Here is a 72,089-nt window from a genome sequence, read left to right on the forward strand (position 1 = left end):
CCTTAGCTACACTGTAAGAATATGTATTCATTTTCTTCTTTATTGGCTAAGCTCATTCTTCCCAAATCTATTTCTATTTATAAATTATTTTGGTCTCCACCTGCAACAATGGGATGTTGTTTGGCCAGAGTTTGATCTCACTGAAGCTCTTACCACAGTCACAGCAGTGACAGAGACTCTTAAGCCAGGCAGCCATGAGGAAAATCCTGGAGAGCTTTCTTGATTATACCAATCAACCCTGCTTAATTCCTCAGACCTGGTTTTAGTCAGGCCTCCATACCCTGGTGCTGCACTGAAAAGAGAAGCTCATTTATAAAGGAATGAAGGAAATTTCAATATGTCTCAAGGAAAAATTTCAATAAGTCTCTTCAGCACAACAGCCCAAGATAATGCCCCCAAAGTCCCCCATTCATTCATCCCCACCACCCTCTTTCTCTACCTACCTAAAGCACCAACGCACATGGGCTTGAAATTTGCCTGCACAAGATACAACACAGATGCTTTGTGAGTCTTAGATCCTGCCTCTGGAGTAACACAGGGCATTCTGACACAGTGAATTCTTCAAGCATTCTAAACATAATGCCACCCAACCAGGCTGCTAGTCCAACTAAAAATACTGAAGGGACACCTGTGTACTCTGCCTGAATGAGGCATCTTGGAGCAGAGAGTACCAGGTGGTGTCAAGGAAACAACCAAAAAACATCTGGGTACTTGCTGTGGGTTCTGCTCAACCCAACATCAACCCCACCTCTGAGCTTGCACCTGCAGCCTTGGAGCAGTACATGGATCTGGTAGGTACTATGGGGCTCTCTTGTGGACATCAGCTATAAGAGTGACTCAGGTTTTCCTCCTCTCTCTGGCTCAGCAGCCACTGTGACTGCATTGGCCTTGGGCAATTATTTTCATTGGATTTCCTTCCCTGCTTTCTTGAAATACCAAGAAATGCCCTTCCAAGTGGGCTATTTCACTCTCAAATGCTTTCAGAGCCCTGAGGCCAATTTACAAAATGCCCCTCCATTCAAACACTCAGCTCCTGACCCATCATGTCATGACAGCATTCTTCCTTTTTTATATATCCCTGCCTTTATGTATTTATGAAGGCAGCTGTGTAGGAATGTAATTATTTTTTTCATAAGTTCAAAACTGTGATCCATACATTTGTACAATAAAGTCTTGCTTCTTTTTTCTTTGTTTTTTTCCTTTCTCTCTCTATTCCTCTTTCTTTCTAACTCTATTTATCCCACATGAAGAATGCATGTGTGGTCTTTCCTTGGAAGTTTCTCAAGCTACAGAAATTACCAAACCCACCACAGAGACAAATAATGATCCTTTAACCAGGGAGCTGGGAGGGATCTCATGAGAGCTTTCTTTACATCCATCATTCTACTGGCCTTAATTCACCTGACTTGGCTTTAGGTAAGTTCTTCATTCCCAGTGTATAAAGAGTACTGAAGAGGCTCACATGGGAAGAAAAGTATGGGGTGACAGGAAACCTCTTGCAAGAAAAAGACACAGGGATTAGAAAATGTGCTCACTAAAATATCATTTTTTTAACCATCTTCCATTCACAATCCACAGGCACTTTACCCAGTTCCAAAGCCTAGTTCAGACTGGGGTTTCAAAATTACCATCTTAACAACTGACGCCACTCAACAGCAAAATAAACCAAAAAACCCAATTGAAAAATGGGCAAAAGACCCAAACAGACATTTCCCTAAAGCAGATATACAGAGGGTAACAAGCACCAGAAAAAATGACCACCATCTCTCATTAGGAGAGAAATGCACATAAAAATGATGCTGAGGTACCACATCATACCTCTCTGAATAGCCATAATTAGTAAGTCTACAAAATCAAACCCAGGAGAGGGTGTGGAGAAAAAGGTGCTCTCCTCCAGTGTGGGTGTGTATGAAATATTGTACAAACACTATAGGACCACAGGATTTAGGTAATATGAAAAATATAGAATGACTATATGACCCAGAAATACCACTATTGAGTATGTATCCAGAAAATGTTTTTTTTTTAAGTTAAATGCCCCACTATGTTCATGCAGCACTATTCACAATAGCAAGACATTGAAACACACTCTATGTCCATGGACAGATGATTGGATTAGGAAGAAGATGTACATATACACAATATAATACTATTCAGATATAAAAAAGCAAAAATAAATACCATTCATAGCCACATATATGGAAAGAGAAACTCATACTATCCCAAATATGTCAAAAGAAAAAGACAAACACCTTAGGAATATCCACTTATCTGGAATCTAACAAATGACATCAATGAATCTTTCACACAAAAGAAACTCATGGATTGGAAAACAGATATTTGGTTGTCAGACTGGAGGGGGATGTTGTAAGAAAGACTGGGATTTTGGGGAAATAGGTACAAACTCTTTCACTTTGAGTGTGTAAGCAAAGAGATTGGGCTGTATAACATAGGGTACCATATCTAGACACTAGTTTGGGGACAAAATGGAGGATAATTGAGAAAAAGAGTATGTATATACATGGAAGGTGGGATCACTATGTTGTTAAAATGAAATTGAGCAAAACAAAACATAGATAATGAAAAATAATAAATTATTTTAAAACCCCCACAAAATAATCAGCTTAGCAACCACCAGAGAAAAGGTGTCTGGGTTGAGACCACTGCTCTCAAGTAAAGGGAGAGTAAAACTGACTCTGTTGAACCTGCCAGGATTTCCTAGAAATGCAACATCTGACCAGACCTAATTACCAAGTGTGTATGGATTTTTTTCTATAATATTATTTTTACTTATATATTTACATTCCTGCAACAATGGGTGGCATGAATATACCCTCTGCCCAGGAAATGAATACACACCTACACTGTACATTCCCAGGCTTGTACTTAAGGAACACTGCCACATAAGGTATAGAGTCAGGAGAGACTTTAGAATTGCCTTATCTATCAATTCACTTATCTACACTGTAGGGATACATATACATATACACACACACTGACTTATTTATCAATTAAGAACATTCTTTTTTATATCTTTTATTTATCAATTTATTCAGGTGCCACCTGTGACATTGGGATGCTGTCTTTCCATGGTATGATCTCACAAACACCACTTACCAAAGCAGTGACAAGAAAAGACTCTTTGGCCAGATAGCCACTAGGGAACACCATGAGATCATTCTTGATGACACCAAGTAACCCTGCTTAATACATCAGACCTGGTTTTGGTCAGGCCTCCATACAGTGCTGCTGTACTGAAAAGTGAGGCTCACCTTGAGCCAAAAATGCAAAAGGAGGAGTTCCCATCAGGTTCCATTGTTAATGAATCCGACTAGAAACCATGAGGTTGCAGGTTCAATCCCTGGCCTCACTTAGTGGGTTAAGGATCTGGTGTTTCCATGAGCTGTGGTGTAGGTTGCAGACTCAGCTCAGATCCTGAGTTGCTGTGGCTCTGGGTGTGGCCCTAGAAAAGACTGAAAAAAAAAAAAATGAAAGGAATCAGCACAGCTGCCGATCCTAATGCCACTGAAATCCCCCATACATTCATTAGCACCAGGCTCTTTCTCCACCTACTTAAACCACCGATGGTCAGGGGCATGTCAATGGCCAGATCATGATACACACAGATGCTGCCTTGGAGAAACACAAAGCATTCTGAAACCCAGTGAAGACTTCAAGCATTCTAAACATACTACCACCCAACCAGGCTGCAAATCCACCTCCAAATGCTGAAGGGACACCTGTACCCTCTGCCTGACATAAGGAAGCTTGGAGCAGAGAGTCTCTGGTGCCCAGGAAATAGGCAAAAACCTCTGTGTGCTTGCTGTGGGTTCTGATCTAAACATAAACAACCCCAATACTGAGCCTGCACCTTCAGCCTTGGGGTTTCATCTGTGGACATCTTGTGGACATCTTCTCTAACAGAAACCCTTGGGCTTTCATCCTCCCTCTGGCTCAGTGGTCCCAGAGGCTGCACTGGCCTTGGGCAATATGCTAATTGGATTTATTTCCCATGCAATTTTGTAATGCAAAAAAGTGTCCTTCCAAGTTGGCTATTTCTCTCTCGAAGTCTTTCAGAGTACTGAGGCCAACATATGCCACACCACTACATACAAAATCTCAGCTCTAGACCCATCATGTCCTGACAGCCTTCTTCCTTTTTTATATATACCGGCACTTATATATTTATGAAGACAGATGTGTAGAAATGTAATGATTGATTTTTCCCTTAATTTTCCTCCTGTGATTCCTTCATTATGCAGTAAATTCTGGATTCATTTTTTCTTTTTTTTCTTTCTGTCTTTCCCTCTTTCCTTCTAAATTTATTGATCCCACATGACGCGTCTGTGAGTTTTCTACCCATCGATGTTTTTAAGGCACATTGTTTACCAAACAAATCACTTGACAAAGACAGAACTTTTACCCAGGGAGCAGGGAGGGATCTCAGTGAGAGCTTTCCTTATATCAATCAATCTGCCAGAATGAAAACACCTGACCTTGATTTAGGTTCAGTCACCATTCCAGGTGCTTTGAAAGAACAGAAGAGGATCACAATGGAAGAAAAAAACAGAGTTTCATGAGACTATTTGAGAGAAAAACACAGGGATTGGCACAGCTTCTCACCAAATATCAGTGTTTTAACAGCTCCCTTGCACAATGCAGGTGAAGGTATGGGAAGGACTGGGATTTGGGGGTAATAGATCCTAAATCTTGCCTTTGGAGTGGGTAATCAAAGAGATAATTCTGTATAGAAAGGGGAAATATATCTAGTAATTTTTTGGGCAAAATTGAGAATGATATGAGAAAAAGAATATGTATATACATTACAACTAGATCACTTTGTTGATAAAGTAAAAATGAGCAACATATATCAGTGATCCACAGAAAAGTTGTCTGGGTTGAAACACCTGCCTCTCAAAAAAAAGAGACGCACCCATTCCTTTGGACCTATCATGATTTCCTAGCAATGTGACATATGACCAGACCTAATTACAGGCTGTATGAATTTACTTCTATAATAACTTATTTATTTATTTATAATTAGCCATGTATATTCCAACACCAAAGTGTGGCAAGCACATAGTCTTTGCCTGGAAATGTATATATGCCTATGCTGTACATCCACAGGCTTGTAATTAAAACACTCTGCCACTCGAGGTATATGTTCTGAATAGCCTTTAGCATTGCCTCATCTATCAATACCTTTAGCTACTGTGTAGAAATATATATATGTATCATTTTATTTTTATAAATTAATCTTATTCTTTCAATATCTCTTTATATTTATCAATTTATTTAGGTGACACCTATGATATTGTGATGTTGTCTGGCCAGAGACTGATCTCTCAACACAGCTCCTACCACAGCCACAGCAGTGACAAGAAGAGACTCTTAAGCCAGGCTGCCATGAGGGAACACCCTGAGATTTTTCTTGATAATGCCAAAAAAACTGTTTAATTCATTAGACCTGATTTCAGTCAGGCTTTGAAACAATGATGCAGAACTGAATGCTGAGGCTTATCTCAAAAGGCATGAAGGAAATATCACTGTCTCTTGAGCGTAAAAAGCACATCTGCCCAACCAAGTGGCACCAAAGTCCCACATTCAGTCATAGGCACCAGCCTCTTTACCTAGCTAAGCCTCCAATGCATAGGGGCTTTGCAACAGACAGCTCACAATACAATATGGATGTGTGTCTCAGTCCCTATCTCTGGAGGAACACAAGGCTTTCCAAAATTCAGTGAAAATGTCAAGCATTGTAAACCAATGCCACCCAACCAGGCTGTGAATCCACTACAAAATGCTGATGGGACACCTGTGCCCTCTGCCTGACATGAGATGCCTTAGAGTAGAGAGTCCATGGTACCTAGGAAACAACCAAAAAAACCTCTGGGTGCTTGCTGTGGGTTCTGATCAAAACACCATTGGCCCCACCTCTGAGCCTGCACCTGCAGCCCTCAAGCTGCACCTGGGTCCAGAAGGTATTCAGGTGCCTTCTTGTGGACATCTGCTCAAACAACAACTGTCAGGTTTTTCTCCTCTTTCTGGCTCAGCAGTCAATGTGCCTGCATTGGCCATGGGCCATTGCTCATTGGATTTCCTTTCCCTGATTTATTGAAATACCAAGAGGTGCTCTTCCAAGTGGGCTATTTCTTTCTCAAAGGTTTCAGAGCCCTGAGGCCAACCTACTCCATGTGACTCCATTCAAGCTTTCAGCTCTGGACCCATAATTTCATGACAGCCATCTTGCATTTTCTATATCCATACACTTATGTATTTACCAAGATAGGTATGTAGGTATGTAACAGTCAATTTATTTTCTTAATTTTCCACCTCTGATTCCTTCATTTGTACAGTAAATTCTGGCATCTTTACTCATTTGTTTTTTCTCTTTCTCTCCCTCTTTCTTTCTAAATTTATTGACCCCACCAGAAACATATTTTAGTTGCCTGTCCATTGATATTTTTTCAAGCCAAAGTGTTTACCAAAACCACCACAGCAAAGATGACTGATCTTCAGGGATCCAGAAGAATCTATATGATAGCTTTCTTTATACCAATCAATGTACCAGACTTAATATATCTGACCTGGCTTTATGTCAGGTTTTCCTACCAGGTGGATAGAAAGAACAGAAGAGGCTGATGTGGAAATAAAAGGATGGAGTTTCATGAGACTTCTTGAGAGACAATGCATAGCAATTTCCATAGCTGCTCTCCAAAATATGAGAGTTCTACCACTTCCCATGCACAGCCCTTAGGTGATTTATTGGATTTCAAAGCCCAGGTCCTGCTGGGATTCTGAAATTACCACCTCAACAACTGATACAATTGTACAGCAAAGCAAAACCAAACACTTTTGAAAAATGGGTGAAAGACTTGAAAAAAATTTTCCCTAAACAAGATATTCAGAGGAAAACAAGCACCAAAAAATGATCACCATCAGTCATTAAGAGAATTTCAAGTGAAAAAGAATCTGAGGTCCCACTTCACAATGGCAATAATTAGTAAGTCTACAAATAAAAAACCCTGGGAAAGGTGTGAAGAAGTAGGTGTCCTCCGATAGTGTGGGTGGGTATGTAATTTGGTAAAATTACTATGGAACACAGGATTTAAGTAATCCAAAAAATAAATGTAGAATGACCATAGAACCTAGCAATTCCACTCTTGAGCATATATCCAGAAACTGTTATTTTAAAAAAGTTATTTGACCTGTCAAGTTCATGCACCACTATTCACAATAACAAGACATAGAAACAAACTCTATGTCCATGGACATATGATTGGATTAAGAAGATGATGTACATATACACAGTGGAATACTACTCAGCCAAAAAACAGCAAAAAAAAAAAAGTCATTCACATCTACATAAATGGAAAGAGAAATGCCCATATTAATTGAAATATGTCCAAAAGAGAAAGACAGGTACCATTGGAAACCAATTCTCTGTGGAAATTTACACATGACACCAATGAACCTGTCTACAGAAAAGAAACTCATGGACCAGAAAATGAATTTTTGGTTGGCAGAATGGAGGGTGAAGGTGAGGGTATGGGAGTGACTTGGATTTGGGGACTAATAGATCCAAACACTTGTCCTTTGAGTGGGTAAGAAAGAGCTCATGCTGTATAGCACAGGGTACTATATCTAGTCACTATATTTGGAAAAATTTGGAGGATAATGTGAGAAAAAGCATGTGCATATACATGTATGATTGGATCACTTTATTGTTAGAGTGAATTTGAGCAACAAAAATCAGTGATAATGGAAAATGATAAATGATTTAAAAACCCACAAAATTACCAGCTCAGCATTCAACAGAGCAGGTGTCTGTTTTGAGACACATGCCTCTTGATAAAAGAGATAGGCAAACTGGCTCTGTTGAACCTGTCAAGATTTCCTAGCAAAGCAACACCAGAGCAGACTTAGTTACCTAGCATGTGTGAATTTATGAGTATAATTTCATTTTTATTTATTTATATTTCACTTACCTATTTTCTTGTGCCCTTGTGTGGCATGCAGATACACTCTGTCCTGGAAATGAATTCATTCCTATGCTGTACATACCAAGACTCATGTATACAACACCCTGTCACCAGAGATAGTAGGTCAGGAGATATTTTAGGATTGCATAATATATCAATTCCAATCATTATTCTGTAGGAATATATATATATATATATATACATACATATATATATTCATTAAATTCTTTATCAATTAAGCTCATTTTTCCATGTGTTTTATATCAGTTTATTTGGGTGCCACCTCCAATAGCGGGATGTGTTCTGGCCAGAGTATGATCTACCAACACAACACTTACCACAGCCATAGCAGTGAAAAGGAGAGACTCTTAAGCCAGGCAGCCACGAAGGAACTCCCTGACAGCTTGCTTGATGATACAAACCAAAGCTGCTTAAGTCATCAGACCTGGTTTCAGTCAAGCCTCCATAAACTGGTGCTGTACTGAAAAGAGAAGCTAAGTTCAAAAGGCAAGAAGGAAGTTGCACTAAGTTTCTTGAGTTAAAGTAGCACAGGCCTTAACCCAGCTGCCCACCCTAATGCCAGTGAAATCCCCCATTCATTAATCAGCACCAGCCTCTTTCTCCACCTACTTAAACCCCCAACAGTTAGGGGCTTGAAAATTGCCAACTGACCATACAACACAGATTCTGTGTGGGTCTCAGCTCCTGCCTCTGGAGGAACACAAGGCATTCCAAAACCCAGTTAAAGCCTCAAGCATTCTAAACACACTGCCACACAACTAGATTGCCAAAGCACCCCAAAAGTTTTGAAGGGAAAACTGTGCCATCTGCCTGATATGAAGCATTCTGGAGCAGAGAGTCTCTGGTTCCAAGGAATTAACCAAAAAACCTCTGGATGCTTGCTGAGTATTCCTCTCAAAACACCATCAGCCCCAACTGAGTCTGCACGTGCAGCCTTGGAGATACCCCTGGGTCCAGAAGATACTCAGGCGCCCATGTGTAGACATCTGCTCAAACGGCAACACTCTGTATTTCATCCTCTTTCTGTCTTGGTACTACCTGGTGCTGCATTGGCTGTGGCCATATGCTCACTGGTTTTCCTTCTACCACTTTTTTGAAATACCAAGAAGAGCCCCTTCCAAGTGGGCTAATTATCTCTCAAGGGCTTTCAGAGCCTTGAGGCAAAATTATACTGTGCCAGTCCATTCAATCATTCAGTTCCCGACATGTCATGTTATGACAGCCTTCTTCCATTTAAAATATTCCTGCACGTATGTATTTATGAAGTGTGTAGGTATGTAATGATTGATTTTTTTTCTTAATTTTCCACCTGTGATTTATTCATTCATACAGTAGTCTGGCATCTTTTCTTTTTTTTTTTCTCTTTCTCTCTTTCCCCCTTTCTTTATAAATTTATTAACCCCACCTGAAGCTTGGGTGAGTTATTTCCCCATTGATGTTCTTCAACCACAGGGCTTCCAAAACCCACCCCAGTGACAAAGGCAAATCTTTTACCCACGGTGCTGGGAAGGATTTTGGTGAGAGCTTTCTTTATTCCAATCAATCTACTGACCTTAATATCCCCAACCTGGCTTTAGGTCAGTTCTTCATACAGGGTGCATTGAAAGAACAGGAGAGGCTCACATGGAAAAAAGGGACTGAGTTTCATGAGACAGCCTTAGAGAAAAACTCAGCTATCAGCACAGCTACTCTCAAAATATCTCAGTTTTACCATCTCCCTTGCAAACCCAAAGGTAATTTAGTGGGATCCCAAAGCCCATGTCAGGATGGACTTCCAAAATTAAAAGCTCAACAAGTGATGCTTCCCAAGAGCAAAACAAAACCAACCACCCATTTGAAAAATGGGCCAAATACATGCATATACCTTTCCTTAAACCAGATATTCAGAGAACAAAAAGCACCTTTAAAATGATCACCATCAGTCATTAATAGATAATTGCAAATGAAAACAAAGCTAAGGTACCAACTCACCCCTTTTCCAACTTACATCATTAGTAAGTCTACAAATAACAAAACCTGGAGAGGGTGTGGAGAAGTAGGTGCCCTCCTACATGTGGGTGGGTATGTAAATTGGTACAACCACAATGGAACACAGGATCTGGGTAATTGGAAAAAATAAATATAGAATAACCATAGGACCTAGCAATCCCACTCTTGGGCATATAGCCAGAAAATGTTCTTTGAAAAAAGTTAAATGCCCCATCAAGTTCATGCAGCACTATTCACAATAGCAAGACATGGAAAAACATTCTGTATCCATGGACAGATGACTGGATTAGGAAGAGGCTGTACATATACACAATGGAACACTTCTTGGCCATAAAAAAGCAAAAAATAATGTCATTCACATCCACATAAATGGAAAGAGGAACTCTCATTCCAAACAAAATATGTCTGAAAGTGAAAGACCGATACCATGGTAATCCCCTTCTCTCTGGAATCTAACAAATTACACCAATGAACCTTTCTACAGAAAAGAAATTCAGGGACCAGAAAACAGATATGTGGTTGCCAGATTGCAGGTGGAGGGTGTGGGAAGGATTGGGATTTGGGGGATAATAAATCCAGACACTTGCCTTTGGAGTGGGAAATTAAATAGATCTTGCTGTATACCACAACTCCTCTCAGGTTTTCTGCCTCTATCTGGCTCAGCAGTCTATGGGGTTGCATTGGCTGTGGGCAATATGCTCATTGGATTTCCTTCCCCCACATTCATGAAATACCAAGAAGTGCCTTTTGAAGAGGGCTATTTCACTCTCAAATGCTTTCAGAGCCCTGAGGCCAACCTAAGCCATGCCACTACTTTCAAACCCACCGATCATGAACCATCATATCATGTCTGCCATTTTCCTTTTTGTATATCCCTGCATTTGTGTATTTTTGAATATAGGTATGTTGGTAGGTAAAGATTGTGTGAATTTTTCTAAAATAACATATTCATTTATTTATTTTTTACCACCTATTTATGTTCCTGCACCCATATGTTGCATGTAGATACTTGCTGCCCCATTAATGAATCCACGCCTATGCTGTACATCCCCAGTCTCATATTTAATCTATCTGCCACCCAAAGTGTTGAGTCAGGAGAGATTTTAAGATTGCTTTATCTATCAATTACATTAGCTACTCTTTAGAAATATATATATATATATCAATTAAGCTCATTTTTTCAATATATATTTATATTTATCAATTTATTTGTGTGCCACCTCTGACATTGTGATGTTGTCTGGCCAGAGTTTTATCTCCCAACTCAGCTCTTACCGCAGAAATAGCAATTTAAGAGTCTCTTAAGTGAGGTGACCACAAGGGAAAACCCTGAGTGCTTTCTTAATGATACCTAAATGGTATTTATTATTTAGGTACTATTTATTAATGATACCTAAACTTGCTCAATTAATCACACCTGGTTTCAGTCAAGCCTCAATACCCTGATGACATATTGAAAAGTGAAGCTCATCTTGAAAGGAAAAAAACAATTTTCATTAGGTCATTTAGTGAATAAATCACAGGGATTAGGCCATCTACACACACTAATGCCACTGAAGTCCCACATTCATTCATCAGAACCAGCCTCTTCCTCCACACACCTAAACCCCCATTGGTCAGGGGATTGAAAGTGGCCAGCACATGATACAACACTGAAGCTGTGTGGGCACCAGACTGCCAATACACCTCCAAATGCTGAAGGGACAGCTGTGCCCTCTGCCTGGCATGAGGCATCTTGGAGCAATGTTCCTGATGCCCAGGAAACAACGGAAAAGTCTCTGAGAGTTTGCTGTGTGTTTCTCCAACACACCATCAGCTGCACCCTGCTTAGCTTGCACATGCAGCCTTGGAGTTGCTGCTGGGTCCAGAAGGAAATATAGTGCCCTTGTGTGGACATCTGCTCTAATAGCAACTCTCATGTTTTCCTCCTCTCCTTGGCACAGCAATTTCTGGTGCTGCATTGGCCATGGGCAATATGCTCCTTGGATTTCCTTCCCCCACTTTCTTGAAATATCAATAAGTGCCTTTCCAAGGGGTCTATTTCTCTCTCAAAGACTTTAAGAACCCAGACACCAACATTAGCCTTGCACCTCCCTTAAAACACAGAGCACCCAAGACATCGTGTCATGACAGCCTTCTTCCTTTTTGACATCTCTACATATGACTTTTTGAAGATAAGTGTGTAAGGATTTTTTTTTTACTTAATTTTCCAACTGTGATTCCTTCATTTGAACAGTAAAGTCTGGCTTCTTTTCTTACATTTTTTCTCTATTTCTCTTTCCCTCTTTCTTGCCTATTTTATTGACCCCACCTGAAGTGTCCCTGAGTTGTCAGCCCATTGATGTTTTCAAGCCAGAGTGTTACCAAACACTCCACAGTGACAAAAACAAATCTTTGCCCAGGGACCTTGGAGGGATGGTGGTGAGAGATTTCTTTATATCAATCAAACTACTGGCCTTAATATCCCCAACCTGGCTTTAGGTCAGATCATCATACCAGGTGCATAGAAAGAACAGAAGAGGCTCACATAGAAAAGGATGGAATTTGGGAGACCTCTTGAGAGAAAATATCTATCAATTGGCAGAGTTGCACAACAAAATATGACCATTTTAAACATTCCATGCACAAACTGCAGGCACTTTATCCAGATCAAAAGACCAGGTCAGACTGGACTATTAAAATTTCAATCTCTACAACTGATACTACCCAACAGCAAAACAAAACCAAAAACACAAGCAGAAAATGGGCAAAAGACCTAACTAGTCCTTTCCCCAAACAATGTATCCAGAGGGAACAAAAAAAATGGAAAAAATGATCAAAATCACTCATTAATAGAGAATTGCAAAACAAAATGAAGCTGAGGTACCACCTCATGCCCTAAAAATGGCTATCATTACTAAGTCTACAAAAAACAAATTATGGAGAAGGGGTAGAGAAGAAGGTGCCCTCCTACAGTGTGGGTGTTTATAGAAACTGGTACAACCACTATGGGCCACAGGAACTAGGAAATCTGAAAAATAAATATAGAAGGACTTTATGTCATAGAAACCCATTCTTGGGCAAATATCCAGAAAATGTTCTTTTCAAAAAGTAAATGTGGATTTCCCTTCATAGTGCAGTGGAAATCGATCGAACTAGGAACCATGAGGTTGTGGGTTCAATCCCTGGCCTTGCTCAGTGGGTTAAGGATCTGGTGTTGCCGTGAGCTGTGGTGTTGGTCACAGACATTGCTCAGATCTGGCTTTGGTGTGGCTGTGGCATAGGCCACTGGCAACAGCTTCAATTAGACCCCTAGTGTGCCATGGGTGTGGCTCTAAAAGAAAGACAAAAGACAAAAAAAAAAAAAAAAGGAAATGCACCACTAAGTATATACAGCACTATAAACAATAGCAGCACATGGAAAGAAATAATATGTCCATGGTCAGATGATTGGTTAGGAACAGTATGTACATATACACAATGGAATGTTACTCAGGCATAAATAACAGCAAATATATATATATATATATAATTCACAGCCACATAAATAGAAAGAGAAACTCTCATACTTATCAAAATATGTGTGAAATAGAATGTGAAATACCATGGTAAACCTCTTCAGTCTGGAATCTTAAAAAAACATAAATGAACCTTTCTACAGAAGAGAAATTCATGGACTGGAAAACAGATTTTGGTTGCCAGATTGGAGGAGGAAAGTGTGGGATGGACTGGAATTTGGAGGGTAATAAATCCAACTCCTTGACCTTGAAGTGGATAAGCACACAGTTCCTGCTGCATACCACAGGAAACTATAGCAAGCCACTATTTTTTTTAACAAAATATAGGATAAAGTCAGTAAAAGAGTATGTACACACATGTATGATTGAATCTATTTTATTTATTAATTTATTTGGGTGCCGACTGCAACACTGGGATGTAGTCTAATCAGAGTCTGATATTAAAGCTTAGTTCTTCCCACAGCCACAGCAGTAGAAAGGTGAGAATCTTTTTTTTTTTGTTTGTTTCTTTTTCTTCTTCTTTTCTTTTCTTTTTTTTTTTTTTTTTTTTTTTTTTTTTTTTTTTTTTGTCTTTTTGCCTTTTCTAGGGCTGCTCCCATGGCACATGGAGGTTCCCAGGCTAAGGGTCTAATTAGAGCTGTAGCCACCGGCCTATGCCAGAGCCACAGCAATGCAGGATCCAAGCCTCATCTGCTACCTACACCACAGCTCGCAGCAACACCAGATCCTTAATGCACTGAGCGAGGCCAGGGACTGAACCCACAACCTCATGGTTCCTAGTCAGATGTGCTAACCACTGAGCCATGGCAGAAACTCCAAAAGGAGAGAATCTTAAGACAGGCAGCCATGAGGGAACTTCCTGAGAGCTTGCTTTGATGATACAAATCAACCTTGCTTAATTTATCAGACCTGGTTTTGGTTATGCCTCCATACCCTGGTACCTGACTGAAAAGTGAGGTTAGTCTCAAAAGGCAAGAAAGAAATTTCCCTAAGCCTCTTGAGCAAAAAAAGCACAACAATTAGTCCAGCTGCCCACCCTATTGCCACCAAAGTTGCCCATTAATTCCTCAGCACCACCCTCTTTCTCCACATACCTAAACCCCCAATGGTCAGCTCACAATACAACACAGATGCTCTGTGGGACTTGGCCCCAGCCTCAGGAGGAACACAAGGCATACAAAACCCAGTGAACACTTCAACCATTCTAAACACTCTGACACCCAACCAGGCTGCCATTCCACCTCGAAATGTTGAAGGAACACCTATGTCCTTGGGGTGATATAAGGCTTCTTGGAGGAAAGAGTTCCATGTGCCCAGGAAACAACCAAAAATCCTCTGGTGCTTGCTGTGGGTTCCACACAAGACACCATCAGCCCCAACTCTGAGACTGTGCTTTGCAAGCCTTGGATATCTATCCTGTAGAGCCTGGGAGCTGCACCTGGGGCCAGAAGTTTCTCTGATGCCCTCATGTGCACATCTGCTGTAACAGCCACTCTCAGATTTTCCTCCTATATCTGGCTCAGCAGTCTCCATAGCTGCACTGGCTGTGGGCAATATAATTTTTGGATTTCCTTCCTCTGATTTCATGAAATACCAAGTAGTGCCATTCCAAGTGGGCTATCTCTCTTTCAAAGGCTTTCAGAGCCCTGAAGCCAATGTATGCCATGCCTCTCCTCTTAAATACTAAGTCCATGACCAACCATGTCATGACAACCTTCTTCCTTTTTTATACATCCCAGCACTGATGTGTTTATGAACATAGGTGTGTACATATGTAATGATTAATTATTTTTTCTTAATTTCCACCTGTGATTCCTTCATTCATACTGGAAATTCTGGTGTCATTCCTATTTTTACTTTTTCTCTCTTTCCATATTTCTTCCTAAATTTATTGACCCTACCTGAAGCATGAATGAGTTGTCTGCCCATTCAGTTTTTCAAGCCCCAGTGTTTCCCAAAACCACAACAGCGACAAAGTCAGAACTTTTACACAATGTGCCAGGAGGGATATTGGTGTGAAGTTTCCTTATATCAATCAATATACTGGCCTTAATATCCCTGACATGGCTTAGGTCATGTCTTCATACCAGGTTCATAGAAAGAAGAGAAGAGGCTGACATGGAAAGACAAGGATGGAGTTTCATGAAACCTCTTGAGAGAAAATCCCCCACAATTGGCATAGCTGCTATCCAAAATATCAGTGTTTTATCACATCCCATGCAAAATGCATGGGCAATTTATCCAGATCCCAAACCCCACATAAGGTTTGGCTGACCAAAATTAACAGCTAAAAAAGGGATAACACAAACAGCAAAACAAAACCAACAAGCCAACTGAAAAATAGGCAACAGAACTGAATAGACCTATCCCTAAACCAGATATACACGGGCAAAAAGCACTGGGAAAATTATCACCATCGCTCATTAATAATGAATTGCAAATCAAACACAGCTGAGGTATCCCCTCACCCCTCTCAGACTAGCAATCATTAGTAAGTCTACAAATAAAAAACACTGGAGAGGATGTGGAGAAAATGTGCCCTCCAACAACGTGGGTTTTAATGTAAATTTGTATAATTTTAGGGACCACAGGAACCAAGTAATCCCACAAATAAACATACAATGACAGAATTACCCAGCAATCACACTCTTGGCCATATATCCTGAAAATGTTCTTTTAAAAATTTAAATGCCCAGCTATGTCCATGCAGCACTATTCACAAAAGCAAGACAGGAAAACACATTCTCTTAATGGACAGATGATTGGATTAGAAAAAGGACCTCCATATACACAATGGAATAGTACTCAGCCATAAAAAGAGCAAAAATATGCCATTGGCAGCCACATAGATGGAAAGGTAGACATTCAAACTAAGTGCAATTTTTCTAAAAGAGAAAGAAAAATACCATGGGAAACCCAATCCTTCCATAATCTTACAAATACAATGAAATTTTCTACAGAAAAGAAATGCATGGACTGGTAAAAAGTTTTTTGGTCATCAGATTTGAGGGAGATGGTGTGGGAAGGACTGGGATTTGGAGGGTAATAAATATAAACTCTGGCCATTGGAGAGGGTAAGAGAGAGATCCTATAGTTTAGCAGAGGGAACTATAACATGTCACAATCTTTGGAACAAAATGGAGCACATGTGGGAAAAAGAATATGGATATACATGTACATTTGGATCAGTTTGTTGTTAAAATGAACTTAAGCACCATTAATGAGCGATTATCAGAAACAACAGATTAAAAAAAAAAACACTGACAAAATTAGTGGCACAGCATTCACTGGAGGTGTCAGGGATAAGACTGCTGCCTCTCCGGAAAAGATACAGGCACAGTGACTTCATTTAACCTTCCAAGATTTCCTAGCCTAGCGACATTGGACCAGACCTAATTACCTAGTGTGTATGAGATTATGTGTATGAAAACACTTATATTTCTTTCATTCTTAATGATTACACAAGCTGGCCAAACTAGGGTCACCAAAGCCCCACATTTATTCCTCAGAACTATGCTCTTTCTCCACTTACCTAAATGCCAGAAGGTCAGGGGCTTAACAATGGCCAGCTCATGATGCAACACTGATAAAATGACCCACTGATGTGGGTCTGGCATCATGCATCTGAGGAGCACAAGGCATGCCAAAACTCAGTGAATTCTTCAAGTATTCTAAACATACTGCCACCCAACCAGGCTACCCATCCACCACTGAATGTTCAAGGGACGCCTCTGCCCACTGACTGACATGAGCCTTCTTGGAGCAGAGACTTCCTGGTGCCCAGAAAACACCAATCAACCTCTGGGTGCTTGCTTTGGGTTCCACTCAAGACACCATCATCTCCAGTGCTGATCCTGAGCCTTTAGAGCCTTGGAGCTCTAACCTGTTAGAGCCTTAGAGCTAAACCTGGGGTCAGAAAGTACTCTGGTGCCCCATGTTGATATCTGCTCTAAAAGACATTCTCAGGCTTTCCACCTCTCTCTGGCTCAGTAGTCCCAGGGGCTGCACTGTTGTGGGTGGGCACATGCAGGTTAGGTCTCCTTCCCCCGCTTTCATGAAATACCAAGAATGCCCTTCCTCGTGGGCTATTTCACTCTCAAAGGCTTTCAGAGCAGTGAGGCAAACCTACACCCTTCCTGGCTGTTTAAACCTCAGCTCCATACCCATCATGTCATACCAACCTTATTCCTTTTTTATAGATCCCTGAACTTATGTATTTAAGAAAAGTGGTGTGTAGGAATAGAACAAGATTTTTTTCTTAATTTTTCATCTGTGATTTCTTCCTTTGTAATGTCTGGCCTTGTATCATTCTTTGTTTTTTTTTTTGTTTGTTTTTGTTTGTTTTTTCCTCTTCTCTCTCTCCCTCTTTCTTTATAAATTTATTGACCCCACCTGGAGCAGGTGAGTGCTTTGCCCATCTATGATTTTTCCAGCCACAGTGTTAACCAAACCCACCCCAGTGATAAAGGCAGATCTTTGACCCAGGTTGCCATGAGGGAACTCAGTGAGAGCTTACTTCATATCAATCAAACTACCAGCCTTAAATGCTTGATCTGGCTTTAGGCCATGTGTTCATATCAGGTGAATAGAAAGAAGATAAGAGGCTACTTGGAAAGAAAAGGATAGAGCTTCATGAGACCCCTTGAGAGACATTGCCCAGCAATTGGCACAGCTGCTCTCAAAAATATCACTGTTTATGCACCTGCCATGCACAATGTGAAGGCACTGTATCCTGATCCCAATACCCAGGTCAGGCTATCCTTCCAAAATAAACAGATCAATCACCAATACAACCTCCACCCCTCCCAAAAAAAACTAACAACCCAATTGAAAAATGGGGAAAAGACCTGAATAGATCTTTCCCTAAACCAGATATACAGAGGGTAAAAAGTCCAAGGAAAATGAACACCATCACTCATTAATAGTGAATTGCAAAATCAAAACAAAGCTGAGGTATCCCCTCACCCATCTCTGAATGGCCATCATTAGTACCTTTTCAAATAAAAAATCCTGGACAGGGTGTGGAAATGAAAGTGCCCTCCTACAGTATGGTTGTGTAGGTAAATTTGTACAATGCCTAAGGAACACAGGAACTAGGTAATCTGAAACATAAACATAGTATGACCAAACAAGCCAGCAATCCCACACTTGGGCATATATCCTGAAAATGTTCTTTTCAAAAAGTGAAATGCCCTGCTATGTTCATGAAGCACTATTCACAATAGCAACACATGGAAACATATTCTATGTCCATGGACAGATGATTGGGTTAGGAAGAGGATGTCCATATACACAATGGAATATTACTCAGCCACAAAAAAGAGTGAAGAAAACACCACTGTCGGTCACATAGATGGTAAGAAAAACTCTCATACTATACAAAATATGTCTAAAAGGGGATGACAAGTACCACTGGAAACCCCTTCCCTCTGGACTCTGACAAATGACACCAATGAACCTTTCTACAAGAAAGAAACTCATGGACTGGAAAACAGAATTTTGATTGCCAGATTGGGGGGGGCTGTTGGTAGGACTGGGATTTGGAGGGTAATACATCCAAACTATTGCCTTTGGAGAGGGTAAGCATAGTGATCCTGCTGTTAATCACAGGGATCTGTATCTAGTCACCAATTTTGGAAGCAAATGGAGGATAATGCAGGAAAAGCTGTCTGTATATCCATGTATAATTGGATTGCTTTGTTGTTAAAGTGAAATTGAGTCCCATGAATCAGCAATAATTGCAAATAATAAATGATAAAGAAACCCCAACATTACTAGCAGTTCAGAGTTCACCAGAGAAGGAAGGTGTCAGGGTTGAGACTGCCATGTCTCATGAAAAGAGACAGATACACTCACTCTGTTGAACCTGTCAAGATTTCCTAGCCCAGCTACATTGGACCAGACACAATTACTTAGCATGTATGAATTTATTTCGATAAAATATTTATTTTATTTTATCTTTATTTACTTCCCCAGTTATTTTCCTGCACCCATCTGTGGCATGCAGATACACTTTGCTCAGGAAATGAATACACTCCTATGCTGGACATCCCCAGGCTCACACATAAAACCCTCTGCCACCTGAGATGTTGGGCCAGGAGAGCCTTTATGATAGATTTACCTATGCATTCTCTTAGCTTTCTGCAGGAATACACACACACACACACACACACACACACACACACACACACAGATAAATATATACACATATATATTTATATATATGTGCATATATGTTTTTGTTGATTCTTTATCAATTAATCCCATTTTTCTAAATACCTGTTTGTGTTTATCAATTTATTGGGTGGCCTCTGCATCATTGGGATGATGTCTGGTCAAAGTTTGATCTGCCAATGCAGCTCTTTCCACAGTCACAGCAGTGACAAATAGAGACTTTTAAGCCAGCCAGCCATGAGGGAACTCCCTGACACCTTGCTGGATTATACCAATCAACCCAGCTTAATGCATCAATCCTGGTTTTGGTTAGGCCTCCACACCCTGGTGCCATACTGAAAAGTGAGGATCATCTTGAAAGGCAAGAAAGAAAATTCCTTAATCTCCTTGATCTAAAAAGCACAGGGATTAGCCAACTGACCACAAGAATGCCAACAAAGTCCCCCATTTATTTATCAGAACCATCCTCTTTCTCCACCTACCTAAATGCCAGAAGGTCAGGGCTTGAAAATGGCCAGCTCATGATACAAAACCTATGCCATGTGGGTCTTGGTTCCTGCCTCTAAGGAACACAAGGCATGCTGAAACCCAATGCAAGGTATGCTGAAACCCAGTGAATGCTTCAAGCATTCTAAACACACTGCCACCCAACCAGGCTACCCATCCACCACTGAATGTTCAAGGGACACCTCTGCCCACTGACTGACATGAGCCTTCTTGGAGCAGAGACTCCCTGGTGCCCAGAAAACAGCCAATCAACCTCTGGGTGCTTGCTGTGGGTTCCACTCAAGATACCATCATCTCCAATGCTAATCCTGAGCCTTTAGAGCCTTGGAGCTCTAACCTGTTAGAGTCTTAGAGCTGTACCTGGGGCCAGAAGGTACTATGGGACCCTCATGTTGATATCTGCTCTTAAGTCACTCTTGGCTTTCCTCCTCTCTCTGGCTCAGGACTCTCTGTGGCTGCATTGCCAGGGGGAATCATATGTTGGTTAGGTCCTTTTCCCCACTATCACGAAATACCAAGAATGCCCTTCCATGAGGGTTATTTCACTCTCAAATGCTTTCAGACCCCAGAGAACATCCTAGGCCATGCCTCATTTTTTAAACTCTCAGCTTCCTACCCATCATTTCATGTCAGCTTTATTTCTTTTTTATATAACCCTGAATTTATATATTATGAAGATAGGTGTGTAGGTATGGAATGATTGATTTTTTCCTTAGTTGATTTATAATAAGCCACAGTTTTTACCAAACACAAATTTATTTGGTTGTCACCTGAGACACTGTTTTGTTGTCTGGCCAGTATTTGATATCCAAATGCAACTCTTACCACAGCCACAGAAGTGACAGAGGGAGATTCTTAAGCCAGGCAGGCAAGAGGGTACTCCCTGAGAGCTGGCTTGATGATACCAATAAACTCTGCATATTTCATCAGACATGGTTTCCATCAGGTTTCCTACCCTGGTGCTGAAGTGAAAAGAGAGGCTCATTTCAAATGGCAAGATTGACATTTCCATAGGTCTCTTTAGTGAAAACAATACAGGGATTAGCAGCCCTGCCAGCATCATGGCAGCAAAATCCCCCATTCTTTCAACATAACCAGACTCTCCCTCCACATACATAAACCCAAAACATCAGGAGTTTGAACAAGCCCAGCATGGGATTAAACATGGATGTGGTGTGGGACTCTGCACCTGCCTCTGGAGGAACCCAAGGCATTCTGAAACCCAGTGAATCCCTCAAGCATTCCAAACACAGTGCCCCCAACTAGGCTGCCAATGCACATCAGCAAATTATGAAGGGACACCTGTGTCCTCTGCCTGAGAGGAGGCATCTTGGAGCAGAGAGGCCCAGGTGACTGGAAACCAACACAAAACTTCTGGGTGCTTGCCATGGGTTCCACCCAAAACACTATCAACCACAACTCTGAACCTGCACCTGCAGCCTTGGAGCTACACTTGGGTCCAGAAGGTATTCTGGTGCTGTCTTGTGGATATCTGATCTAAGAGCCACTATCAGATTTCCTTCCTCTATGTGTCTCAGCAGCCTCTGGGGTTAGGCAATATGCTGGTTGGATTTCCTTAATCCCCTTTCTTGAAATACCAAGAAGGGCCCTTCCAAGTGGGCTGTTTCTTTCTCAATATCCTTCAGAGCCCTGAGGCCAACCTACCCCATGCCATTCCATTCAAACAATCAGCTCTGGTCTCATCTGCTTGTGACAGCCCTCTTCTTGGTTTATATATTCCTGTAATTATGTATTGATGAAGATATATATTCTTAATTTTCCACCTATTAGTCCTTCATTCATACAATGTCTGGCTTTTATTTCAATTTTTTCTTTCTCTCAATCACTCTTCCATTCTTACTTTATTGACCTTACCAGAAGTGGAAATCTATGGATTTCAAGCCACAGAGGTTATGAGACCAACCCTAGCACAAAAGCAGGACTTTTACCCAGAAAGCCAGGTGGGATCCCTGTGAGAGCTTGCTTTATATCAATCTACAAGCCTTAAAGAACCTGGATCTGGCTATTGATCCGGTCTTCATACCACATGCACAGAGAGGAAAGTATAGGCTCCCAAGGAAAGGAAAGGAAGGACTACCAGCAGACCTCTTGAGAGAAAATGCACAGGGATGAGCACAGCTGCTCGCCAAACTATCACCCTTTGACCACCAGCCATGCACAATCGCATACACTTGATCCAGATATCAAAATCAGGTCTTTCTGGGGTAGCAAAATTTCCAGCTTGACAAATGATACCACCCAAGACTAAAACAAAATCAACAACCCAATTGAAAAATGGGCAAAAGTCCTGAATAGACATTTCCCCAAACCAGATATACAGAGGGCAACAAGCACCAGGAAAAAAAAATCACCATCAGTCACTAGGAGAGAAATGCAAATCCAAACTACTCTGAGGGACAACTTCACACATGTCTGAATGGCCATTATATTTATGTCTACAAATAACAAACCCTGAGGATGAAAAACAGTGACCTTCAACAGTGTGAATGTGTATGTAATTTGGTACCAATGCTCTAGACAACAGGATCGAGGTAAATCCATAAAATAAATAAAGAACCCCTGTAATACACAGCAATCCCACTCTTGGGCATATATCTGGGAAAAAAAAAGTTCTTTTCCAAAAGGTAAAAGCCCCACTATGTTCATTTCAGCACTCTTCACAATAGCCAAGACATAGAAACAAAGTGTCTACTGACAAATGATTGGATTAGGTAGATGTTGTAGAAATCACAATGGAACATTATTCAGCCATGAAGTAAGAACAAAAATAAAAGCCATTGACATCCACATAGATGGAAATAGAAACTCCTAGACTATATAATATAAGTGCTATAGAGAAAGACAAGGATCCTAGGATAACACCTTCTCCCTGGAAGCTTAACAAATGGCAAAAATGAATCTCTCTACAGAGAAGAAACCCATGGCTTGGAAAACAGATATATGGTTGCCATATTGGAGGAGGAGTGTGTGGGAAGGACTGGGATTTGGGGGGTAATTATTGTGAAATCTTGCCCTTGGAGTGGTTAAGCAATGAGATTCTGGTGTGTGGTACTGAGAAATGTATCTAGTCAGTAATTTTGGAACAAAATCGAGGATAATATGAGGAAAAGAATAGGCATGTACATGTATGTCTGCTTCCCTTTGTTGTCAAAGAAAATTGAGCACTATCAATCAGCTACAGTGTAAATACAGATTGATGAAAAAAACCCCAAATTTACTTTCTCAGTGTTCACCAGGTAAGGTGGCTTAGTCCAGACAACTGCCTCTTGAGTAATAAACAGGCAACCTGACTCCAATAAAACAGGCAAACTGCCTCTTGAGAAAAAAAAAAGGCAATCTGGAGTTCCCATCTTGGCGCAGTGGTTAACGTATCCGACTAGGAACCATGAGGTTACGGGTTCCGTCCCTGGCCTTGCTCAGTGGGTTAACGATCCCGCATTGCCGTGAGCTGTGGTGTAGGTTGCAGATGCAGCTCAGATCCCACATTGCTGTGGCTCTGTCGTAGGCTGGTGGCTACAGCTCCGATTCGACCCCTAGCCTGGGAACCTCCATATGCCATGGGAGCGGCCCAAAGAAATAGCAAAAAAGACAAAAAAAAAAAAAAGCAATCTCTGTCAAGATTTTTCACCATGTGACATGAGACCTTAAGTAATTACTCAGCGTATGAATTTATTTCTCTATTTACATCTTCATGTGTTATTTTTCTGCACCCATCTGTGGCTTGCAGATACACTCTGGCTCAGAAACGAATCCACACCACTGCTGTATACACTATGATAGTAATTTAAACCCCTCTGCCAACAGAGGTGTTGTGTCAGGAGATCTTTTAATATTGCATTATCTATCATTTCCCTTAGCTACTCCATAGGCATGTATATATGTATTTATTCATTTCTATAACCATTGATTTCATTCATTTGAATAACTATTTTTCTTTATAAATTTGTGTGCCACCTGTGACATTGTTTTGTTGTGTGCCCAGGTTTTTATTTCCCAATTCAGTTCTTATCACAGCCACAGAAGTGGCAGAAGGAGATTCTTAAACCAGGCAGCCAAGAGGAAACTCCCTGAGAGCTTTCTGGAAGATACTAATCAACCCTGCTTATTTCATCAGACATGGTTTTGTTCAGACCTCCCTAACCTGGCACTGTACAGAAAATAGAGGCTAATTTCCAAAGGCAAGAACATTTCCATAAGTCTCTTGAGAGGAAAAAATAAAGGGAATAGAATAGCTGCTCATCATCATGCCAGGGAAGTCCCCCATTCATTCATCAGCACCAGCTTCTCTTCCCACCTATACAAACCCGTGATAGTCAGGGGCTTGAACATGGCCAGCTCATTGAAATGGAGTTTTAACTAAAGAACAACCCCCCCCCTTGGCTAAGAAGGCAGCTGCAAGCCTTTCCAACTGTGCTAATCACTATGCCACCCTTCTTGTAATAACATAACAACTGTGTGCTCTCTGTCCAAGCCAGCAGCCCTGCTAATTAGGTACCCAGCATTGCTTATCAGTTCTGCTTCTGTAACCTTGCTTGCTCAATTTCTTAGGGAGGAACACTGTCTGCTTGGGGATGGGGGAGGTCCAGGATGCTTACATGGGAAAATCAAGACCTTGTAGTGTATAAAAGTTACTGAGAACAAAGACCTGGTGCTCAGACTCTGGAGGTGACTCCTCTGAGCCCACACCAGTGCTGAATAAACCTTGCTTTTCCATATCTCTGAGTGCTGTTTGTCTCCTTCTGTTGCCACAGTTTTTGTGGTTTCTGCAACATTTTGGTGCATTGGCTGGGAAGCCGACAACCGAGCTGGCCTCTTGTGCCACCATTGTCTGGGAACTGGGGGAGGCCACGGTCACCGGCCTGGTGACAGGTGGATAGCACACACCGGCCATTTTGCCGGATCCAGACCCTCACTTGGGCCATGGCCTTGGCCCACACCGCTTCCCGAATGGACTCAGAAGGAGAGTGGAAACAGGTTCCTGGACAGGACGTCAGACTGGTGAGTGCCCCGGGGACATCTGCCCAAGTCAGGACCCACCATATGGTGGAAGGAGAGACTGATCACCTCTCAGTGACCAAAGGGTCACTCAGGTCAGGGTTTGCTCCGTTGGCATCGGGAGGCTTGTCAATTCTGGTGTGTGTGTGTGAGTGACTGGAGAGAACAAGAGCCCATGCTCCACCATCTTTGGACTACGGAGTCAGAGTGAGTCCTAACCTGCAGTTCCATGGCGACCCTCATGCGGCTTATGGTGGCCCTCTTCAGGGGGATCCTGATGTTGGGGTTTATACAGTCCCACCTATGCTAAGAGGCGCCTGAAATATCTCCTCCAGGGGAGAGGTCAGACGGACGAAGAGATTGTTCGTCTTGCGTCACCGGCACAGGGTGGGACTTCACACAATGGGTAAATCGGCTTCCAAGCCCACTGTCTTAGAGCATATGGTTAAGAATTTTAAGAAAGGATTTTCTAGAGATTATGGTGTTAAACTGAGTCCTGGAAAACTGTGTACCCTCTGTACCCTAGAGTGACCCTCATTTGGTGATGGTTGGCCTCCAGAAGGGACCTTAGATGTGTTCACAGTTGCAGCAGTATATAATGTTATAACAGGAGACCCTGGACACCCAGACCCATTTCCATATATTGATCAATGGTTGGAAATTACCTATTTGAGGCCCCCATAGGTTCGGTTCTGCACTACAGACCAGGGACAGTGTAAGGTGCTAGTAGCCCAGTCCAAGAAGAAAATCTTGTCCCAAAAAAGGTGCCACCTATTTATCAAGGGGAACCTGAGGACTCGCCCCCTATGCCACCATCTTATGTGCTGCCGGCCCCACCTCCAGGAGCCAAAGGTCCCCAGATGCCAGATAGCCCACCACCTTCTGTTTCTCCTCCACCTTCTGCTTCTGAAGTTCCCGAGGCAATATCACCCCTGCAGCCAGTTTCTCCAGAACCTATGAGCAGGCGTCTCCATTCAGCTCAGGCAGCAGCCACTCCAGCATTACAAATGCCCTTACGGGAGACACGGGGACCACAGCAAGTCACCCCCAATGGGACCATACAAGAGGGGGGATGTTTTTTATTATTACCAGCCCTTTTCCACTGCTGATCTCCTCAACTGGAAACACCGCACTCCCTCATATTCTGAAAAGCTTCAGGCACTGATTGATCTCTTAGAATTCATTTTCCAGACACACTGTCCCACCTTGATAGACTGACAGCAACTTCTTTTTACTCTATTTGACACTGAAGAGTGCTGGCGAATTGTAACAGAAGCCCAAAAATGGTTTCAGGCCAATGCAGGGGGTCAAGCAGACTTGGCAAACTGGGTGAGGGAAACCTTCCCAGAAGAAAACCCCCACTGGGACTATGACACTGAAGAAGGGAAACGTAACCTAGAGAGGTACTGGTAGGCCTTCCTACAGGGGGCAAAAGCTGGGGCTAAAAAGCCCACTAATATAGCTAAGATCAGTGAGATACTACAAGAGCCGAATGAAAGCCCAGCCAAATTCTATGAGAGACTATGTGAGGCTTTCCGAACCTACACTCCTTTTGATCCCGAGGCCCCTGAGAACCAAAGGGTGATAAATCAGATATCCATAAAAAGCTACAGAAATTAGAAGGCTTTGCAGGAGAGAATGCCACTAAACTGTTGGAAATAGCCAACAAAGTTTTTATTAACCGAGACCAGGTGGCCCACTGTGATGCAGAAAAGAGAATGAAACAAAAAGTGACTCTTCTGGCAGCCTCCCTGTCAAAACTTGTGCCCCCAGTGGGACCACCCCATAGGGGACAAGGCACAAGGCCAGGGAAAAGGAGTCCCCTGGAACATGACCAATGTGCTTACTGCAAAGAAAAGGGACATTGGAAAAATGAATGCCCCAACCGTCCTGAGAAAAAGACCAAAGCCCCACCTAGCCGGTACCGATCTGAGCCACTCAGCACCAACCTGATCGGCCTAGCGGAGTCTGACTGGGGGGACCAGGCTCTCTCCAACTGGGCCGCTGAGAGCCTATGGTCAGAATTCAAGTAGGGGGCCACCCCATAGACTTTATGGTTGACACAGGTGCCGAACTTTCTGTGGTTACACAACCTGTGGCTCCCCTCTCGGGGAAAGAAACCACCATTGTTGGGGCCACAGGTAACCAAACCCACAGGCCCTTCTGCGGTCCTCGACGATGTCGGTTAGGAGGCCATGAAGTAATACATGAATTTCTTTACCTAACTGACTGCCCAGTTCCCCTGATGGGAAAAGACCTGCTGGCTAAAATGGGGACACAAATTTCCTTTTCTACTGATGGATCAGCCCAACTCAAATTGACAGAACCGCCCTCTCCTTTAATCATGGCTCTTGCTGTAAAAAGAGAGGAGGAATGGTGCTTGTACTCTTCCCCTTCAGAAATGGGGACCATTCCCCCAGAACTAGAGACTAAATACCCATTGGTTTGGGCTGAAGGAAACCCACCAGGACTGGCAAAATGCCACGCTCCTGTCTTAATTGATCTAAAACCCAGAGCTCAACTGGTAAAGCTATGGCAATACTCAATGCCCAGAGAAGCTTGACTGGGAATCCAGGTTCACCTGGATAGGCTGCTTCAGCACGGACTGTTAATAAAATGTCAGTACCCTTGGAACACCCCTTTACTGCCAATGAAAAAACCGGGAACACAGGACTACCGCCCAGTACAGGACTTGAGAGCCATAAATGAAGCAACAGTCACATTACACCCATCCGTCCCTAACCCATATACACTGCTAGGGCTGATCCCCTCCACTGCTGAGTGGTTTACTTGCCTGGACTTAAAAGATGCTTTTATCTGCCTCCGGATGCAACCTGCCAGTCAGCCCTTGTTTGCTTTTGAATGGCAGAATACACATACAGGGACAAAGGAACAGCTCACCTGGACTAGACTCCCACAAGGATTCAAAAACTCTCCCACTCTTTTTAGCAGCGCCTTAGCTGCTGACCTGGCTGAATTTCCTGGACAAAAACTGGGCTGTGTTTTGCTACATTATGTTGACGACCTCTTACTAGCTGGCACCATGGATGCTCAGTGCCTAGAGGGAACAAGAGCTCTCTTTTCCCTACTGATGGAAGCAGGGTATTGGGTATCAAAGAAAAAGGCACAAATATGCAAAAAACAAGTCAAGTATCTGGGCTTCAACATCATGCAGGGCCAATGAATGCTGGGGACTGAAAGAAAGCAGGCAGTTTGTGCCATTCCTGTCCCTACCATCTGCCGGAATGTTCGTGAGTTCCTAGGGGCAGCAGAATTCTGCTGGATATGGATCCCCAGGTTTTCAGACCTGGCTAGGCCTCTGTATGAGGCTCTAAAAGGAGAAGAAAAGGCTCCCCTTAAATGGGGACCAAGCCAGGAGACAGCGTTTCAGACAATCAAAACTAAACTCACTGAGGCTCCAGCCTTGGGACTTCCTGATGTAACCAGAGAATTTAACCTTTTTGTTCATGAGAAAAATGGGGTGGCTTTGGGAGTCTTAACAAGAATTTGGGCCTTGGCAGAGGCCAGTGGCATATCTGTCTAAACAAATTGACTCAGTTGCTGCCGGATGGCCTCCCTGCCTCTGAGAGCTGGCAGCTACCACCTTGTTGGTGAGAGAGGTTGACAAGTTGACCCTGGGACAAAACCTCAATGTTAAAGTCCCACACTCAGTTGTAACCCTAATGGATACCAGGGGCCACCATTGGCTCACACATGCACGAATGACTCAATATCAAGGGTTACTATGTGAAAATCCATGGGTAAAATTGGAGGTTGTATGAACTCTGAACCCAGCTACTTTTCTGCCAGATGAAGCGGGGCCCCCAGACCATAACTGCCTGGAGGTACTAGATGAGGTGTTTTCCAGCAGGCCTGACTTGACTGATAAACCACTCCAAAATCCTGACCTGGTTTTATATATTGATGGCAGCAGCTTTATGGAGGATGGAAAAAGGATGGCAGGATATGCTGTGGTATCTGACTTAAAAGTGATAGAAGCAGAGGTGCTTCCTCAAGGCTGGTCAGCACAGAGAGCAGAATTATGGGCCTTAATCAGAGCACTGGAGCTCAGCCAAGACCAGCAAGTTAATATCTATACCGACTCATGATATGCCTTTGCAACTTTACATGTCCATGGAGCCTTATATAAAGAAAGAGGGCTCCTCACTGCTGAAGGAAAAGGAATTAAAAACCAGGCTGAAATCTTAAAGCTCCTAGAGGCAGTATGGGAACCTAAAGAAGTTGCAGTTATCCACTGTAAAGGCCACCAAAAGGGGGATGACCCAGTAACAAAAGGAAACCATAGTGCTGATGCAGCTTCCAGACAGGCAGCCCGGGGACAACAGCCAGACAAACCTAAGGTCTTGCTGGCCCCAGAAATGCCAGCTGTCCCCAAATATTCTCCAGAGGAAGAAAAATGGATAAGGGAGGAAGGAGGAACTAAAACTAAAACGGGATGGTGGGTCACACGGGACCACCGAGTTTACATTCCAGAACAGCTGGCCCACAACTAGTCTGCCAAGAACATGAGCTAACCCACATGGACAAAACTGCCTTAGAGACCCTACTGGGCTGGTACTATCTCATTGCTCATCTTCCTGCACTCTGCTCCTCTGTCTCCCAAAGGTGCATAACCTGTTTACAGAATAATGCCTGCCAGGGGCCCCACAGACCAGCTGGGGCACAGCACTGCAGACTGTCCCCATTTGAGGATATGGAAGTGGACTTCACTGAGGTCACCCCTAGTAAGGAGTACAAATATTTACTAATTTTTATCTGTACTTTTTCAGGATGGGTAGAGGCCATCCCTACCTGAACTGAAAAGGCAAGGAAAGTAATCAAGGCACTCCTGAGAAACATTATTCCCAGATACGGAATGCCTCTGACCATCAGGTCAGATAATGGACTGGCATTCATGGCTGAAACAGTACAACAGGTGGCAAAAGCTTTACAGATCCGATGGAAACTACATTCTGCTTATTGCCCTCAAAGTTCAGGGAAAGTAGAATGCATGAACCGAACCCTTAAACAGACCCTGGCAGAGTTATGTCAGGAAACTGGCTTGCCCTGGATAGACATGTTGCTGGTGGCCCTCTTAAAAGTGAGATGCTCACCCCGAGCGGGAATAGGATTCTTGCCATTTGAAATCTTATATGAAAGGCAACCTCCACTAATCAGTTTAAAAGGAAACACCAGGGAGTTGAGAGACTTGGAATTACATAAACAATTACAAGGACTGGGGCTCACTATTTCTTGGATATATAAATGGGTCACAGACAGAATACCTGTGTCCTTAGGTATAACAGTACACCCCCACAAGCTGGGGGACCAGGTGTGGATAAAGGACTGGAAAAAGGAGCCCTTGAGGCCAGTATGGAAGGGCCCCTATACTGTAATTCTAACCACCCCCACCACTCTTAAAGTAACAGGAATAGATGCTTGGATCCATCATTCCAGAGTTAAACCAGCTGGCCCAGCTGACAACCGTGGAGAGTGGGAGACTGCCCTCGATCCAGAGACCTCTTTGCCTGACAATACAGAGAAGGAGACGATGATCTCAAAGCCCTGCTCTGACCACATAAGCATTCGCATTGATGGAAGAGGCCTTGACCCTGGAACTGTGCTACATTTCCAGAGAATCACATTTGCACTCCAAGCTGCCTCTCACAGGGTCTTTCATTCCTTTTATAAAGAGATAAGAAACACCCCACCTCCCGTTCCGGCCACAACTAAGAATTTGTTCTTAGCCCTGGCAGAAAATATTACACAAACTTTCAAGGTCTCCTCTTGTTATGTATGTGGGGGAACAAACACAGGAGACCACTGGCCTTGGCAAGCCAGAGAGCTGGACCCATTAGAGCCTCATAATGAGACTACATACCCCCAACTCACCAATGGGGTATGGCTCCTCAGAACTGCTATTATAGGGAGAAATTGTCTTGCGAGGTGGGGAGGACAGTTTAATGTTTGAGTTGGAAGCCTAACATGTTTAGGCCTAAGGTATTATAATCTGACTGCCCAAAAGACTCAATGGTGGTCATCCTCCAATCGCTCAAAGCCCAAGCCTAATCCCTTGTCTAACTTTTCCCTCCTTCGACAAGCATGGGAAGATATCAGTACTAATATCCATTGGCGGGCACCAAAGGGATTATATTGGATTTGTGGAAAAAAATGGCCTATTCCATACTCCCCTCCAAATTGGACTGGGGTATGTGTACTGGGAACAATCAGACCTTCCTTCTTCCTGCTCCTGCTGTCACTAGGGGAGCAACTGGGAGTTCCTATATACAGGGCACAGGGTGCCCAGAGAGACCGGAGGGCTGTCCAAATTGGAGACTGGAAAGTTGATGAATGGCCCCCAGAACAGATAATTCAATATTATGGACCTGCCACCTGGGCAGAGGATGGCTCTTGGGGATATCACACCCCTATCTATATGCTGAACCGCATCATCAGACTACAGGCAGTTTTGGAACTTATAACAAATGACACTGAAAGGGCCTTGACTATATTGGCCCAACAACAAACTAAAATGCTCAGTGCAATCTACCAAAATCGCTTGGCCTTGGATTATTTACTTGCTTCTGAAGGAGGGCTTTGTGGAAAATTTAACTTAAGTAATTGCTGTCTACAAATAGATGACACCAGAAAGGTGGTAGAAGAAATTGCTGACCGCATGACTAAACTAGCCCATGTACCTGTACAAACTTGGAAAGGATGGGATGCAGACAGTCTCTTTGGTAAATGGTTCTCTTGGTTGGGAGAAATTAAGACAATGGTTGGAATAGTCATGGTTATACTCGCAGGGTGCCTACTTGTTCCCTGCCTTGTACCTCTCCTGATAAATATTATAAAAGGTTTTATAAAAACCATGGTTGAAAGAAAAACAGCCTCCCACCTGCTACTTATTAGAGGCTACCAAAGGGTTATGACTGATGATGATCTGTAAAGGGTGCAGATGCACCCTGAACATCAAGAGGGGGGAATGAAATGAAGTTTTAACTAAAGAACAACCCCCCCCCCTTGGCTAAGAAGGCAGCTGCAAGCCTTTCCAACTGTGCTAATCACTATGCCACCCTTCTTGTAATAACATAACAACTGTGTGCTCTCTGTCCAAGCCAGCAGCCCTGCTAATTAGGTACCCAGCATTGCTTATCAGTTCTGCTTCTGTAACCTTGCTTGCTCAATTTCTTAGGGAGGAACACTGTCTGCTTGGGGATGGGGGAGGTCCAGGATGCTTACATGGGAAAATCAAGACCTTGTAGTGTATAAAAGTTACTGAGAACAAAGACCTGGTGCTCAGACTCTGGAGGTGACTCCTCTGAGCCCACACCAGTGCTGAATAAACCTTGCTTTTCCATATCTCTGAGTGCTGTTTGTCTCCTTCTGTTGCCACAGTTTTTGTGGTTTCTGCAACATCATGATTCAACATCCATGCAGTGTGGGTCTTGGATTCTGCCTCTGGAAGAACACAAGGCATTCCAAAACCCAGTTATAGCTTCAAGCATTCCAAACAAACACACTGCCAACCAGTCTGTCAATCCACAGCAAAGGCTGAAGGGACACCTGTGTCCTCTGCATGACAGGAGGCATCTTGGAGGATAGGGTCTCCAAACCTATCCTCCAGAAAACAACCCCAAACCTCTGGGTGCTTGCTCTGGGTTTGCACACACACCATCAACCCCACCTTTGAGCATGTACCAGCAGCCTTGGAGCTGAACCTGTGTCCAGAAGGTACTCTGGGGCCATCTTGAGGACATCTGCTGTAATAGCCACTCTCATTTTGGCCTTCTCTCTCTGGCTTAGCAGCCCCCAGGGTTACATTCACCTTAGGTATAATGTTGGTTTTAGTTCCTTCCACCACTTAAATACCAAGAAGGGTCTTTCCAAGTGGGCTATTTCTCTCTCAAAGGCTTTCAGAACACTGAGGCCAACTTACCACATGCCATTCCATTCAAATCCTCAGCTCTTGACCCACCAGCTCCTTACAGCCTTTTTTCTAGTTTAGATATGCCTGAATTTATGTATTGATGATGTTGTGTGTATATATAGAACTCTTGATTTTTTCTTAATTTCCAACTCTTATGCCTTAATTCATACAATAAAGTCTTGCTTATTTTCTTTCTTTGTTTGGTTCTCTCTCCTTCAATCCCTCTTTCATTCTTTCTTTATTGACCTGGCCTTAAGTGTGCATGAGGTGCCAGCCCTTTGAAGGTTTTTAAGCCACACATGTTATCAAACTGACACCAGAGCAAAGATAAAGCTTTTACCCAGTGAGCCAGTTGGGATCTCCATGAGAGCTCACTTTATATCAATTTACAGTCCTTAATTTACCTGAATTCAGCTACAGATCCCATCTTCAGACCACTTGTATTGAGAAAACAAAAGCTCTCATGGAAAGGAAAAGATGGAGTTTTAGCAGATCTCTTGTGATTAAACACACAGGGATAGGTCAAGCTGCTCATCAAATTATCTCCATTTTACCACATTCTGTGCAAAACCCTCAGGAACTTGATCCAGATCCCAAATCTGGGTCAGGGTGGGGTTTCAAAATTTGAAGCTCAACAACTGAAACCACCCAACAGCAAATCAAAACCAAGGACCCAAATGAAAAATGGTCAAAATCCTGAGTAGACATTTCCCTAAACCATATATACAGAGAGCAACAAGCACCATAAAAAGAAAAGAAAAGAAAAGAAAATCACCATCACTCATTAGGAGATAAATGCATATCCAAACTACTCTGACACCTGTCTGAATGGCCATGATTAGTAAGTCGACAAATAAAAAATCCTGAGGAAGGTGTTGAGAAGAGGGTGTCCTCAGTGTGTGTGTGTGTGTGTGTGTGTGTGTGTGTGTGTGTGTGTGTGTGTGTATGTACTAGGTACCAATGCCCTGGACAACAGGATCAAGGTAGACAAACAAACAAAAAGAAAACAAAACAAAAAGATAATGAACCCCTGTATTACACTGCAATCCCACTCTTGGGCAGATATTTGGGACAGAAATGATCTTTTTCAAGGCCCCACTATATCTCTAAATGTTCATTGACAGATGATTGGATTAGGTAGATATTGTACAGATACATAATGGAACACTACTCAGCCATAAGATAGGAACAAAATAAATCCATTTGCAGCCACATAGCTGAAACTCAAAACTCCCACACTAAGTGACATAAGTGCAATAGAGAAAGACAAATAGCCTAGGATACTCCTTCTCTCTGGAATCCAACAAATGGCACAAAAGAAGCCCTCTGCAGGAAAGAAAATCATGGACTGGAAAACAGAGGCGTGGTTGCCAGATTCCGGGGGTGGGGGGAGGGTGTGGGAAGGGCCTGGGATTAGTGGAGTATTAGATGCAAAATCTTGCACTTGCAGTGGGTAAGTAATGACACCCTGATATATAGTACAGGTAAGTGTATATAGTGACATTTTTTTTGTAACAAGATCGAGGATAATTTGAGAAAAAGCATATGCATATTCATGTATGACTGCTTCACTTTGCTGTCAAAGAGAAATAGTGCATGATGAATCAGCTATAATGAAAATAATAATGAAGTCACCAATATTACCATATCAGTTTTGACCAGAGAAGGTGTCTGGATCCAGATGACTGACTCTCAAGAAAAAAACAGAGGCAATCTGACTCTGTTGTACATGTCAAGATTTTTGACATTGTTATATGTGACCTTAAGCAATTACCTGAGGTGTATGAATGTATTTCTCTATTAACATCTTAATTATGTATTTATTTACTTATATTTATTTTACTTAACTACTTATTTTTTCACCACCCTTTTGTGGCTTGCAGATACTGTCTACCTAGGAATTGAATTCACACTACTGCTCTACATCCCCATGCTCATACTTAAACCCCTCTGCCAGCAGAGGGGTTCCACCAGGAGAGCTTTTATGATCACCTTATCTATCATTCCTTAAATACTATGTAGGTGTATATATATGTATTTATTGATTTCTATATGCATTGAGCTCAATTTTAGCAATATCTTATTTTCTTTATAAATTTATTTGGGTGCCACCTGTGACATGGGTTTGCTGTATGGCCAGGGATTGATTTCCCATTGCAGCTTCTACAATGGCCCCAGAAAGGACAGAGGGTGATTCTTAAGTCAGGTGGCAATGAGGGAACTCCCTGAGAGCTTTCTTGATGATACAAATTAACCCTACTTAATTCATCTGACTTGGTTTCTGTCAGGCCTTCCTACCCTGGTGCCATACTTAGAGGTGAAACATGAAAAGCAAGAAGGAAATTTCACCAGGTTTCTTGAGAGAAAACTTCAAAGGGATTAGCACAGCTTCCCACCATGATGCCAGTTAAGTCCCCCATTCATTGATCAGCACCAGCCTCTCTCTCCACATACCTAAACCCCTGACAGTCAGTGGTTTGAACATGGCCAGATCATGATTCAACACTGATGTTGTGTGGGTATCAGCTCCTGTCTCTGGAGGAACACAAGGCATTCCAAAATCCAGTGGTAGCCTCAAGCATTTGAAACACACTGCCCCCCAACCAGGCTGCCAATCCACAACAAATGCTGAAGGGACACATATGTCCTCTTTCTGATGGAAGGCACCTTGGAGCAGAGTCCCAGGTTCCCATAAAAAAAACCCAAACCTTTGGTGCTTGTTGTGGGTTCCACCCAACACACCATCAAACCCAATTCTGAGCCTACACCTGCAGCCTTAGAGTTGCACCTGGGTCCAGAAGATTCTCTGGTGCCATCTTGTGGATATGTGCTCTAACAGCAACTCTCAGCTTTTCCTCTCTCTGGATTAGCAGTCACTGGGGATGCATTGGCCCTAGGCAATATGCTGGTTGGATTTCCCTCCTCTAAGTTCTTGAAATACCAAGGAGGTCCCTTCCAAGCGGGCTGCTTTTTCTGTCAAAGACTTTCAGAGCCCTGAGGCTAACCTACCCATGCTACTCCATTCAAACCTGCTCCCTACCCATCAGCTTTTGACAGCCATCTTCCTGGTTTAATTATACCTGCACTTATATATATATGGCTGAAGATATATGTGTATATATAGAACTCTTGATTTTTTCTTAAATTTCCAACTCTCATGCCTTCATTCATACAATAAAGTCCTGCTTCTTTTCTTTCTTTCTTTTTTACCTCTTTCTTTCAATCACTCTTTCATTCTTACTTTATTGACCTGGCTGGTAGCGAGTGTGAGGGGCCATCCCATCCTCAGATTTCAAGCCACAAAGGTCACCATACCAACCCCAGATCAAAGACAGAATTTTTACCCAGGGAACCAGGTGGGATCTCCATGAGAGCTTGCTTTATATCACTCTATGGCTCTTAATGCTCATGGATTTGGCTACAGATCCAGTTATAAGATTACATTTATAGAAAGAAGAAAAGAGGCTCCCATGGAAAGGAAAGGAAGGAGTTTCAACAGACATTTTGGGAGAAAACACACACATATGAGTGCAGCTGTGCACCCAAATTCCCACCTTACCACATTTCATGCACAACCCACTGGCATTTGATCCACATCGAGAGTCAGGTCAGACTGGGGTTTCAAAATTATCATCTCAACAACTGATACCACACAACCCCAAAACAAAACCAATAACTCAATTGAAAAATGGGCAAAAGTCCTGAACAGAACTTTCCCTAAGCCAAAAACACAGAGAACAAGCACCAGAAAAAAAATCACCCTCACTCATTAGGAAAGAAGTGCATATCCAAATATACTGAGATACAACATGACACCTGTAAAAATGGCTGTTATTAGTGAGTGTACACATAACAAATCCTGAGGAGGGTGTCAAGAAGAGGGTGCCCTCCAATAGAGTGGGATTGTATGTAATTTGGTATCACCATTCTGGACAACAGGATAGAGGTAAAACAGACAAAATAATGAAATACTGCATTACACAGCAATGCCACTCTTGGGCATATATCCGGAAAAACAATGATCTTTTTCAAAAGTTAAATGCCATTCAATGTTCATTTCAGCACCCTTCACAATAGCCAAGATAGGGAAACACACATAATATACATCAACATGTGACTGGATTAATTAAATGTGGTACAGATATACAATGGAATACAAAGAACCATAAATAGGAACAAAATAAAGCCATTTTCAGCCACATAGCTGGAAATAAACACTCCCATTCTAAGTGACATAAGTGCAACAGGGAAAAACAGCCTAGGATACAACTTCTATCTGGAATCCAACAAATGGCAAAAATGAACCCCTCTACAACAAAGAAAGATATGAACTGGAAAAAGGTGTGGTTGCCAATTGGAGCGGAGAGTGTGGGAAGGACTGGGTCTTGGGGTGAACACTAAACCTAACCCAAATGCTAAAATGTACCCTAAACATAATCTGAACCATAAAACTAATCCAAACCCAAACACTAAAATGGACCCTAACCACAACTGAAACCCAAACTTACAACTAACCCAAACCCAAACACAAAAACAAACCCTAACCCAAATCATACCCCTACCCTTAACATTATCCCAAAACCTATCCCTTAACCCAAACTGACCCCAAACCTGAACCCGAACCCGAACCCTAAACCAAACCTGACCATCATGTCACATCAGCTTCTTCTTTTGAAATCTACTACTGCACTTATGTATTTACAAAGATGGGTGTGTATGTATGTAAGGATTGTTTTTTTTTCTTATTTTTCCAACTGTTACTCTTTTATTCCTACAATAAAGTCTCGCTTATTTCCTTCTTTCTTTTGTTCTGTTTCTCTTCCCTTTTATTCTTCCTTTTATAGCCTGCACCTGAAGCATGCATGAGTTGTCTGCCCATTGATGATTTTCAAGCCTCAGAAGTTACCAAAACCAACACAGTGACTGAGACAGATCTTGTACCCAGGGAGAAAGAAGTGATCTCCATGAGGGCTTACTTTATATCCATCTACCAGCCTTAATTCAATCAACCTGGCTTTATATCAGGTCTTCATAACATGTGTATATAGAGAAAAAAAGAGGCTAATATGGCAAGAAAAACACTGAGTTTCAGGAGACCGCTTGAGAGAAAAATCTCAGGGATTTGTGCAGCTGCTCACCAAAATATAGTCTTTTCCCTACCTTCCATGCATGATCTGTAGGCACTTGATCTGGATCCCAAAGCCAGGTCAGGCTGGGGTTTCTAAAGTATCAGATCAACCACTGATACCACCCAACATCAAAACAAACCCAACAACATGATTGAAAAATGGGCAAAAGCCCTGAATAGACATTTCCCTAAACCAGATATACAGAGGGCAATAAGCACCAGATAAAAAGATCTCCCTCACCCATTAGGAGAGAAATAAATGTCACATCTACTCTGAGGTGCCACTTCACAGTTGTCCAAATCTCCATTACTAGTACATCTAAAAATAAGAAATCCTGGAGAGGGTGTCAATAAGAGGGTGCCCTCCCTACATTGTGGTTGATTATGTAAATTGATACAAACATAATTGGCAACAGCATCAAGGTAAATCCAAAAAATAAATGAAGAGCCAAAGTATTACCCAGAAAAACCATTGTTGGGCATGTATCATCTAACTTTAACCCTTCCCTAACTGGAACCCAGAACCTAAACCTAATCAAAGCCCTAACCCTAACTATAACACTAACACTAACCCAAAAGGAAAACCATATCCTTAATTTTACTCTAACCCTACACTGAACCCAAACACTAACCCTAACCCTAACCAGAACTCTTATCCTAACGGAAACCCCCAACACAGAACCAAACATAACCCTAACCTGAACTCAAACACCAACATGAACACTAACACTAAAACTAAACTGAACTGAACACTCAACCTAACCATAATTCCAACCCAAATATTAAGCCCAGCCCTAACCCTAAACCTAACTGGTAACCTGTACCTAACAAAAAGCATAAACCTAAAATAATCTCTAGACCTAACCCAAGCCTGCACTCCAACATGAGCCCTAACACTAACCCTACACATAAACCAAAGTGAACACAAAACCTAAACAGAACTTGAACCCTAACAGTAACCCTAATCCTCACCTAAACTGAACACTACACCTAAACAAAACCCTAAACCTAAAATGAACACTAACCCTAAGCAAAACCAAAGCACCTACCAGAAACCTAACATTACCCCTAACCTCTAAACTGAACGGAACCCTAAGGCTAAAATTAACCCTAACCAGAACCAGAGCCCAAACCCTAAATGAAAACTTAACCCTAAAACTAACTCTACCTTAAGCACAAACCTGAACCCCAACATGCACCCTAACACTAACCCTAAACACTAAACTGAACCAAAACCTAACACTAACACAAACTGAACCAGAAGTTTAACCTAACACAAATCCTAAAAGGAACCTTGACTCTAACCTGAACCCTTAACCGAGTCCAAATTCGAACCTAAAATGAAACTTAACCCTAACTGAAAACCGATCTTAAACCAAATCCAAAACCGAACTCTAACCCAAAACCTAATCTGAACCCTAATGCTCAATCTAAACTGAAACTCATCTAGAACCAGAACCTGAATCCTATCTTTACTCCTAACCTGATCCCTAAACCTAACACTAAACCAAATCCAATTCCAAACCTGATCCTGAACCCTAGCCAGAACCCTAATCCTAACTTGACCCATCATGTCAGGTCAGCCTTCTTCCTTTTACAAGTATTCCTGCACTTTTGTATTTATAAATATAGGTGTGTACATTTGTAAGTATGGATATTTTCCAACTGTTATTACTTAATTCATAAAATATAGATTTGCTTCTATCATTATTTCTTTTGTTCTGTTTCTTCTTTCCATCTTTCTTTCTTAATTATAAACCACACCAGAGGCATGTGTGAGTTGGGAATCGAAAATTCTTAAGCCACAGTGCTTACCAAAAGCACAACAGCAACTGAGACAGATCTTTTAGCCATAGATCCAGGTGAGATCTCCATGATACATTATTTTCTACCCAACTAGTGGCCTTAATTTACCCACCTAGCTTTAGGTAAGGTCTAAACAGAACTGAACACCAACATGAAACATAACACTAAACCTCAATCCAAAACAAAACCAAAAATGAACCCTAAACCTAACCCAAACCCTAACACCAAACCTAACCCTACCTAACAGGAAATCTAACCCTAACCCAAACCCTAAACCTAAAACGAACACTAAACCTAACCTGAACCCCAAAACCAACATAAACCCTAACACTAAATCTAATACCTAAAAAGAATGGAAAATGAACAATTTACCTAAACCAAACCCTAACGCTAACCAGAACACTTAACAGAAACACTCAACCTAAAACAAAACATAACCCTAATATGAACCTGAACACCTACATGAACCCTAACACTGACACTAACCCCTAAACTTAACAAAACCCTAAATCTAACCCTGATACTAACCCTAAACCTAACCATAACTGGCAACTTAACCCTAATGGAAATCCTAACCCTAAAATGAACCCCAAACCTAACATGAAATCAAGACCCAACATGAAATTGAACAAAAAATCTAATGCCTAAACCAAATCGAATACTAAACCTAAAACTAACACAAACAGTAACATTAACCCTATTACACTAAGCAGTATACATACCCTAACAGAAACACTCAACCTAAAACAAACCTAACCATAATAAAAACCTACATTAACCCTAACACTAACACCAACATTAAACCGAACAAAACCCTAACCCTAAAACTAATTTGAGCCCTAACACTCACCCTAACCCTAAACCTAACTGGCAACTTAACCCTAAATGAAACACTAACCCTAAAAACAAACCTAACCCTAAACAAAACCCAAACACCTACATGAACCATAACATTAGCCCTAACCACTAAGCTGAACTGAACCCAAACCGTACCTATAACCCTAACTGGAACACTACCCCTAACAATAAACTTTACCCTAAAAACAAACAAACAAACAAAAAAACAAAAAAAAAAAACCCTCAATCTAAAAAAAACTAACCCACACCTGAACGAAAAACCAATGTGAATCCTAATATTAACACTAACCCCTAAAATGAACCAAACCCTAACCCTAACTCTAACTCTAATTCTAACCCTAACACTCACTCTAAACCTAGCACTAAGAGGCAACCTAACACTAAAATGAAACCTAAACCTAACCTGAACCCGAGCCCAAACATGAACACTAACACTAACCCTAACACTTAAATGAAACAGAAATATAAGCCTAGACCTATATCAAACACTAACACTAAACCTAACCCTAAATGGAACACTACACCTAACCAAAACCCTAAACCTAACCAGAACACCTACATGAATCCTAACAATACCCCCAAAACCCAAGTTGAACCAAAATCTAACCATAACCTGAATCCTAGAAGAACCCTAACCCTAACCAGAAAACTTACCCTAAGAGAAACCATCGATATAAAAAAAAACCTAACCATAATCCAAACCTGAACACCAACCTGAAATCTAACACTAACACTAAACACTAAAGCAAACCGAACCCTAAAACTAACCCTAATTCGAACACTAAAAATAACCGTAAAACTAGCACTAACCGGCAACTTAACCCTTACCGAAACCCTACTCTAACGAGCCCTAAACTGAATTTGAACCTGAGACCAACACCTAAAGAAAACTGAACCCTAAGACTAAACCTAACTCGAATCCTAAACCTAAATCTTACCCTAAAGGGAACACTACACCTAACTAAAACCCTAACCCTAAAACAAACCCTAACCCTAACCAGAACCCAAACAACTACATGAACCCTAAAACTACCTCTAACCCCTAAACTGAATTGAACCCTAATGGCAACACTAACCCTAACCCTAACCAAAAACCAGAACGTAAACCTAACCCTAAATGAAAACGAAAACCTAAATATAACCCTAACCCCAAACAGAACCCAAATCCAACATGAGTGGAAACACTAAACCCTAATCCTAAAGTGAACTGTACCCAAAATCTAAACATACATAAAACCCTAACACTAACCCTAACCCTAAAGGGAACACTACCCCTAACCAAAAACCTATCCCTAAAATGAACCCTAACTCTAACCAGAACCCAAACACCTACATGAACCCTAACACTTCCTATACACCCAAAGTGAACCAACCCCTAAACATAATCCCAAACCTAACCCGAACCACTAAACCTAGCCAAACAGAAACCAAACCCTAAATGAAACTGTAAACCTAAAACCAAACCTAAACTTAACCAAAACCGAACACCAACATGAACCCTAATATTAACCCTAAATCCCAAACCAAACTGGACCCTAACGCAAAACTAAACCCAAACCCTAACTCTAAACGTAACCTGAAACATACCCTGAGAAAAGCTCAATCTAAAACAAAATGTATACCTAACCTGAACCAGAACATCAACATGAACCCTAACACTAACATTAACCCCTAGATCTAACCTTAATTTGAACCCTAACCCTAACCCTAACCTTAAATGGCAACATAACCATAACCAAAACACTAACCCTAAAACAAACCCTAAACCTGACAAGAGACCTAGAAAGAACCCTAACACTAACCATAACACATAAACCAAACCAAACCCTAGGCCTAAACCCAATTTGAATCCTAACATTAACCCTAAACCTAAACCCAAAATGGAACACTGCCCTTAAATGAAACCCTAAACCTAAAATGAAACTGAGCCCCAATATGAACCCTAACACTAACACTAACTCCTAAAGGAAACTGAACCCTAAGCTTAACCCTAACTCAAACACAAACACTAACACTAACCCTAACCAGAACATTTAACCTAGCAGAAAACTTCAATCTAAAAACATAACCCTAACCCAAACCTGAAAAGCAACACGAACCCAAAAACTAACACTAACCTCTAAGCCAAATGAAATGCTAACCCTAATCAGAACCTTAGCAACAACCCTACATATAACCCTAAAAGGAACACTACATGTAACTGAAGTCCACACCTTAAAATGAACCCTAACTTAAACCGAACCCGAACCCCAATATGCACCACAACACTAGCCCTAAACTCTAAACTGAACATAAACTTAACCCTAAACTTTAACTGATACCTAACTCTAACCCTAACTGGCAACATAACCCTAAATGAAATCCTAACCCTAAAACAAACTCTAAGCCTAACCCAAAACTGAACACTAACACCTAGGCAGAACAGGACCCAAACCCTAAACCTAATCCTAACCCTAAATGGAACACTACCCCTGACCAAAACCCTAATCCTAAAAGGAACCCTAATCTGAACCAGAATCTAAACACCTACATGAACCCTAACACTAACCTTAACCTCTAAATTGAAACTAACCCTAACTGTAAACCTAAACCTAAACATAACCTGAACCCTAAATCTAATCATTACTTGAAGAGAAACCCTCAACCTAAAATAAAACCTAAAACTAACAAGAACCTGAACACTAAGAGGAACCCTAACCCTAACCCTAAACCTGACACTAAATCAAACCTTAACACTAACCCTAACCCTAACTGGGGACCTAAACCTAGCCAAAAAATTAAACCTAAAACAAAAGCTAAACCTAATTCTAACCCAAGCCCCAACATGAACTCTGACACTAACCCTAACAACTAAACGAATCTGAAACCTAAACCTAAAACTAACTCAAATGCTAAAACTAACCCAAATCTGAACACTAAACAGAACACTACCCCAACCAAAACCGTAACCCTAAAATGAACCCTAAACCTAACCAGAACCCAAACACCTACATGAACCCTAACACTAACCTCAATCCCTAAAGTGAAACAAACACTAACCATAACCCTAAACCTAAAGCTAAACAGAACCCTAACACTAAAGCTAATTGTAACAGAAAAAAGTACGCAAAGCCTAAATGAAAACATAACCCTAAAACAAACCCTAACCTTAACCCCAACCCAAATACCACCATGAACCCTAATATTAACCCTAAATCCTAGACCAAACCGAACCCTAACCTGAAACTTAATCCTAAACCTAACTGTAACCTGAACCCTATCTTAAAAGAAAACCTCAGCCTAAAACAAAACATAATCCTAATCAAAAACCTAACACCGACATGAACCCTAGCAATAAAAATTACCCCTAAACCGAACCGAACTCTAATCCTAGCCTAATAAAATCCCTAACACTAACCCTAAAGGCAACCTAACCCTAAACAAAACCCTAACCCTAAAACAAAGCCTAAACCTAAACTGAACCTGAGCCCCCAACATGTACCCTAGCACTAACACTAACACCTAAAACAAACCAAACTCTAAGCCTAATCTTAATTTGAACACTAACACCAATGTTAACCCTAACTTGCAACATAACCCTAAATGAAACCCTAGCCCCAAAACTAACCCTAAACCTAACCTGAACCCGATCCCCAACATGAATCCTAACACTATCACTAACAGCTAAACCAAAACAAACACTAAGCCTAACTCTAACTCAAATCCTAACACTAATCTTAACTCTAACCCTAACTGGCAACATAACCCTAAATGAAACCCTAAATCTAAAATGAACCCTAACCCTAACCAGAAACCTAAACATACGTGAACCCGAACACTACGTCTAATGCCTAAGCTTAAATTAATTATAAATGTAACCCCAAACCTAACCAAAACCCTAATACTAACCATGACCCTAACCCTAACCCTAACTGGAACACTCGTCCTAACAGAAAACCTCAACCTAAAAAAAAAAAACAAAACAAAAAAACAAAAACCCTAACCCAACCTGATCGACAACATGAACCCTAAAACTAACAAAACTAACCTTAAACCAAACAAAACCCTAACCCTAACCTTAACCCTATTGAGAACCCTAACACTAACCCTAAACATAACCCTAATGGAACATTACCCATAACTGAAACCCAAATCCTAAAGTGAACCCTAAACTTGAACCTGACCCCAGCATGCACCACAACACTAGCCCTAAACACTAAACCATACAGAAACCTAACCCTAAAGTGATCCCTAACACTGAACTTAATCCTAAAAGGAAAACTTAACCTAACAGAAACCCTAACCCTTACTGAAACCCTAACCCTAAAAGGAACCCTAACCCTAAACAGAACCCAAAAGCCTACATGAATCCTAATACTACCCTTAATCCCTAAAGTCAAATGAACAATAACCGTAACCCTAACTCTAAAATTAACCTGAACCCTAACACTAAACCTAACTGGAACAGAAATTGGAACCCAAACCCTAAATAAACCCATAAACCTAAAACGAAACCCAAACTTAACCCTAATCCTAACCAACATGAACCCTAACATTAACCCTAAATACTAAACTGAACCAAAACCTATCTGGAACTGGAACCCAAACCCTAACAATAACCCTAAACCTAACCTGAAACCTACCCTAATAAGAAAACTTCAACCTAAAACAAAACTTTACCCTAACCTGAAGTCAAATATCAACATGAACCGTAACACTAAAAATAACACCTAAACAGAACAGAACCCTAAGCTTAACCCTAATTCAAACCCTAAATTAACCTAAAAGGCAGCCTAAATCTAACCGAAACCCTAACTCTAAAATGAACCCTAAACCTAAACCAAACCTGAGCACCAACATGAACCCTACCACTAACCCTAACACCTAAAACAAACTAAACCCTAACCCTAACCCTAAATGGAACACTAAACTAATCCCTAACCCTAAATTGAAGCCTAAACCTAACACAAACCTGAACCCCAACATGAACACTAGCACTAACCCTAAAACCTAAACCAAACAGAAACCTAATCCTAACCAGAAACCTAACACCAACCAGAAAACTTACCCTAAACAAACAAACAAACAAACAAAACTGAATCTAAAACAAAATCTAACCTTAAAAAGAACAGGAACACCAACATGAATCCTAACACTAAAACTAACACCTAAACCAAACTGACCCCTAACCCTAAACATTAATTCAAATCCTAACACTAACCCTAAAAATAAACCTAAATGGCAACTCAAAACTAACTGAAACCCTAATCAGAAAAAAACCCCAAACTTAAGCCAAACCTGAGCCCCAACATGAAACCTAACACTATCCTAAATACCTAACCCAAACTGAAACCTAGCTTAACCCTAAGTTGAGGCCCAACACTAAGCATAAACCTAACCCTAACCCTAAATGAAACAATACCCCAACCAAAAACCTAACCCTAAAATGAAACCTAATACTAACCAGAACCCAAACACCTACCTGAACCCTAAAACTACTACTAATACCTAAGCTCAACTGAACCCTAACCGGAACACTAAACCTACCAAAAAACCTAACCCTAACCCTAACTCAAACTGGAAAACTTACCCTAACAGAAATCTTCATCTAAAACACAATCTAAACCTAACCAGAACAACAACATGACCCTAAAATTAACACTAACCTCTAAACAGAACCAAACCCTAAACCTAACCATAAATCTAATCCTAACACTAACCCTAACCCTAAAACTAAGTGGCAAAATAATGCTAAATGAAACCCTAACCCTAAAATGAACACTAACCCTAACAAGAATACAAACAGCTACATAAACCCTAAAACTAACCCTAACTAAACCCTAGCTTAACAGAACCCTAAATGTATCCCTAATCCTAACTGGAAACCTAACCCTAAGCCACCCGAAGCACTTACCCTAACAAAAAATCTCAATCTAAACAAAACCTAAACCAAAACCGAACCCAAACACCAACATGAACCCTAAAACTAACACTAACCATAAACCAAAATTAAACCTAACCCTAACCGTAATTCGAACCCTAACACTAACTCTAATCCTAACCCTAAAGGAAATCCTAACCCTAAAAAAAAACCCTAAACCTAACCTGAACGAGAGCCTCAACATGAACCCTAACACTAACCCTAAGACCTAAACAAAACTGAATCTAAGCCTAAACCTAACTCTAACCCTAACCTATACATAAACCTAACCCTATACGGAACACTACCCCTACCTGAAAGCCTAACCCTAAAATGCACATTAACCCTAACCAGAACCCAAACACCTACATAAATCCTAACACTACCCCTAACACCTAACTGAACAGAATCCTAACTTTAACCCTAGCACTAACCCCAAACCCACACAAAAACATAACCCTAACTGGAATGGGAAGCCTAGCTAAATGAAACCCTAAACCTAAAATGAACCCTAACCTTAACCCAAACTAAAACAAAACATTAACCCTAAGATTAAACCTAAAACCTAAACCAAACAGAAATCAAACCCTAACCCTAACCCAGAACAAAACACGAATCCTAAACCTAACCAGAAGTTTTATCCTCGCAGAAAACCACAATCTAAAACAAAAAATAACCTTAACTCAAACCCAAACATGAACACGAACACTAAAACTAATCCCTAAAATGAAGCAAATCCTAAACCTAATTTGAACACTAAAACTAAGCCTAACCCTAAATCTAACTGGAAAACTTATCAGAAAACCTCAGTCTAAAACAATCTAAGCCAAACCTGAAAACCAGTGTGAATCCTAACACTAACACTAACCCCTAAACTGAAACAAACCCTAACCCTAACCCTAATAAAAATCCTAACACTAACCCTAACCCTAACAGGAATATTACCCATTAATGAAACCCAAACCCTAAAATGAACCCTAAACTTAAGCTGAACCCCCACATGCACCTCAACACTAGCCCTAAACCCCAAACTGAACAGAAACATAACCCTAACCTTCAATCAATCCCTATTGCTAACCCGAACCATAAAAGGAAAACTTAACTGAACAGAAAACATCAACCTAAAACAAAAACTAACCATCATCCAAAGTGGAACACAACACGAATCATAACACAAACACTAACACTAACCCATAAACTGAAACGAAACCAAACTTTAACCTTAAATTGAAACCTAATACTAACCCCAACCATAAGTGGCAACATAAGCTTAATGAAACTCTAAGCCTAATAAGAATGCTAAACCTAACCCGAACCCAAGCCCAAACATGAACCCTAACACTAACAAGTAAACCAAAATGAACCCTAAGCCTAACTCTAACTCAAACCCTAACACTTTTCCTATCCCTTATGCTAACCCTAAGAGGAAACATAACCCTAAATGAAACCCTAAACCTAAAATGAACCCTAAACTTAACCCAAAGAAAAATACTAATGTGAACCCTAATACTAACACCTAAATTGAACCAAACCCTAATCCTAATCTTAATCTTAACCCTAATCAAAACACTACCCCCAACCAAAAACACCTTAAAATGAACTGTAACCTAATCAGAATTCAAACACCTACATGAACACTAACAGTACCCTTAAACTCTAAATTGAAACTGAAACTAACCATAACCCCAAACCTAACCCGAACTCTAAAACTAAAAATTATAGGAATCCTTACCCTAACGGAAACCCTCAACATAAAACAAAACCTAAAACTAACAAGAACCTGAACACCAACAGAAACCCTAACACTAACACTAACCCCTAAACTAAACCAAACCCTAACCCTAACACTAAATCAAACAATAACACTAATCCTAACCCTAACCCTAACCCTAAACCTAACTGGGAAACTAGTTCTAACCAAAACCCTAAAGCTAACAAGAACCAAGCCCCAACATGAACTCTGACAGTAACCGTAACACCTAAACGAATCTGAACCCTAAGCCTAAAACTAACTCAAACGCTAAAACTAACCCTAACCCTAACCCAAAACAGAACACTACACCTAACCAAAACCCAAAACCCTGACCCTGAAACAAACCTTAGCCCTAAGCAGAAACCAAACACCTACATGAATCTTAACACAACACTAACCCCCTAAAGTGAAATGAAAAATAACTATAACTCTAACCAGAAACCTAACACTAAACCTAACCAGAACAGAAACTGGAACCCTAACCCAATAACCACTATGAACCCTAACACTAACCCTAAATCCTAAACCGAACACAAACCCTAACACTAACCCTAACCCTAACTTGAACCCTACCTTAACAGGAAAAACTCAACCTAATACAAAACATAAACATAACCCAAAGCCAAACACCAACATGAATCCTAACACTAAAAATAACTCCTAAACAAACCAAATCATAATCCTAAACCTGAATCGAACCCTAACACTAACCATAACAGGCAACTTAACCCTAAAAGAAAACCCTAAACCTAAAATGAATCCTAAACCTAAACCGAACCCGAGCCCCAACATGAATGGTAACACTAAACCTAACAACTAAAACAAACCAAACCCTAAGACTAACCCTAACTCGAAACCTAAGACTAACACTACCACTAAACCCAAAAGGAACACCACACTTAACTGAAACCCTAACCTTAAAATGAACACTAAACCAAACTCGAACCCCAACATGAATCCTAACACTAACCCTAAAACATAAATCAAACAGAAATCTAACCCTAACCAGGACCCTAACCCTAATCCTAACCATAATAATAACTAGAAAACTTACCGTAATGAAAAACCTCAAGCTAAAAAAATCTAACCCTGAAATGAACTCAAACACCAACATGAACTCTAACACTAACACCAACCCCTAAACAAAACCCAACATATCCCTAACACTAATTCGACCCTAACCCTAAACCAAAGTGGCAACTTAACACTAGCTGAAACCCTAACCCAAAAACGAGCCCCAAACCTAACCCGAACCTAAGCCACAACATGAACACTAACACTATCCCAAATACCTAAACTAAACCCAAACCTAAGCTTAAACTTATCTTGAACCTAACACTAAACCTAACACTAACCATAAATGGAACACTACCCCAATGAAAACCTATCCCTAAAATGAACCTTAACCCTAACCAGAACCCAAAAACCTACATGAACTCTAACACGACTCCTAAACCCTAAGCTCAACCAAACCCTACTGAAAACCTAAAACTACCTTGAACCCTAACCATAACCAGAACACTAACCAGAAAACTTACCCTAACAGAAACCATCAATCTAAAACAAAAGCATACCCTAACCTGAACCAACACTAAAAGGAACACTAAATATAAACTGAAACTAAGCCACATCATGAACCCTAAGACAAAACCTAACACTTAAACCAAACCAAACCCTAAGGCTAAACTTAACTCGAAACCTAATACTAACCCTAAACATAACCCTAAATGGAAAACTACCTGTAACCAAATCCCAAACCCTAAAATGAACCCTAAACTTAACCCTACCACAGCCCCAACATGCACAATAACAATAACCCTAAACCTTAAACCAATCAGAAATTTAACCCTAAACTTAACCCTAACTGGCAGCATAACCCTAAATGAAATCCTAACCCTAACCCAAACCCAAACACCAAAGTGAAACCTAACACTGTCACCTAAGCTGAACACTAACCCTAACACTAACCCTAAAACTAAATGGAACACTACCCCCTAACCAAAAACATAACCCTAAAACAAACTGTAACCCTAATCAGAATCCAAACACCTACATGGACCCTAACACTACTCTTAACCCCTAAATTTAAATGAACCCTAACTGTAACCCTAAACCTAAACTGAAGCCTAAATCTAACCATTACTGGAATATTCAACCTAACAGAAATCCTCAACCTAAAACACAACCTAAAAGTAACAAGAACCCAACAACAACAGGAACCTTAACACTAACACTAACCCCTAAACTGAACAAAATTCTAACCCTAACACTAAATCAAACTGTAACAATAACCCTAACCCTAACCTTAAACCTAAATGGGAACCAAACCCTACACAGAAACCTAAACCTAACCCGAATCACAACATGAATGCTAACACTAACTATAACACCTAAACGAATCTGAACCCTAAGCCTAAGACTAACTCAAATGCTAACACTAACCATAACCCTAAATGGAACATAATACCTAACTGAAATCCTAACCCTAAAAAGACCCCGAACCTAACCAGAACCCAAACAACTACATGAACCCTAATACTATCCTTAATCTCTAAATGAACACTAACTATAACCCTAACCATAAACCTACCCAGAACCCAAAAACTAAACCTACCCAGAACAGAAACTGGAAACTGAACCCTAAATGAAACCTTAAAATAAACCCTAACCTTAACCTGAAACTGAACACTAACTGAAACCTAACATTAACCCTAAATCCTAAACTGAACTGAACACTAGCCTGAACTCAAACCCAAACCCTAACACTAACCTTAAACGTAACCTGAGCCCTACTCTAAGAGAAAAGCTCAACCTAAAAAAAACAACCCTAACCAAAGCTGATCACCACCTTGAACCCTAACACTAAAAATAACCCCTAAACCAAATCAAACCATAACTCTAACCCTAAATCAAACCCTAACATTAACCCTAACAGAAACCCTAAACCTAAAATGAACCCTAAAGCTAAACCAAACCCGAGCCCCAACATGAACCCTAATACTAACCCAACACCTAAAATGAACTGAACCCTAAGCCTAAGCCTAACCCTAACTCAAACCCTAACACTAACCCTAACGCTAACCCTAAATGGAACACTACACCTAACCGAATCCCTAAGCCTAAAAAGAACCCTAAATCTAACCAGAACCTGAACCAAACATGAACCGTAACACTAACCTTAAACCTAAATCCAAACAGAAACCTCATTCTAACAGAAACCTCACACAAATCCTAACTGTAACATGAACCAGAAAACTTACCCTAATGAAAAAACACTACCTAAAAAATATCTAACTCTAAAAAGAACCCAAAAACCAATGTGAACTCTAACACTAACAGTAAGCCCTAAACCAAACTGAACCCTAACCCTAACACTAATTCAATCCTAGAACAAACCCTAACCCTAAACCAAAGTGGCAACTTAACACTAACTGAAACCCTAACCCAAAAACAAACCCCAAACCTAACCTCCTAACCTGAGCCCCAACATGAACCCTAACACTATCACAAATACCTAAACTAAACCTAAACCTAAGCTTAAACCAATCTTAACACTAATACTAAACCTAACAATAAATGGAACATTACCCAAAATGAAAACCTATCCTTAAAAAGAACCCTAACCCTAACCAGAAGCCAAACACCTACATGAACCCTAACACTACTCCTAAATCATAAGCTCAAACAAACACTAACTAGAACACTAAACCTACCCAGAACCCTAACCCAAAGCCTAAAGTTAACCAGAAAACTTACCTTAACAGAAACCCTCAAACTAAAACAAAACTTAACCCGAACAGCATGAACCACAATGCTAACCCCTAAACAAAAGCGAACCCTAACCCTAACTGGCAACCTATCCCTAACCAAAAACCTAACGATAAAACAAATCTGAAACCTAACTGGAAACTGAGACCCATCATGAACACTAACACCAAACCTAACACCTAAACCAAACCAAACACTAAGCCTAAACCTAACAATAATCCTAACCCTAAATGGAACATAATACTAACCAAAACCCAAAGCCTAAAACAAACCCTAAACATTACCCTAACCCAAATTGCAACATACACCCTAACACTAACTCTAAACCAAACTGAAACCAAAACCTAACCCCAACTCTAAAAATAAATCTAACCCTAACTGGCAACATAACCCTAAATGAAACCCTACCCTAAAACAAACCCTAACCCTAACCCTAACCCTAACCAGAACCCAAACACCTACATGAACCCTAACACTACATCTAAACCCTAAGCTTAATGGAACCCTAAAAGTAACCCTAATCCTAACCAGAACCTTAAACCTAATCCTAAACCTAACCCTAACAGGATAATTTACCTTAAGAGAAACCCTCCATCTAAAACAAAATCTAAACCATACTAGCACCAGAACACTAACATTAACCCTAAAACTAAAACCAACCTGTAAAATGAAACAAAACCTAATTTGAACCCTAACACTAACCCTAGCCCTAAACCTAACTGGCAATCTAACCCTAACCAAAACCCTAATCCTAAAACAAACCCTAAACCTAACCTGAACAATATCCCCAGTGTAAACCCAACCACTAACCCTAACACATAAATGAAACCCAATGCTAAGCCTAAACCTAACTCTAACACTAACCCTAACCCTAAACTTAACCCTGAAAGGAACATTACCACTAAGCAAAACCTAACCCTAAAACAAACACTAATTCTAACCAGAACCCAAACACCTACATAAACTCTAACACTACCCCAACCCCCAAAACTGAATCAAACCCTAATGGTAACCCTAACATTAAACCAAACCTGAAAAAAAATAACCTTAACCAGAATGGGAATCCAATATAAATGAAATTTAAACCTTAAATGAACCCTAACCTTAACCCAAACTTGAAATAAAACATGAACCCTAAGACAAACCCTAAAACCTAAACCAAACAGAAACCAAACCCTAAACCTAACCCCAACCCCAAAGCTAACACTAACCAGAACACTTACCCTAAAAGAAAACCACATTCTAAAATAAAGCCTAACCCTAATTCCAACCCAAACACCCACATGAACTCTAAACCTAACACTAACCCTTAAACCAAAGCAAACCCTAACCCTAACCCTCATTTGAACACTAAAACCAAGCCTAAACCTAAATGGAACACTACTGCTAACTGAAAACCTAAACCTAAAATGAACCCTAAACTTAACCAGAACCTCAACACCTGCATGAACCCTAACACTACACCTAAACACTAAGCTGAACAGAGCCTTAACCATAAACCCAAACCTACCTGAAACACTAACACTAGACCTAAACATAACTGGAAAACTTACCCTACCAGAAACCCACAATCTAAAACAAAAGCTAGCCATCGACAGACGATTGGAATAGGAAGATGTGGTATGTATACACAATGGAATACTACTCAGCCATAAAAAGAATAAAATAATGCCATTTGCAGCAACATGGATGGAACTAGAGACTCATACTGAGTGAAGTAAGTCAGAAAGAGAAAGACAAATACCATATGATATCAGTTATATCTGGAATCTAATATACAGCACAAGTGAATTTTTCCACAGAAAAGAAAATCATGGACATGCAGATAGACTTGTGGTTGCCAAGGGGGAGGGGGAGGGAGTGGGGGTGGTTGGGGAGCTTGGGGTTAATAGATACAAACTGTTGCCTTTGGAATGGAATAGCAATGAGATCCTAATGTGTAGCACTGGGAACTATGTCTAGTCACTTATGATGGAGAATGATAATGTGTGAAAATAGAATGTGTACATGTCTGTGTAACTGAGTCACCACTCTGTACAGTAGAAAAAAAATTGTATTGGGGAAATAACTATTAAAAATAATGATAATAATAAACAAAAGCTAAACTAAACCCAAACCAAACACCAACATGAAAACTAACACTAACACGAACCCCTAAACCAAATCAAACCCTAAATCTAAACAGAACACTGCCCCTTACCAAAACCCAAACCCTCTAACGAACACTAAATTTAACCCAAACCCAAAACCCAACATGCACCACAACACTAGCCCTAAACCCTAAACCTAATGGAAACCTGAAACTAAACCAATCACTAACACTAACCCAAACAGGAAACCTTAACCTAAAAGAAGGCCTCAACCTAATCAACCCTCACCCAAAGCCAAACACAAACATAATCCCTACCACTAATCCTAACCCTAACCTGAACCCTAACCTAACAGAAAAACTCAACTTAAAGAAAACTTAACCCTAGCCCAAAGCTGAACCACCAACTTGAAACCTAACACTAAAAATAAGTCCTAAACTGAACTGAAACCTAAGCCTAACCCTAATTCGAACTCTAACCCTAACCCTAAGAGGTAACCTAACCCTAACCCAAAATGAACTCCAAACTGAAACCGAAACCAAACACTATGAAACCTAACGCTAACATTAATACCTAAAACAAACCAAAATTTAAGCCTAAAAATAACTTGAACCATAACCCTAATCCTAACCATAACCCTAAAAGTAAGATTACACCTTACTGAATCTCTAAACCTAGAAATGAACCCCAAACCTAATCAGAACCCAAAAACCTACATGAAAATTAACACTACCCCTAAAACCTAAGTTGAACTGAACCCTAACAGTAACTCCAACTCTAAACAGAACCCTAAACCTAAACTTAACCCTAAACCTAACTGGAAAACTTACCCTAACAGAAAACCTCAGTCTAAAACAAAACCTAACCCTAACCTGAACCGAACATCAACATGAACCCTAACACTAATCCCTAAACCGAACTGAAACATAACCCTAATCCTAAATCAAAGCCCTAAAATAATCCCTCATCCTAACACTAACTTCTCAACATAACACTAACCAAAATCCTAACACTAAAACAAAACCTAAACCAAACCCCAACCTGAGACCCAACATGAACCTTAATACTAAAACTAAAACTAAATGAAACTGAACCCTAAGCCTAAACCTAGCATGAACCCTACACTTATCCTAAAGCTAACCCTAAAAGGAACACTATCACAAATTGAAAACCTAAACCTAAAATGAAATATAACCCTAACCAGAACCCTTACACCAACCTGAACCCTTACACTAACACTTAACCCTACACTGAACCAAAACCTAACCCTAATCATAATTCAAACCCTAACACTAACCCTAAACCTAAACCTAACTGGCAACATAAACCTAAAATGAACCCTAAACCTAATCCAAACTTGAGCCCAAACATGAACCCGAACACTCACCCTAACACTTAAACTGAACCAAACCCTAAGCCTAACCCTAACTCAAAACCTAACAATAACACTAACTCTAAACGGAAAACTACCCCTAACTGAAATCCTAACCCTAAAATGAAATCTAACCCTAACTAGAACCAAAATGCTCAGCTCCTTGTAGCTTTATCTAGAGCTCATTACCACTTCCCAGGGCCCTGCAACTATGAGTAGCCTGTGGCATCTTCCTGCAGTTCCTTGCTGCTATTGAGAGCCCAATGACCAGGCTCTGAAGGCTGGCCCTACCCATTGCCTCCTTCTCATTGAAAAAATGCTGAGAATCCTGGGAAAAACAGCCTGCTCATACCGAAGAAAGAGACAGCAAATATTCAAACACCCATACCAAAATAAATAGTAACCCCCTGCCCCAAAATACAAAGAGGTACTCCTGCATAGAAGCAGCCTTATGAGACTAGAGTTTGCCTCCCCAAACTCACAGAAAAAGAAAAACACAAGCAAGATGAAGAAGCTCAGAAAGCTTTCCCAGTTAAAGCAACAGGAGAATTCATCTAAAGCAGTCAACAATGAAACAGATCTCTGCAGCCTGAGGGACTTTGAGTTCAAAAAGGAGATGGTGAAAATACTGAAAGAGTAAAGAGAGGATATGAACAGTAATGCAGATTCCTTTAGAAAGGAACTAGAAAATATAAGGAGGAGCCAAGAAAAACCAGAAAATTCATTGGCAGAGATACAAACTGAGCTAAAGGCAATAATGAGCAGAATGAATAAGGCAGAGGAACGAATGATTGATGTGGAAGGTAGAATATTGGAAATCACCCAAACAGGACAGCAGACAGAAAACCAAATGAAAAAAAACATGAAAGCAAAATAAGAGACCTATGGGATTATATAAAGTGGGCCAATCTATGCATAATAGGAATTCCAGAAAGGAGAAGAAAAAAAGGGGGGATTAAAAATATATTTGAAGAAATTATGGCTGAAAACTTTCCAAATCTAAAGGATACTGATATCAAGATACAGGAAGCAAAGAGGGTCCCAAACATGTTGAGCCCAAACAGGCCCACACCAAGACATATTAAAATAAAAATGGCAAAAGTTAAAAGAGAGGATTCTAAAGACAGCAAGAGAAAAGCAAAGCATTAATTATAAGGGAACCCCCATAAGGCTATCAGCTGATTTCTCTACAGAAATACTACAGGCCAGAAGGGAGTGGCAAGATAGATTTATAGTGCTGAGAGGAAAAAAATGCAACCTAGAATACTCTATCCAGTAAGAATATCATTTAAAACAGAAGGGTAAGTAAAGAATTTCTCCAACAAACAAAAGCTAAAAGAATATAGCAATATGAAACCACTTCTAAAAGAAAAACTGAAAGGGATTCTCTAAATTAAAAAAAAGAAGAAGAATTAGGATGGAGGAAACTGCAAATGGAAAGCTGCCACTTAAATAAGCCAGCATACAAATCTAAACATGAAGATGTTAAAAAAAAAGACACTAAAATCATACATTATGGGGAAGGAAAGTAAGAAAATATAGATTCTTTTTTTTTTATTTTCATGATGTGTTTGAGCCTATATGACTCTCAGGCTAAAGCAAGCAGATATAGGAAGGGGCTAACTTACTTAAAAACAGGGCAACCACAAATCAAAGCTGAACATTACATTCACAAAAACTGAAAAGAAAGTTATCAAGCATTAAATAAATGGAAACCATCCAACCAAAAAAAGAAAGGAAAAAGGAGAAACATAGAATCAATCGGAAAACAAGGTTTATAATGGCAATAAATACATATCTATCAATAATCACCTTAATGATCAATGGACTGAATACTCCAATCAAAAGACACAGAGTGGCTGCTTGTATAAAAAAGCAAAAACCTTCAATCTGTTGTCTACAAGAAACTCACCTAAGGGCAGAGGACACATACAGATTGCAAGTGAGGGGATGGGCAAATATATTTCATGCCAATGGACAAGATAGGAAAGCAGGAGTTGCAATACTCATATCAGACAAAATAGACTTTAAAATGAAAGCCATAAAGAAAGACAAAGAAGGACACTATTGAATGGTTAAAGTATCCATTCAAAAAGAGGATATTACTATCATCAACATATATGCCCCTAATATAGGAGCACTCAAATACCTCCAAAAAATACTAACAGACATAAAAGGAGAAATTGATGGGAATACAATCATAGCAGGAGACTTTAACACCCCACTCACATCAATGGACATATTATCTAGACACAAAATCAATAGGACAATAGAGATCCTAAAGGAAACAATTGAAAAGTTAGACCTAATTGACATTTTGAAGCCATTACATAAAAAAAAATCAGAATAGACATTCTTCTCAAGTACACATGGAACATTCTCAAGGATTGATCACATATTGGGGCACAAAGCTAACCTCAACAAATTTAAGAGTATAGAAATTATTTCAAGTATCTCCTATGAACAAAATGTCATGAAACTAGAAATCGACCACAGGAAAAGAAATGAGAAAAAAAAAAAACTGACTACATGGAGACTAAAAAACATGCTACAAAAAACAAAGGGTCAATGAGAAAATCCAGAAGGAAATTAAAAAATACTTAGAGACAAATGAAAATGAAGACACAACAGCTCAATATCTATGGAATGCCACAAAAGCAGTGCTCAGAGGGAAATTCATAGCAATACAGGCCTTCCTCAAAAAAGAATAAAAATCTCAAATCAACAACTTAACCCACCACCTAAATGAATTAGCCAAAGAACAAACAAAACCTAAAGTCAGCAGAAGGAAGGAAATCATAAAGATCAAAGAAGAAATCAATAAAATAGATATTAAAAAAACAATAGACAAAATCAATAAAACCAAGAGCTGGTTCTTTGAAAAGGTAAACAAAATTGACAAAACTCTGGCTAGACTCACCAAGAAGAGACAAAACACATAAATAAATAAAATAAGAAAAAGGAAAATTACAAGAGATGCTATGGAAATACAAAAAACATGAGAGAATATTATGAATGCTATGAATGGTATAGCATAGAATACTATGTATGCTAATGAATTTGACAACTGAGAAGAAATGGACAACTTTCTAGAGACATACTCTGCCAAAACTGAATTAAGAGGAAGAAGATCAACTGAACAGACTGATCACTAGAAATGAAATTGAGTATGTCAAAAAAAAAAAAAAAAAAACTCCGTACAAATAAAAGTCCAGGACCAGATGGCTTCACAGGCAAATTATACCAAATATACAAAGAGGAACTTATATCAATCCTCCTTAAACTTTTTCAAAAGGTTGAAGAAAGAAGACTCCCAAAGACATTCTATGACAGCACCATCACCCTAATTCCAAAACCAGACAAAGATACCACCAAAAAGAAAACTATAAGCAAAATCTTTGATGAATATACATGCAAAAATTCTCAACAAAATTTTAGCCAACCATATCCAAAAACATATAAAAAAGATCATACACCATGACCAGGTGGGACACATCCCAGGTGCACAAAGACAGTTCTATATACATAGATCAATCAATGTCATACACCACATTAACAAAAGAAAAGTAAAAAACCACATGATCATCTCAATAGATGCAGAAAAAGCACTTGACAACATCCAATATCCAGTCATGATAAAACTCTTATCAAAGTGGGTATAGAGGGAACATACCTTAACATAAACAAAGCCATTTATGATAAAGCCACAGCAAATATAATACTCGATGGATAAAAGCTGAAAGCATTCCAAGTAAAATCTGGAACAAGACAAGGATGCCCACTCTCACCACTGTTATTCAACATAATAGAGGAAGTCCTAGCCACAGCAATCAGACAAATGAAAGAAATAAAATGCATCCAAATAGGAAGTGAAGAGGTAAAACTATCACTATATGTGGATGACATGATACTAATGTTTTCTCAGGTCAGTCTCCCAAAGCAACAGAAATAAAAGCAAAATTAAACCAGTGGGACCTAATCAAACTGAAAAGTTTTGCTCAGCAAAGGAAATGAAAATGAAACCAAAAGGACAACTTATAGAATGGGAGAAAATAGTTTCAAATGATGCAACTGACAAGGGCTTAATCTCTAAGATATACACACAACTTATACAACTCAACAGCAAAGAAGCCAACAATCAAATTGAAAAAATGGGCAAAAAACCTGAATACACATTTCCCAAAGGAAGATATACAGATGGCCAACAAGCACATGAAAAAATGCTCAACACCCCTGATTATTAGAGAAATGCAAATCAAAACTACCAGGAGATACTATCTCACACCAGTCAGAAAGTCCATCATTAATAAGTCCACAAATAACAAGGCCTGGAGGGGGTGTGGAGAAAACAGAACCCTCCTGCACTGTTGGTGATAGTGTAAGCTGGTACAGCCACTGTGGAGAACAGTACGGAGGTACCTTAGAAAACTATACATAGAACTGCCATATGACCTAGCAACCCCACTCTTGGGCATAGATTTGGCCAAATCTTTCCTTAAAAAAGACACATGCACCCACAAGTTCATAGCAGCTCTAGTCACAATAGCCAAGACATGGAAACAACCCAAAGGTCCATTGACAGATGATTGGATTAGGAAGATTTGGTATATATAGACAATGGAATACTACTCAGCCATAAAAAAAGAATGACATAATGCCATTTGCAGCAACATGGATGGAACTAGAGACTCTCATACTGAGTGAAGTAAGTCAGAAAGAGAAAGACAAATACCATATGATATCACTTATATCTGCTATCTAATATATGGCACAAATGAACCTTTCCACAGAAAAGAAAATCATGGACTTGGAGAATAGACTTGCAGTTGCCTGGGGGGAGGGGGAGGGAGTGGGATGGATTGGGAGCTTGGGGTTAATGGATGCAAACTATTGCTTTTGGAATGGATTAGCAATGAGACCCTGCTGTGTAGCACTGAGATCTGTGTCTAGTTACTTATGACAGAGCATGACAGTGGGAGAAAAAAGAATGTATACATATATATATAACTGGTTCCCCATGCTGTACAGTGGGAAAAAAAATTGTATTGGGGAAATAGCAATGTAAAAAAAGTGTCAGCAACAGCAAAAAAAAAAAAAGTTATAATTTGTTGTTCTACATCGAGTTTTTCTCAGTGCTTGGTTTTTAATAATCAGCATATTAAAATAAAATTATGAAGTCACAAAAAAAGAGACATTCATAATTTAGAAACAGCAAAATGTGAAAATCATACTCCCAACTAAAAATTTTTCTTCTTCTTTTTTTTTTTCTTTTTTGCTTTTTAGGGCTGCACCTGCAGCATATGAAATTCCTAGGCTAGGGGTTGAATCAGAGCTGCAGATGCCAGCCTATACCACAGTCACAGTGATGCCAGAAATGAACTGTGTCTGTGACCTACACCACAGCTCATGGCAATGCTGGATCCTTAACCTACTGAGTGAGGACAGGGATCAAACATGCACCCTCATGGATATTAATTGGGTAAGTTACTGCTCAGCAGAATTGGAATTCCCACAACTAAAAATTTCTTATATGTTCTTTTAGACTTTTCTGTTTTCCACAGACAAAACCAAAAATTGACTTAAGGAACAGTGAAAACACACATTATATATATTTTGACATTAATTATACACATTTTAATTTATTTTGAGAATATCTTTATATTTTAAAATGAGGACATGTATACATATGACTAAAAACAGTATGGCTGACACAGAACAAGTCCACACTGGTAAGCATCTGAGAACCATTTAATGTGCTGACAGTAGTACTGGCACAGGCAGACAGAGGAAAAATAAATAATAGTGCTTTGGGGAGCACAGTAGTGATTAATAGGGGAGGTAAAGAAGGAGCCTCATCTTGGACACTACAGCAGGAACAACTCCCCCAGTACTGACATGTGCGAAGTTCCAGGTCTTCATGATGGAAATGACCCAACCCATCCAAACACCCACCCACTTAGTTGTCAAGTGAAGAGGGTGGAAGAACTGGACCCAGAGAAAAACTGAAGTAGAGTTCAGACAAGCATGTGTGTTCATATGCATACCCTACAAAGGGTCCTGCCCTACAAAGCAGAACTGTACACAGTTTAACAAATGTGCTCCCAGCCTCCCTGTCACCTTTTGGGCAGTGAGTCAGGCCATCAAAACTTCTGATACCCAGACATATTCATCAGGAGGAAGGCTGTTCCCTGAGTGTTGGGGACAGATTTTAGGTGAGAGCAAAGCTTTTGAAGCTACTGCATTATTTCAACATCCCTAAACAAAAAAATATATTAATCGCTAATCATAAGTGTACAAACCAAAAACTGCTTCATGTCCCATACCCCAAGCATGAGCACAATCATTTTGCTGTCCAATGGTGAAGCTAATAATAAGCCCTTGACAGTGCTTCTGCAAATACAGGTACAGGGCATGGAAAAAAATTAGGTTCCATATACTAAAATTTACTCTTATTGCTATGAACTAACTTTCAATGTATTTCTTGAGTCAAAAAAAAAAAAAAAAAACAAGTGTTTAAGGACCCACTAAGCCTATGATGGATTTTCATCTGTAACTCATTCACTTCTGTAAGTTAGGCCCATGGTAATGGAAACTGTCCAGTCTTTAAAGCACCAAAAGCTGATGAAACAGTTAGCTTTAACTCAATATTCCCCCCTCCCAAGGGTGAGGAGCAGCCTCATCTCTCAATAGGAAAATACTGAGGGAAGAGAGAACATCCATTGTGAAGGAAAGGGCACTGCAGTTAAGTGCTGGTAAATGAGTAAATTACTAGGAGTCAAAGAGCATCACATGAAAAATTACTTTCTTCCAGTGCCTCATATATGCTTTAGCAGCTCAATGTGATAGAAACAGGCAAAGGCAAAGGCAAAGAAATGAGCATTGGCTAGCTCAGAGCAGACAGAAAGTTGGTGATTCAGCTCTGAGAGGTTAGTAAGACATATACTCCAGGAAATAATCAGCACACAGGCCAAGAACCTCATAGGCAGCACACAGCTGGGGCTCCCCTCCCCATGTGATGGGAACTCTATAATCTCCAGCACCTTGGAGACCTTTAATGGCACAACTGGGGAGGGTGAAGGTTTCATGATGTGAAATAACATGATTAAATTAAAAAAAAAAACCCTTTGCCTGACTTTAGATGGGCTGAGAATTCAATCCAAGTCTGAACAAGTTAATCAGAAGGTTAGGCAGTCTGTTGGGATTTTAAACCAAAGAGTTAATATTTTTTAAATCTATGTTAGGAATTTCTGCTTCCTTTGTAAAAAAAAAAGTTTTTATGAGCTTGTACAGCTGAATTTGGTTAATATATTCCTGTGCCCAGATGGTAATGAAGACAGCAGATGACAGATCATTTTGAAAAAGGGACATGGAACATGCATGTGTTGCCATACAGACCTGAAATCCAACAGTGGAGCTGTCAGAGAGGGACAGATCTTTCTAAGTACAAAGAATTAAGGCAATTACCAAGAACTCCACCAAGAGAGCACCAGGGCAGTGACTAGCAGGGTTACCTCCTACAGACAGGGAATGGTATTTCTTAAGCAGAAAGACCCAGGTTAACTGTCTGGTTGCTGCTGTCATCTTCCTTCCTATATACCTCCCTTAAACCACCACACCTCATTTCATGGTTAAGGCAGGAAAGTGATTCTCAGCCTCCAAAGTACTGTCCTAACTAATAGCTTGGGTGTCCTTGGGAAGATATCCACTCTGCACGAACTGTGTGCTCCCCAGGGACTGGTAGATATTAGAAAAGGTGAATTGCCACAAATTCAGAATAGGTGCTGGCAACAGAATTAATGCTGGAGATGCACCAAAGCATGGAGGGGGGTGTGAGTCAGGGTACCCACCACTGAGGATGCTGCCATTGAGCTCTAGGTTCTTCTCATTGGCTCTATGCTTGAGCACCATTGGGTGTTTTTCTCCCTAAACAGGTGGAAGTAATGACACCTGTAGAGAGAAAAAAAATCAATCAATGTATCATCCTTATAATGACCACACACACACAAATTATCAAAGGTGGGTACCATCTTTGTATTATTCATGTGTCTGTAATATTATATGTCTGGTTTAAAAAACACAAATCCTTAATGATTTGCAAAACCATTATCTTGAATGTGGTCTGTAAAATACTTGAGCCTGAACACATTTTAGCAAAAACTCCCCACCCCTCTCCTTGGGAGAGAGTACCTATTTGTGTTTAGTGACCAGTGTCAATGGGCTGGAACCCACATGCTGGGACTTTGCTCAGCAGCAACTGAAGACCAGGCTTTGAGCTGAGCCTATGGTGACCCTAGTTTCCCAGTCACATCCCGGGGCATCCCATGATAGTAGTTGGGGCTCAGAATGACCTATCTCTTCTTTTTCTCATTTAGCTTTTGACACTTTATATCTGTCCACTCTTAGTATCTCAATGGTAATGGAATCCAGGGAGCTTAGAAACAGGAACAAGTAGGTATATCTTGTTCAGCTGTGTGGCTGGACCATACTGACAGCCCTGTCCTAGGTTTACAGTCTCACCCCTCCCCCTCCTGCATGACTGAGTCTCAGCCTACTCATGAGGAATGTGCCCAAGCCAGATGAGTTCCCTATTAACTTTGACTCTCGCTTTCATCTGATATGAAAACTGGAAGAATGCCTTTTGCTGATGCAGATGATTAATGGTATCAGAACATAATATATAATGAGCATGTATTTGAAGAAAATTTGATGCTATGAAAAAAAGTCAAAACAAATACTAAGTAGGGAAAAGGCAGAAATCATGACTGCATGTGGTCTCTAGTTTGTAAAAATACACTATTTTGAAAAGCTTTTTACAAAAACAGGAAAAATACCAAATATTCTCACTGGTTCTCCTGGAGTTACATTACAGGTGATTTTTTTAAATGTTCAATATGTTTATAAAGTATGATTTGAAGAAAGAAAAGGAAAATAATGCTACACTTCATTTATCAAAGAAAAGGTTTAGAAAAAAAATGAAAGGAGGAAGGAAGGTAGAACTCCCCAATTTCCTGCTTTAGAGATTAAGGAGTATTAGGTATTCCATTTGCTAAGCATGAAAGTCTTCTTTCACATATCTGCCACACATCAGCACTAGCTACTCCTTGACTGTCATTGTCAAGTTACCACTCAAGATTAAACTTCAGCTTTCCACTCACACATACAAATGGACTTGAACTGGAAGGCTAGAAAAAGCCTTTCCCATCTCTGCAGGACAGAAGGCAAGAGATGGGCAAGAGCCCTAGCCTGAAAAAATAAATACTGACTTTGTGAAAATTCATGGAGTTTGCACTGATTTGTGTACATTTTTGAATGTGCATTATTCTTCAATTACAAAGAGTTTATTTAAAAAGATTATTCATTGCTCATCTGAAATACAAATTTAATTGGGTAATTTGTGTTTTTAATCTTTTTTTTTTTTTTGGTCTTTCCCTCCTTTTAAGGCTGCCCCCATGGCATGTGGAGGTCCCCAGGCTAGGGGTCTAATCGAGCTGTAGCCACAGGCCTACACCACAGCAATGTGGGATCTGAGCCCTGTTTTCGACCTACACTACAGCTCATGGTAACACTAGATCCTTAACCCACTAAGCGAGACCAGGGATCAAACCCACATCCTCATGGATACTAGTTGGGTTTGTTAACTACTCAGCCATGACAGGAACTCTGTATTTTTATCTTAAAACCAAACAAAACCAAACAAAAAACCAAAACCTCTTACTTTAAAAATGATAAGCCTTAATGTACTTAGTGTGAGATTTTCTCTCCTTTCTTGGTACAAATGGAAAACAAAGACACTGCTCTGGCACCACAGAAACTAGACTCTGGATGTGCTTTGCTACCTACCAGTCAGCTAGGAGGCCTGGAACAAGTCACTGAAGCTTTTTGGGTGCAAACAATGAGACTAGAAGATCTCATTGGCCCCCTTTCTGTCACAGCCTATTCAAGGGTTCTGAATCACCAGCCTAGATTTCCAAGAACATCAGTTTCTCCATAGGTTTTAATATAGTCACATCCAAGACATTTCTCTAGCCAAGAAATCCCAATTTAAATGTTGCCTGTCCTAGTTGAAGAAAAGCTTTTGCACAAATACCAGTTGCCTACAGCAGATGGCCAAGATCAATACCCACATAATGAATACATCATGGCACAGCAGAAATGAATCCAACCAGGAAGCATGAGGTTGTGGGCTTGATCCCTGGCCTCACTCAGCGGGTTAAGGATCCAGTGTTGCAGTGAGCTGTGGTGTAGGTCACAGATACGGCTCAGATCCCAGGTTGCTGTGGTGTAGGCCGGTGGCTATAGCTCCAATTCAACCCCTCCATATGCCACAGGTTTGGCCCTAAAGTGTTAAAAAAAAAAAAAGAAAGAAGAAGAAGAAAATAATTTATGGTACTCCACTTTAGAAATGTTAACAGGTAGTTAAGTCATTCAATATACTCTTAATGAAGTCAAGTTTAACTAAAGTGCTTCCTCAGAGGATCAATCTCTTTGTACTTCACCCCCCACACCCTGTTTCTTAAGGGCTGCACCCACAGCATATGGAGGTTCCCAGGCTAGGGATCAAAATGGAGCTGCAGCTACTGGCCTACACCACAGCCACAGCAACGAGGGATCCAAACTGAGTCTGTGACCTACACCCCAGCTCACAGCCACACCAGATCCTTAACCCACTGAATGAGGCCAGGGGTTGAAGCAGCATCCTCATTGGTATGAGTCGGGCTCATTTCTGCTGAGCCACACCAGAAACTCCTGTACTTCACTTTTAAGACAAAGAATGCACAAGTCAAATGTCAAATTTTACTGTTATTTAAAATAACCTACAAGGGCTCCTGCTGAGGCACAGTGAGTTCAGAATCCAACTGCAGTGGCTTAGGTTGCCGTGGACTCAATCCCTGGGCTGGTGTAGTGAGCTAAAGAATCTGGCATTGCCACAGTTGTGGCACAGGCTGCAGCTGAAGCTTGGATTCAATCGCTGGCCCAGAAACTTCCATATGCCACTGGTACAGCAATAGAAAATAAGACAAAATAACCTACAAGGTCTAAACTGTGGTCAGTATTCAGGTTGAATGCAAAACCTGAGAGCTGAGCCAGACTGGCCTGGGGCACTGATCTGAGGGGTACTACAGAGTGCTCTCCAGTCTGAATGGCCAACTCCATCCCAGCTAATCTCCACAGGACAGCTATGTTCTCATGAAAACACAACCCAGTCAGAGGGTTCCTTGTGATACAACAGGTTAAGGATCTGGCATTGTCACTGCAATGGCGCAGGTTCTATCCCTGACCTGGGAACTTCCACATGCCACAAGTGCAGGTGAAAAGAAAAAAAAACAAACAAAAAAAATAGTCAGGCCCTTTTAACTTTGCCTCAAAGCTTCCCACCACCCTCAGGAAACATAGTTTAACCACCTTCAGAGGAATGGACTTCTAATCCTTTCTCCAGGTTTGTTTCTTTTTCTTTCTCTTTTTTTTTTTTTTTTTTTTTTTGTCTCTTTGCTTTTTTGAGGGCCGCTCCCGCGGCATAAGGAGTTTCCCAGGCTAGGGGTCGAATCGGAGCTGTAGCCGCTGGCCTACCCGAGAGCCACAGCAATGCGGGATCCGAGCCGCGTCTGTGACCTACACTACTGCTCATGGCAATGCCGGATCCTTAACCCACTGAACAAGGCCAGGGATCGAACCCGCAACCTCATGGTTTCTAGTTGGTTTCGTTAACCACTGCCCCATGACAGGAACTCCTCCAGGTTTGTTTCTTATGTAATTCCTCCCACTCCTCCCTCCCTAAAATCCCAGCCAACTGAACTTGCTGAACTCATTCCCTGGGACGGTGTTCCTCACTCAACCATGTATGGCTCTTGGTTTTTGAGCCACTGTGCTTCTGCACATCACCTTCTACCTGCCACCACCTCCTGTGTACAGCTGTGATTCCTCACAGTCAGCCCCAAGCCTAGAAACCATAAACTCCAAGGCAGGGACCATCATATCCTGTCCATCTTCATTTCACCTTGAATTCCTGCCAAAGGTTCAATATCTTTCTAACTTCCACCTACCTTCAGAATGCATGTGTTCGCAGATACTGACAACAGATTCACAAGCAGTGCTGCCTAGCTCTGAAAAATATCCAGAAGGTAAAGTGATTACTTTTCTGAATAATAAAAAAATCTGGCACGACTGGCAGAACATATGAATAGATCTTTCTCCAAAGAAGACATACTAATAGTCAGTGAGCACATGGATAGATGCTCAACATCATTAGCCACCAGGGAAATGCAAATCAAAACCACAAAGTAATATCACTTCAGAGCCACTAGGATGACTATAATAAAAAAGACAGTAACAAGTGTTGGCAAGGATGTCACAAAATTAGAACCTTCATACACTGCTGGTGGGGATGTAATATGGTGCAGCCACTTTGCAAACAGTCTAGTGGTTCCTCAAATAGTTACCATAAAACCCAACAATTCCATCCTAGAAATTTATCTAAGAGAAATGAAAACATACATTCACGCAGCTCTTACATAAATGTTTATGGCAAAAGAAAAAGGAAAAAAAAGCAGTTCCCGATGTGGTGCAATGGGATTGGCAGCATCTTGGGAGTGTTGGGATGAGGGTTCCATCCTCAGCCTGGCATAGTGGGCTAAGGATCTGGCATTGCCACAGCTGTGGCTTGTGTCTGATCCCTGGCCTGGGAACTCCATATGCCTAGGGGTGGCCAAAAACAGAGAAAAAAGAAAAATATTTATGGCAACATCATTAATAATAGCCAAGAACTAGAAACAACCCAAATGGCCATCAACTAATGAACAGGTAAAATACACCTATACAATGGGATAGTATTTGACAATAAACCTTGAAAACATTATGCCAAGTGAAAGAGGCCAATCACAAAAGGGGACATATCATATGACTTCATGTATTTGAAATATCCAGAATAGGCAAATCTAAAGAGACAGCAGGTTAGTAGTTGCCTAGGGCTGGGATTCAGGAGAGGGAGATCCATGGGAAAAGGGGACTGAGGGCTAACAGGTAGGAGTTTAAAGGAATTATAAAGGGAGTTCTCTTGTGGTGCAGTGGGTTAAGGATCTGGCATCATGCAGTGACTGGGTTGCTGCTATAGTATGGGTTAGATCCCTGGCCTGGGAACTCCCACATGCCTCAGGCATGGCCAAAAAAAAAATTATATATATATAAGGGGATGATAAAAATGTAAATTGATTGCCATAATAGCATCACAACTCTATGAATATACTAAAAATAATTGAACTGTGCACTTCAAGTAGGTGAATTATATGCTATGAGGATTTTCTCTCAATAAAGCTGTTATTTTTAAAAATCTGGCACATAATCTGTTTTTTCTTTTTGTCTTTTTAGGGTCCAACCCACAGCATATGGAGGTTCCTAGGCTAGGGGTCAAATCAGATCTATAGCCGCCAGCCTACACCACAGCCATGTGGGATCCAAACTGCGACTGTGACCTACATCACAGTTCACAGCAACGTCGGATCCTTAACCCACTTAGCAAGGGCAGGGATCCAAATTGCGTTCCCATGGATACTAGTTGGGTTTGTTACTGCTGAGCCACAACAGGAACTCCTGAAGGTTTAAAATTTGTGACTTAACTGAAAAACTTAGATATGGATTGGGAGCTTGGGGTTAATAGATGCAGACTATTGCCTTTGGAATGGATTAGCAATGAGATTCTGTGTGTAGCACTGGAAACTAGGTCTAGTCACTTATGATGGAGTATGACAATGTGAGAAAAAGAATGGAGATATGTATATGTAACTGGGTTACCATGCTGTACAGTAGAAAAAAATGTTTTGGGGAAATAGAAATTGATTACAATTAAAAAAACCTTAGATATGATTGCTAATTCATTTAGTTAAACAGATTACTTTTACAAAATAAAATGACATGAAATTGGGATAAAATTCATAGACCTCAAATCCAATTAAAACCAAGACAAACACCTACACAACAAATGGACTACTAAACTCCAGCAGATGGGCCTAAACTAAAAAGTAACTAAAAGTTACTTCAACAAATTTGATTTGGTTGGAAAATGGATGTTTGGAATTACCAAATGTTCTAGAAATAGTTCTCACAACAATACAATTTTCAAAGAATTTTAAAAAGACTCTTCACGACATTCTAATAAGTACTTAAATCTTATATCATCCTGATACCTCTTTCTTACATCCCTGTCATTAGACTTATTTTCTGGAGTTCCCGTCGTGGCGCAGTGGTTAACGAATCCGACTAGGAACCATGAGGTTGAGGTTCGGTCCCTGCCCCTGCTCAGTGGGTTAACGATCCGGCGTTGCCGTGAGCTGTGGTGTAGGTTGCAGACGCGGCTTGGATCCCGCGTTGCAGTGGCTCTGGCGTAGGCCAGTGGCTACAGCTCCGATTCGACCCCTAGCCTGGGAACCTCCATATGCCGTGGAGCGGCCCAAAGAAATAGCAAAAAGACAAAAAAAAAAAATAAAAAATTAAAAAATTAAAAAAATAGACTTATTTTCTTTCCTTTCCTTATTTATTTAATTTTATTTATTTATTTATTTATTTTAAGGCCACACCTGCAGCATATGGAGGTTCCCATGCTAGGGGTCAAATCAGAGCGATAGCTGCGGGCCTACACCACAGCCACAGCAATACCAGACCTGAGCCATGTCTGTGACCTACACCATAGCTCATTGCAACACCAGATTGTTAGCACACTGAGTGAGGCCAGGAACTGAACCCTCATCCTCATGGATTCTAGTGGGGTTCTTAACCTGCTGAGCCACAATGGGAACTCCTAGCCTTAACTTCTTTTTAAGAAAGATATTTATTTTTGGCCACACCTGCAGTGTGTGAAAGTTTCCGGGCCAGGAATTCAATGGGAACTTCAGCAATGACAACACCAAATCTATAACTGCTAGGCGACCAGGGAACTCCTCATCTTACTTTCAAAAAATAGCCAAAATCTCACTCCTTCTCACCTTTGCTGCTACCTCCCTGGGTCAGGCTGCCACCATGATCTCTTGCCCCGGTCTTTTAACAAAGGCCTCCAGAGCCCTTTCATCTGGTCACACTTACTCCTTGCTCTTTTAGGAACCCACCAGGCCCCATCCTACTTCAGGCACTGGCACTTGCTATTCCCTCGACCTAGACTGTCTTCCCCTACATGTCCCATGGCTTGCCCCTTGCTGCCTTTAGGTCTTTCCTCAAAGATCACCTTCTCAGGGAAACCTTTCTTGACCAATATTGTTACCACTGCAACTCCCCTTCCCACACCTTCAGTACTTCTTACCCCTTTTCTCTGCTTGATGTCTCTCCATGGCACTTATTACCACTTAATGTAAGATTTATTACCTTTTTTTTTCTATTGAAATGTAAACTGTAAAAGGGCGGGGATGTCAGTTGTGTTCACCTGTTGAATCCTCAACACTTAGAATGGCGCTTTATTATAATAAACACTCAAGAAGCATTTATGAATGAGCAACTTGATGTTTCAAACAAGCTGTATGATCTTACACTGCCTCAGTGCAATCATGGCGAAAAATAATTATCGTGGTACAACTACACACTACCTCGCTAGACGGTTTCAGGTTCATTCCCCAAAAGATGCAAATTTGAGATTTTTTTCTTACAACACATCACTGAAAAACTGAGAGTGCTTACAAGAACACAACTGAAAAATAGAGGTTGTAAAAGGGCCAATTTTCCAGTCTCCTGAACCTAAGTCACTAGACTGGAAGAGAACTCAAAAAGTCCTCTAGATGATTTCCTGCCTTCTGACTGCATTCCACTGACCCACTGTCCTTTTCCCTAAATAGCCTTCCAGAGAGGCTTTGTTAATTTCCTCTGTTTGACCCACTTCAGAATCAGTAGCCAATAGTCAAGTCAGTGAAAATCTGATCACCATTATATTTCTCAGGCATATTTCTGACAGTCCTCTCTAATATGAACACCTGAAATCAGATGACCCAAAAGTCTGATTTTGTTAGTAGAATAATTCTAGTTACTCTTTTTGGGGGGTTGGGGGCGGGGTGGCCGCACCAGCATGTGGAAATTTCTCTGGCCAGGGATTGAGGCCAAGGCAGGAACTGAACCCACACCACAGCAGCAGCCCAAGCTGCTGCAGTGAAAACACTGGATCCTTAACCCACTGCACCACAAGGGAATTTCCCAGCTGATGTTTTAAAAAAGCCTAATGATACCTGTCTGCCTGGAACCAAAGTTAATTGATAATTTTCCTTCCCTTTCACTGACTTTCTTGAAAGCAGCAGATGCCCAAACAATCCAAAAATTGTTAATGGACTTGAA

The sequence above is a fragment of the Sus scrofa genome, chromosome 8 (genome assembly GCF_000003025.6).
Source record: "Sus scrofa isolate TJ Tabasco breed Duroc chromosome 8, Sscrofa11.1, whole genome shotgun sequence".
Lineage (NCBI taxonomy): Eukaryota > Metazoa > Chordata > Mammalia > Artiodactyla > Suidae > Sus > Sus scrofa.